General features: G+C 45.7%; 2 long non-coding RNA genes across 3 annotated transcripts in view; both read right to left on the bottom strand.

Annotated features, from left to right (window-relative positions):
- The window catches only part of LOC141574011 (uncharacterized), a 24682-nt gene extending 17416 nt beyond the window's left edge, over positions 1–7266 (bottom strand). Inside the window, exon 1 of the long non-coding RNA XR_012500511.1 lies at positions 7152–7266. This is a non-coding gene — a long non-coding RNA (uncharacterized LOC141574011). The remainder of the gene's footprint in view (positions 1–7151) is intronic.
- Positions 7267–45852: 38586 nt separating this feature from the next.
- On the bottom strand, positions 45853–48437 carry LOC141574010 (uncharacterized). 2 transcript variants are annotated; one of them, XR_012500509.1, is made up of 3 exons: positions 48280–48437; positions 46288–46893; positions 45853–46031 (listed from the first exon to the last, which is right to left on the bottom strand). It is a non-coding gene; the product is annotated as an uncharacterized LOC141574010 (long non-coding RNA). The 2 variants fall into 2 exon arrangements; XR_012500508.1 differs by having other exon boundaries at positions 45853–46495; positions 46643–46893.
- Between the last annotated feature and the right edge of the window lie 23652 nt (positions 48438–72089).

Raw genomic sequence — 72089 nt, 5'->3', positions numbered from 1 at the left:
AGAATCCAACAGCACATAAAAGAGATTATACATCATGCTCAAGTGGGGTTCATCTCAGGGACACAAGGGTGGTTCAACATATGCAAATCAATCAATGTAATACTTCACATCAACAAGAGAAAGGACAAAAACCACATGATCATCTCAATAAGTGCAGAAAAGCTTTGATAATATTCAACACCCATTTTTGATAAAAATTCTCACCCAAGTGGGTATTGAGGTAACATACCTCAACATCATAAAAGCTATGTATGTCAAACCTACAGCCAGCATAGCACTCAACGGCGAAAAACTCAAAAGCTTCCCACTAAAATCTGGGACAAGACAAGGATGCCCATTATCACCACTCCTATTCAACATAATCTTGAAACTCCTGGCCACAGCAATCAGGCAAGTAATAGAAGTAAAAGGGGTCTAAGTTGGAAAAGAAGAGGTAAAAGTGTCACTATATGCAGATGACATGATACTATATATAGAAAACCCTAAAAGGTCCACACAAAAACTACTAGAGCTGATCAAAGAATTTAGCAAGGTAGCAGGTTACAAAATTAATGTTCAAAAATCAGTTGCAATTCTTTACACTAATGATGAATCAACAGAAAAAGAAAGTAAAGAAACAATCCCCTTTAAAATAGCACCCAAAATAATAAAATATCTAGGAATAAATCTAACCACAGAGGTGAGAGAATTATACACAGAAAAGTATAAACCATTGGTGAAGGAAATTAAAGAAGACTTTAAAATTGGAAAGGTATCCCATGCTCTTGGATTGCAACAATCAACATTGTTAAAATGGTCACACTGCCCAAGGCAACCTACAGATTTAATGCAGTCCCTATCAAATTACCCTGGACATATTTCATAGAACTAGAACAAATCACAATAAAATTTATATGGAACCATCAAAGACATAGAATTTCCAGGGCATTACTGAAGGAAAAAAGAAAGAGTCTGGAGGAATAACTCTCCCAGACTTCAGACAATACTTTAGAGCTACAGTCATCAAGACAGCATGGTATTGGTACAAAAACAGACATATAGACCAATGGAACAGAATAGAGAGCCCAGAAATGAACCCACAAACTTTTGGTCAACTCATCTTCGACAAAGGAGGCAAGAATATACAATGGAATAAAGACAGTCTCTTCAGCAAGATAAACATAAGACAAGACACAATAAACCTCCTAGAAGAAAATACAGGGAAAATATCTGACATACATCTCAGAAATGTTCCCCTAGGGCAGTCTACCCAAGCAATAGAAATAAAAGCAAGAATAAACAAATGGGACCTAATGAAACTTACAAGCTTCTGCACAGCAAAGACCACCATAAGTAAAACAAAAAGACAACCTACAGTATGGGAGAATATTTTTGCAAATGAAACTGACAAAGGCTTGATCTCCCGAAATTATAAGCAGCTCATATGACTTAATAAGAAACAACCCAATAACCCAATCCAAAAATGGGCAGAAGACCTAAACAAGCAATTCTCAAGGAAGACATACAAATAATCAATAGGCACATGAAAAAATGCTCAATATCACTAATTATCAGAGAAATGCAAATCAAAACTACAATGAGGTATCACCTCAAACCAGTCAGAATGGCCATCATTCAAAAATCCACAAATGACAAATGCTAGAGAGGATGTGGACAAAGGGGAACCTCCTACACTTCTGGTGGGAATGAAGTTTGCTGCAGCCACTGTGGAAAACAGTATTAAGTTTCCTCAAAAGACTAGGAATAGACTTGCCATATGACCCAGGAATCCCGCTCTTGGGCATATATCCTGAAGGAACCCTACTTCAGGATGACACCTGCACCCCAATGTTCATAGCAGCACTATTTACAATAGCCAAGACATGGAGACAGCCTAGATGTCCATCAACAGATGACTGGCTAAAGAAGTGGTATATTTATACAATGGAATACTACTCGGCCATAATAACTGACAATATAGGGCCATTTGCAGCAACATGGATGCTCCTGTAGAATGTCATTCTAAGTTAAGTAAGCACGGTAACAAGGAATAAAGAGAAATTACCTCCAGGTACAGTTATTTTGATTAAAATATCCATAAAGAAAGCAAGTCACCCCACAACTGCTGCCAGGAGGAGCATCTGAGTGTTATAGCCCAGCCAAGCAAAGTAGATTCCTACCTTCTCTCCAAAGAATTTCCTGCAGAAAGGCAGAAGGTAGTTTCAGAAGACACACATAATCACTCTGTAGCTACATCCTCATGTTAATTTCTTTTTCTTTGTTTTTTTTGGGGGGCATAATTAGGTTTATTTATTTGTTTTTTAAATGGGGGCATTGGGGTTGAACCCAGGACCTTACGCATGTTAGGCATGCACTCTACCACTGAGCTATACCCTCCCTCCATCATATTAATTTCTGATTCTAAATCAAGGGGGCTTTATGTTTAAAGTTCTGACTCAATTCACACTTAAAACATATGCGTTTTCATAGCAGCCCCCAAATTCTACCATGAAATAAGAAGTATTTTACGTATCATAGAAGTACAGATCACTGGTTCATCTGCTGAAGAGAGGTAAATGAGAACAGAGCAAAGGAGGGGACGAGGCCGACTCCGGATCAGATGCAGAAGGTCATCACCACTCACTGGACAGTCTGGCACATTCAACAAATCCCCCCAAAGATCATTCTTAAAAGGCTTGACACAAGTGGACATCAACAACTGGCTCAGTCATCTGCTTCTGCCTTATCTCGGGAACTTCCCTGGAGCAAATGCATCGTAAACCACAGATAATAAGGAAATGGCTGATAATGATAACAACTGGGAGTGCAATGTCTCTCTGACAAAATATTTATAAAACTCATTGTGGGAATGGGAGAGGGCAGGAGGGATGTGACTGAGGAAGGTACTGCCCTGTATTCTTTGTATCTAGCAAGTCTGTTGTTCCTAGGTTTTAAAAATACTTCAATGTTTCTCAGTTAATCTGGAGTAGATGGAGGAGGCCAGGGAGGCAAGATTAGAAGAAAGGAAGCAGGGCATGAATTGGTGCCAGGCTGGTCCTGAAAGGGAGGCAGACACAGACAGGCCGACACAGAGGGCTTAGGGATGAGGCGGAACAATGAGGCGGCAGCTCAGGTGTGTCTTGCTGTTGCTGATACTTCCCTCAACTGGCTCACTGCTGACTCGGCAGTGCTGGGTAAAACCTGTGGATTTCCTCAGCTCTGAGTTCTCTCTGAGGATTCCGGCTCAGTCTGGAGCTGAGATGAGCTCCGTGGGCTAAGCCTAGGGGGGACTCAGCTCTGAGAACACCCTGCAGTCCTGGGAAACTTCATGCAGGAACCCCCTTGGGCTGGACCAGCGCTCACAGGGCAGCTGTGAGACCAGCTCCATCGTCAGAGACCTGGGCGTGGACCATTCCATGGGGAAAAGGGCTGAGCCCGATGCCAAATCAGATAGGAGGGGCAAAGTGGGTTCATTCTCATGTGACTGGGCTTTGTGGCCTGGCTCACAGATGGCAGGCTCAGGATGGTGTCTGGCAGAGAAAACCCTGGCAATGGGTTTGAGATGTCTTGGACTCTTTCTTGTTAAGCTTTTTGTAATACATTCTTATCAAATATCCATCCTGAAAATGCCACATTCAAAACTTAAAGAATGTTAGTTGTTGCCTGCTACAACTGGCCAATGGTAAACACACCCTGCTATAGTTAGAGAGCTGGTCAGGCAGCCTCTGCCTGGATATTTACAGTGACGGGGATTTCATTACTTCCAAAGGTTACATGTCGGCAAGAAGGTCAGAAAGAATTTTTGAACCTTAAACAGATGTCTGCCTCATAGTCCTTGCTGAAAGGCTAGGAATAATGAGGATCCCTTCAAATGTAGTTTTGTCGGATTGTTATCTCTCTCTGTCAAAAACACCCCAATTCTTAACATCAATTTTTCAAAATTCAGCTTTGATTTCTTTTTATCAAAGTTATACCATACATTCATTAAAGAGTCAAACAGTTCTCGAACACCGACTGTAAAAAGGAGCAGTTCCCAACAACCGCCCCATTTCCTGGCCAGAAGCAACCACTTTCAGCTCCTACTGCTGACTCTTGGAATAATTACTCCCTATCTCTGAGTAATATCTTTGTAACACAGCCTACTGACTTTTTCAGTTTTATGTGTCACCTATTTAACTTTCTATTTTGGAAAATGAGGATTAAGCTCTCTTTCAAACCCCATCTCATCTACATATCCAAACCTTCATTCTTCCAACCTTTTGATACAATTACATTATAATTTTGATCAGCTCAGTCTCCTTGCTTTACATTATTAGGACTCTGTACAGACTTTTCACAGCTGTAGCAAGTTGTCTGCTAGGCTTACTTTTTTCTTTCCTACTTTGTTTTTCCTGGAGTTAATAATTGTCTTGGTGTTTCATAGCTTAGATTTCTGTGCACTTAACAATTCAACCCCAGACCTTCTCCTAATGAATAACTTTCTCAATACTTTCCAATACATTGTCTACAAATTTCATCTCCTTGAATAAATCTCTTCAGATCTCCTTCAACCTGGATTAAAGACATGCTAGTCTTGTCACAGAGCTCAAGGGGCCACTAGTGGGAAGCAAAAAAGGGAATACATGGACCAGGAACAGGGAACAGATCAATATAATTTCCTTAGCAAAACATACTTAAAATAGTGGGAAAATTGTTTTCTTTACAAACACACACACACCCACACACAAACCCCAAAAGCCCATGAAGAATGATTAAAGAGCCATCAAACCCATTGCCCTGCCATCAAATTCTGTATAACATAAAACAAAAATAACCGAAGGAAAACATCATATAAATATGAATCTCAAGGGGGGTGGGGTACACACAGTGGCAGACTGTGTGCTCAGCATGAATAAGGTCCTAGATTCAATCTTCAGTACCTCCATCAGAAAAAAAAATTAAAAAGAAAAGAAAAATGTATCAACTTTAAATATTTACATGTGTACAAACATCCTCTTTTAAAACTGTGTTCTACAGAATAACCCGGGTTAATGAGAAAGTGCCTCTTCATGACTGTGATCCTGCTGATAATTGAGGGAGGAAACTAGAGTATGACGACGTGAAATAAAATCCCTTATGAAACAATGATCTCGGGAGACAATCATTATTGGCTGCTGTCATCACAAAAAAGAGAGTCAACTGGACATTATGTACCTTTTGACAGGAGTACAAAACTTCACATAACAAGTATTCTTGCACAAAGTTGAACCTCAATCAGATCAAGCTTTTAGGGGAGGATCAAATCACTTAGCTAAAGCAAATACATAGGATGGAGAAACAAGTCTAACACCACAGGGGAGAATGAAATCAGCCAAACAGGAAATAGAGAAACCCCTCAGCAATTTCAAGGAAAATGAGAAATAGGAAAATTATAGATTAGAACCCACTTGAGAGATGTGCTAGCTGCAATGTCCAAACCTAGTCTGGATCCTGGTTTCAACCCCAAAACTACTTAAAAGTGTATTTTTGTGACAATCAGGGAATTATTTTGTAACCCTAAAAAAAAAAGGAATATTCCAATTGTATTTGAAAGAGACCTTGTCATTTCACTAATGAAAGGTTAAGCTATGTAGGATTGTCTTCAAAATGATCCCGTGGTGGGGGAGGGGAGGAGGTGGAGATGAAAGATGCAACAACAGTGACTCTGAGTTTACAGTTCTGGAGCTGGGTGACTGATACAGGCAGGCTGGCGGTGCTGTTCTCTCTACTTCTGTACATGTTTGAATCTTTCCATAAAATGTGAAACAAACGAAAAGACTTCCGTGTTTTAAAACCCTCACTTTGAAGGTTAAGAGGTTTGCACAAGTAGGTGGGCACCTGCATGGGGCACTGAGCTTAGAAAGAACAGGCACCTGGCTCCAGGCCGACCTGGGGCTACCTTGATCCTCCTCTTCTCCTCACCATCCACAGACAGCCCATAACTGCATCCTGTCAGTTCCACTCCCCAAACGCATTCCTCCCTGGCTCCCACCATCTCTCATCTGGCACACTCCAAGAGCCTCCTACACGGCCTCCCTGCTTCCTGGGTCCCTGCAATTTATTCTCCACATTATCTTTGCAAAATGTGAGTGCGGGAAAATTACTTTAGTGCTTAAGCTATCATGACTGCTTCTCACTGCACTTAGATTCTACACTCCTTTCCGTGCTCCTGACGCCCTTCTAAACAGCGCATCTCATCACTCTCACCAGCGCTGGGTCCAGTATCTCCTCAAACCTGCTGAGCACATTTGTGCCTCTGGGCCAATGGACAAGCTGCCTCTATTCCTGGGGTGACTTTTCCCAGATCCTCAAAGTCCAGCCTCCTTATCACCATCTCAGCTCACATGTAACCTACTCAAAGATAGCTTTCTTGACTCACTTCGCCCCAAGTCTCCCATCTCAACACTGTGTTATTTCCTTCATTTCAATCTGACATTGTTTCCTTATTCCCTCGATTATTTTTGTTTGCTCGGTTGTCCTTGGCCTCCCTCCCCCCAGCAGCCTTGCCCAAACAGCATAAGCTCCCGGGGAGCAGCCAGCACTGGTGCTCTGAGAAGACATATGCTAAGCGCGACATTACAGTCACGTGGTGTAGTGAAACGGTGTCGAACAGCAGATACAGCAAAGCAGTGAAAATTTGTCTCTTATTTTATAATTTAAGTGAAACCTAACATTTACTCCTGTTTAATGAAGAATTTGGTAGGTCTTTGGTCCCAGTTCCTGGATGGAAACCCCTAAAGCATTGAAGTTTCCCAAGATAGGATTGTCTTTGCTATTCATGGTGGACCCTTGGATGGCTTGTGTTCATGAGATTGGTCAGGAAGGGAATGGCCAGCCAGAGACACCAACCATGTGATTAGAGGAGTGGGGCTTTGAGCTTTGTGACAAGTGAGTGACCACCAGGAGAGGAAGGGGCTCAACTGTTAGGGCTAAGGAAAGTTTTGAGTTATAGTTAGGGTTTGGGTTAGCCATGTCGGTAGTGACCCAATAAATCATGTCTTTGTAATAAAGCCTCCAGTAAAACCTTGGGGCAACAAAGCTCAGAGCTCCTGTGAGCTTCCTGGTTAGTAACAATCTTGGAGGACTGTCACACTCAGATGCCATGAGGGCAACCCTGAGCCCTTCCCATTGGAGTGCTCTCCACAACAGCTCACCTGATGAGATCTAAGGGCTGCTTCTTGTCTATGCTTCGAGGAGGAGCCCATTCCCTGTACAGAAGGCCCTGGTCACTGGGGCAGCTTAGGTCCTCTGACGGAGGCTGAAGTTGCACTGGGAAACAGAAGCAAACAGGTGAGCATCACTGTCACCACGTGTTCACATATGCTGTTGATAAAATGTGGTGCTAAAACTTCGTGGTCATTTGTAAATAAGGGGCCCTCACTTGCCAGAAGGGATGGAGGTACCATGTGATTTTTCATAATTCTCACCCAGGATTAATACTAACCCCTTGAGGGTCATTTGCAAACATGGGTGGAAAGGAACGCTTGGATTTTACAGTCCTGGGACCACCGTGGGTACCTGGTGAGAGCCTTGCAGATGCTTAATGTCCTACAACCGGGCAAGTCTTCCATAGCAAAAAAACTCGGCCACCCAAGTGCCCAAACTGCTGCAGTGGAGGGACACCTGACGGTCCAGCCCCCTCCTTGGACACCCAGAGGAACCTGGGCTCTGGCTTTTTAGGGGCAGGGTCAATTCTAAAACCCAGGCTTTTTTGTCCCCAAAATTCAGTAGTTATTCTGTGACAGCACATGGAATATAAACAACAAAGAGAGTTGACATGATGCTATATATTTAGCTTACTCAAGAAACAAAATTTAAATCCAGTCATTCTCCTTCCCACCTGACCTACTTTCCTTTCTCCTGTACTAGAACCAGATTATTACCAACCCAGCCTTAACATGAGTCCTGACTCCACTTATCTCCCTCCCAAACACCACATGAGATGATTCCTCAGCCTGGATATGGGACCAGCAATTACAACAGGCTTTAGTGGAAAAGAACTGGTTGTGCTCAGATGCCAAATAAACACTGTAGAATACTGGTGTCCCACATTAGTAATCATGACAGCTGTTTGAAATTGTCCCCAAAGTTCATTTCAGACTCTCACTGCTAATTTTACTGGGACATAAATGTAAAACATGTGGACTGCTGGGCTGGACTGCTATGCTGGCTCTCTGATCCAGGGAGCTAGTGTCTGCTCCCTGCACCCAGCTCCCTGTTCTCTTCATGCATGTGCATCAAGCAGCTGTTTAGTGTCCATTTTAATATCTTAAACAGTGAACTTCAGTATTGTCTTCATCCACAAATACGTGTACCACACAGTAGTAATGATCAATCTCAGTCTTTGCTTTCTTAGGTCCTAGAGAGTCAGATAAATGGATAGCAAAGATAACAAAGTCATAGAGAACTATAATATAGTATTTCCTTTATTTCAATGACAGGATTTATTTAAAGAGCTTGGATATAACATCCTTGCATTTATGGCATCATTAAGCATCTGAAGCTGTTACATTTTAGAAACTTCATTTCATGCGAGATGTTACAAGTTAGAGAAGTGTTCCTGAATTTGAGGGGTTGCTGTCATCTCATACGGAGTCCCTAAAAAATGTCAACACTCTGCAGTATTGCCATCATGACAAGAACCCAGACAGATGAAATTTGGAAAGCCCTGTGGCTTTCTAGTTCACAGACAAAAAATGGAATTTCAGAGGGAAAAAGCCTGAATTACAGAAAATGATAAATGAAATGGTCTAACATGCATTTCCCTTACAAAGAGCTAATACTTCTTTGGTTGATAATAACATCTGTCAGTAATCATGAAGAGAGCTGACAGATGCATAGTACTTACTATTAGCCAGGGCTGTTCTAACATTGACACAGATTCATTAATCCCCATAGCAACTCTACGAGGTGGGTACTATTATTATCCCCATTTTATTGATGAGGAACTTGATAAACAGAGGCTAAAAGACTTAAAAGACTTTTGCAAGGTCGACAGCGAGAAACCAGCACAGGTGTTCCAGCCTGAGTCTACGCTCTTGGCCACTTCTCTCTCTCTCTTTTTTTTTTTTTTTTTTTTTTTTGGTGGCGGGGAGATAATAAGGTAATTCTGGTGGGGGGCGGGGAGGTAATTAGGGTTATTTGTCTATTTTAGAGGAGGTGTTGTGGGCTGAACCCAGGACCTTATGCGTGCTAAGCATGCGCCCCATCACTTGTGCTGTACCCTCCCCTCTCAAGTCTATGCTCTTAGCTGCTAATCCACACTGCCCCACATGGTAACTCCGGGGGAACTACATTTCATTCATTCACTCGTTAAACTCAGCCTTCCCGGTGCCTGGGATTCAGCAGTGAACAAGACAACTTGGTTCTTGCCCTAAATGAGCTTGTCGCCTCCTGACATATTATCTTCATTTTATCCAGGAAGAAACAAGGTCAAGAAGATTAGCCTTTTCCTGTTAACACCGGAGGATACATGAGGTGCTTTATTTGATTTCTGCCATTTGACTTACACCATGGCGAGGGAAAGCTGCCTTGCAGATCCCGGAGCTCACAAGCCTGTTAATCCCGAATTTTTTTTAACACTGCCCCTTACTTGATACTTGATCTGAGAAAGGATGAAGTAAATCTAAAAAGATTCTAAAAGAGAGTGTGCGGTTTATACAGGATAACTAACCAGCCACTGTGTACTATCCTAACAGGAATCTGTAAGCATATTTCTTTTCTTTCTCTTTTTTCCTTTTTATGGGCAGCTTTTAAAAACCAAACCAAACCAACCAAACCAAATCACTGTTAATTCAACAGCAGGTTCTAAATCACCCCTAAGACAGCAGCTAAACTCGGTTTAGACTTACAATGCGGCTTCTGGTGGCTGGATTGAAGAATGTATCTCTATCCTGAATATAAAAGTCATTCACACAGCTCTTCTCAAATAGGGCAATGAAAAACTCTTGCTCCGGCTTGATGATACTTTCACCCACTTGGAGGACTTTCATAAAACAGCTGAAATTATCAAAGGCTGAGGACCGGGTTTTCAGATCATTGGGCTTCAGAGGCAATTTTATGTGCAGTATCTCAGCGTATGTACACAGAACCTCTCACAGGGCGTATACTTTTGCAAATACAAGCTTGTCATCCAAAACCTATACTGAGAGAATGAAAACACAAACCAGGAAACTATTTTCACATTTTTAGTACAAAGATTTTTCTTATGTTGCTGGTATTTAAAGCAATTGTGAAAACTCACACACATATGACACTGGTAAAAGTGAGGATATAATAAAAATAGATTTGCAAACCATCATACATTTTTGCCTTAAAGATAATTTCTTTGTTGAAATTACTGAAAAGTTATTTAAAATCCTTACAGTTCATTCATAAAATAACCAATGTTTTAGATGAAGAAAAACAAACTTGTTAATTTTTAGTCCAAATTAGTAACTAAAAATAGAAACACCAAAATATTCTTTGCAGTGGTATTGTAATGTCAATTTTTTAAATTTCTGAAACCTAGGACTATTTACATATCTCTTCAATATAGTGTTAAACAGCCTTTAAAATGGATTTAAAAGAATTATATTTATTGATATGGAATATATAATAAAAGGAAAAAGCAAAAAAAAAGTGAAGTAATTTTCCTTTTTGGAAGGGAAATATATCTACATTTGAACAAAAAAATAATGTTTAGAAAGATTTTAAGATTCTTTATGTATAATTAAGCTACAGATGATTTTTAATTCCACTGTTCTTTCATTTTCAATTTTGCAGGGTAAATTTTTATAATAAAAAATCTTAAAAATATTCTTGCATAAATACATTAATAAATATACTTATGACTACATTCTCTGGCTATTAAAAAAGATCTCCTAGCTTTGGATCTGAAAAATACATTTCATAATGCAGATTATGACTGACTCGCCTCCCAGCCCACAGCGAAGGCACAGCTAGGGTGACATGTTTCACATATCATTCCAGGTAACATGCAGGCTCCCAGCCAATGGCTGCAAAGGGACTGACACTGATCTGGTTGCTCCCAGCTGCAGACCATCACAGATGAGGTTATATTCATAGGCTTATGTTTTCTCTGTCAAAAGAAATCAGGAAATGTTAGGCTTTTACTTTCACCAAGGGAACAAGTAGTTGTTTGATTTTTTTTATGCAAAAAAATAACAACAAACCAATTTGAACCTGATGAAAAGACATTTGCTAAAAACAGCACAGTAGCAATGAAGGTGCTCTGGCTGGCAGGGACTAGTTGGATTCCTGTGAGTGCTGGACACATCACATGGAATACCCTTGGCACTCCAGAAGGCCTGTGGTTGTCCCCATGAGTTTGTGGCCATATGTGGTGCACAAAAGTCTCTGGCTTTGCCACAATTTCAAAGCCTTTTTTGGCTTATGAAAGGTTTTGCACTCATAGGAGTTTTCTTGAGTCCACTCACTGATGTGATTCACCAGAGTTATAGTCCAGATCTGACATTCTAGACTCTTAAAATCTTGCAGACATTCAAATGGTTCAGGTTTGGATGTGTATTCACCTCTGCAGGCCTGGACCAAATTTGATAAAGCCACCCGGACAAGTTCAGCAAAATGCAAAGAAATTTTTCTCTCTGCAAGACTGAAATGTCTGTGAAGCTATAAAAACTTCTGCATCTACAAAAATAGGGAACCAACTCATCAATAACATATCTATCCATAATGCATGGCCATTTAAAAAAAATACTGCATTTACTGCTATTAAATTCTATCTGGCTTTTGCCAAATTGTGTCCTAAACTGTAAGGAAAGTATATAAATGTAGAGAATTTTTGACCTTTTAAGAGAAAAAAGAACCCTCCTACTCAGTTGGTGGGCATGTAAATTGGTGCAGCCACTATGGAGGACAGTATAGAAGTTCCTTAAAAAACTAAAATTAGACTTCCGTGTGACCCAGCAATCCCATTCATGGGTATATGTCTGGAGAAAAATATAATTCAAAAAGACACATGCACCCCAATGTTCACAGCAGCATTATTTACAATAGCCAAGACACTGAAAGTACCCAAATGTTCACTGACAGATGACTGGATAAAGAAGGTGTGGTATATTATATATATATGTATATATACACACGCATATATACACATGAACAAGCACACACATAATGTAATACTGCTCAGCCATAAAAAATAAAATAATGCATTTGCAATAACATGGATGGACCTACAGGGTATTATCCTAAGTGAAATAGGTCAGAGAAAGAAAAACAAATATTCTATGTATTAACTTATATGTATATCTAAAAAATAAGACAAATTAATGACTATAATAAAACAGAAATAGACTCACAGTTACACAGAACAGACTGGTGGTTACCAATAGGGAGAAGGTGGAGAGGGGAGGCAGAAAGGGGGTAGGGTATTGAGAGGTAAAAAGTACTACGTATAAAGTGGATAGGTTACAGGGCTGTATCATACAGCACAGGGAAATATAGCCATTATTTTATGGTGAATTTAAATGGGATATAATCTATAAAAATGTTGAGCCTCTGTGTTGTACACCTGAAACTAATATGATGTAAATAAACTACTCAATTACAAATTTTTTAATCAAACTTTTCTTTTCATGTTATTTGCAATAAGTTAGAAGCCAGCACTGTCAATAGAAACAGTGCAAGTCACAATTTTCCAGTAATCCCATTTAGAAAAAGTAACAAGTGAAATTAATTCCAGTAATAATTATATTTATCCCAAAATATCCAATATACTATCATTTCAAAAGTGTGATTAACACTTTTAAAACTTATTAATAAATATTTTACATTATTTTTGTTGTACGAAGTCTTGAAAATCTATTATATATTTTCCACTTATAGAACATCTCAATTCACAATAGCCACATGTGGCTGGTGGCTACCATACTAGACAGAGCAGATTACACCATTCACAATTCTGATAAATTACCTGCTCTTACTTATTTGAAAAACTTTCAGAAAAGGCTTTAGATATTCCCTATATCAAACAAAGCAACCTTGACGGGTGGGAAGTATCTTCATTATAAAGTGAAAAATAAAGGTAAGAGAGCCATGGTTACATGTATGTTAATGTAACAATACCTTCTTAATTCATTCAGGACTTTACAATCTCTCTTCATATGCCAAGGATTCATTGTCACTGCACAATGTTTTTCACTATTATCATCTTTGGAACTGAGAGGCTTCAGATGACCCTGCTTTGTGCATCTGTACATAAAAGAAAATAACAAAACAGAGAAAAAGACCTTATTGAAGATAATTTAGGGGGAGGGTATAGCTCAACTGAAAGATCATATTCTTAGCATGCACAAGGGCCTGGGTTCAATCCCCATTATTTCTTCTAAAAATAAAATAAATAACTAAAAATCTAATTACCACCCCCATACAAAAATTAATTATTTTAATTAAAAGTTAAAAGAAGATAATTTAGTGCAGGCTTATCAGGCCACAAGAGCTACAATGAATGCCCCTCCCCCCATTAATTTAGAAGAAGTCTCACAGTATTTCCCAACATAAAGGCTAAAATATAATGCAGAACACTTTCTGATGGTCAGCATGATTTTAACAAAACAGTAGGTAATTACCACCCTGGTGTCAAAGCTCTGTCAGGGATGGGCACAGAAAATTTAGTAAAAATGATTTTGCAACTACCTTTGAAAGAAATGCTGAGAAATGATCTTTTCTGTTGGAAATTAGCCTGTTTTTACATTCTGCAGTAGGCATACGTGTTTACAAACCAGGCAGGAACTGGGTCACATTTCACACATACTTTAGAAACTGATTTGAATTTTGCTCTCTACCTGCAAGGCTATTTTTCAGGTAATAACATAAGCTGGCCACTATACTAAAACTTGTTTCCCTGTTTGCTTAATCCTCACAACAACTCTGTAAGCTGCTATTATTACCCCCATATAACAGATAAAGAGCTTGAGGCAGAAAATAATTTGGGTAACTTGGTAAATGGTGGAGCTGGGTAAGACCGCAGCCAGTCTGACACTCAAGTCCATTCTTCTCACCAATGTCTGATACTGCTACCTACACTCAGCAATGACCGCTGATTTCATATTTAAGTGTGTCATTTCTAAAAGTGCAAAGCTATATTAGTACTGCTGTGTAAATTATTCTTTTGAGATGTGATTGCCAAAAAACAAAAACAAATAAAATCAGGGTGCCACTGAGGGGAGGGCGAACTGCATATGGATGGACACAAGGGGACTTTTTGAGGACACAGTTGCACAACTCTAGAAATAGCTAAAATGGCTGACTTGTACAATTACAATGTGTGAATTTTATGGCCTGTAAATTACACCTTAATACAGCTATTAAATTGTGAAATTGGGATACTAAATTAAGACTAAAACACATATATATATCACACAAAGAACAACAGGCAAATATCATTATTTACTGCACCATTTTCCTTCATGCAGCTTCCTTTCCTCACTCGTTCCTGAAAGGATGATTCATTTTTAAAATAGTCTTTTAATTTATTCAGCAAATAATTTTTGACTGGCTACTATATACCCAGGACTAGTGTAGGCAATTGGAATAGATCAATAAACAAATCAAAAGTCCTGTCCTCACGGAGCTTGGTTGGAGTCTAGCTGGGTTGGGGGGTGGAGATGACAATTCACATAACATAGCAGCAGACGAGGTGGCATGTTAGGAAAGAGGAACCATGGAAAAAAGAAAAAAGGGCAAGGTAAAGAGAGTTGATGGTATGGGATGAGGGTGATGTTGTATTAAATACCAGAGCAGGCCACACTGAGGACTGAGGTTAGAAGTAGGACTAGGAGGTGAGAATTCCCAGGTGGACGGAATAACCATCACCAAGGCCAGCGTGCACCTCACATGTTCCAGAATGGGGGCACGGCTGGATCTGCGGAGAAGGGTCAGTTCAGATCCTGTACAGCCTTGGAGGACGTTGTAAGGACTGTGGCTTTTACCCGGAGTGAAATGGAGAAGCACTGCTGAAGGATGAAACAATCTAACTTAGGTTTTCAAGTCTCACTTGACTGCCGGGTGAGAATAGTCGAAACGGGTCAGAGATGAAAGGAGGGAAGCCACTGAGAAGGGCTGTGCAGGAGGAGAGGACAGTGGCTTAGGGCAGGGAAGCAGCAGTGAATGCAGGAGCCATGGTGAGAAGTGACTGGGTTCTGGATATGTCTTAAAGGTAGTGTTAAACCAGATCTATTGACAGAATTCATGTGGTATGTCAGTGAAAGTCAGAATAACTCCAAGTTTTTCGACCCAAGCAGCTGGAATGATTACGTTTCCAATAACTGAATGGGGGAGGCTGCAGAAAGAAGCAGTTTGGGGGGTAGGAGGACCAAGAGCTCAGTTTTTACACATGTTGGTTTTAAGATATCAGAGTTCCAAGTGAAGATGTCAAATCAGCAGAAGACTGTAAGTGTCCAGAGATGGAGAGAAAAAGTCTAGCGGGAGACAGAAATGTGGGAATCATGGGTCACACAGGTGGTACAGGAAGACATGAAACCCAGGTACTCAAACATTAAGATAACCTGGCATTAACCATAGAAGTTATCCTTGAGGGCCTGCCTACTAGGTGTGGATATCAGTCCTATTTCCCGACCACTCGAGTTTAAAAAGGAACTTACAAATGAATTCGTGCAAGACACTGCCTCCAGTGGGTGGGTCCAGAGCTGCAGTGGGAGAATGGGATGGTGCATGCTACTCCCTACGGCAGAGTGTGTGTGTGTGTGTGTGTGTGTGTGTGTGTGTGTGTGTGTGTGTGTGTGTGTGTTTGTACGCATGTGTGTGTGCGCAGGGGGATGAGTTACACCTGGCTTAAGAAAAAGAGCTAGTAAGTCTAGAAGCCGAAAGATGAAAGAACATCCAGATCTGGTAGAAGGAACAGGGGAAACACTGTGTACTGTAAGACATATCCCCATAATGCCATTTCCCACCATCCTTTCATCAGGAAAACAGTTGGAAAGGGGGGAATTATGTAGATACGTGTGATGTACACAAATTTTCTGACTATGTATCACTGAATATCTACATATGTAGCAAGTTAATGATATTTATATCTGCTTCAAGTTTAATAACAACTTCACAACAGAGGGAAAATAAAATATTGAGGACTTGTAGAAGTATCATAGAAGGCCTTTCAATGCTCAGAATGGAAGCAAAAGCAGCTTCACCCCACAAAGAATGTCATTAAGAGTAAAGAATGTTTATATTTGCTTAAGAAATTTAGAGTTACAACTTCCTGCTTTAAAAAATTAACTTTAAGACAGCTACCATACTATAAGCAACGTCTATACTGCTGCTTTCTTAAAGCTATTTTTAGTTCCTGCTTTTTCTGATGTACTCCAGAAACTCTGCAAAGAAAACTTCTATTCAAAGGCTTAAAGGAATAAAAAAAGAAAAAGCACTGCATTCTTTTAAGTGTTCTCTGTACCGAAAGTCACTTGCAAAGGCAGCACACTGCCACAGGTCTACATTTTTAACAATAAATTCCTTTGCGCAATTTGTCAATTGCTATGTGACTTTGTGTCAGTCTCTCACTCAGAAGCAGAATGGAGTACCAGAAAATGACACATAATGTCTAAAACTACAGATGTGGAAGAGGAACGTACACGAGGAAACAGCCAAGTGGGAGGGTAAGGTTTACCTTTTAAGTTACCGTAAGTGCAGTTACACCTTCTCCCTGCTTCCACTGTGAAGTGAAAAACTAGTCTTTTCCAGAAAAGCTCTCATTCTGAGAACTGTCTTCTCTAAAATATTTGGAGATTCTTTTTTAAGGTTCTTTCACTTTTAAGTCTTTTCCCAACTCTACATCCCATAACAAGTGTTAAAATTATCCAATAGCCTATTGTTACAGAATATACTCTACAAAAGCTGAGGTTTCCCAGGGTTTGGATCCCAGAACTCTGCTACCAGATAATCCTAAAGCTTTCCTTCCATAACTGACTCTTCTGCCAATTCCCAGCTGCGGGCAAATTCGGCTTCTCAGACCAGTTAACTTTCTAACTCTGCCTATGAACACTCTACTGCCAGTAAAGGAACTCTCAGACAGGAAGCAAACAAAGCCCCTATTGAGGGTTGCCTCCTTCAAACAATCAAGATGTCATCACCAAGCAAATATTTAAATCTACTGCAAAACTTCTGAAGACATCTTAGGAACAATAGAGTTTCTATAGATGCATACTATTTGCTCTGGAATAGTGATTTCCAATGGAGGGGACAAAGGACCACATGACCCAAGCAATTTTTTAAAACTGCACATAACCATCCCTCTTCACGTGAGGATTCAGGCAAGCCCGTCTTACAGGTCTAGGTGTAACAGAATGACAGCACCTCTAGGAGTAGGGTGAAAAGCAGCTAGGTAGACTTTTAGTGAAAGGAGGTGATGTAATAGGCCCCATCGCCCACTTACGTCCCACCACAGGACAATCATCTCAGATCGAGAACAAACACTTTGGGAAACAGAGGTTGTTTATGTTTTTATGGCTTTCTGGTGGAAATAATGCCCTGAGTCATGTGAAGTTGTGGCTGCAAAACTGAACAGGGGTCCAGACATTTTCACATTCATGACACAAATACTCAGCCCCCGGGTGGCCACCATATCTGCTCTCCCCTTTGTCTGTTCACCGCAAAAGCTGCAGGACTCTCCTGCTTGCAAAGATACCCACCACTACTCACAAATTCCTGCCAGGTTCACGTCAGCAGCTGGTGGTGTCAAAGTCACCATTTGTACTGCTCTGAAGTCCCTCCATTACTTTATATCCCTTCTATTTTCTCTGTTGTCTTCCTACCTACACTTGCATTCAGAAGCTGGTTACAGCACTAACATTGCCTGTGTAATCAGCCCAGGATATAGGAAGTAGAGATTGAACTGTAACCAGTCCCAGAATACTTGTCATGCCACTCTACTTTCCCCAAAAAAATCATCTGGCATCCCTCATCTCACCCAAAGAACCACCGCATTACTTAGAGGTTGAAAATGTAGAGGGCTTCCTCTACTGGGAAACACTGGCTTGTGGTAGAGTTGTGATTTCAGTTTTTGCAACTAGTTACAGGCAAAAAGACATGTTCCACAAATTTTCTTCAAGCGTTTTGAATTTAAACTTTTATTAGATACAGAGCCAGCAGACTAACTGTAATCTATGAACATATGGTCATATTACCAAATAATGTTCATGTCTGCCTTACAGACATGTAAGAACTTGAATTACACCTGCATCCTGTAGGCCTTTAGAATTGGATGTGAAGCATCCTGTGAGATAAAAAAACCTCCTATCCAGTCACAGGACACCTTACATACAACATCACACTAATGCCAATGAATACATTAGTATAGTCCATGTATGGTTAGGTTACATCTCCAATTTCTCAGAGCTAGAAAGCAGATGTCTAGAAAACTGGAAAAGCCCAATTACCAAAACAGCTCAAAAGTTAAAGCAGACTCCTGCAACTCCCAGAGCGGAGGGCGGAGGGGGCATTGCCCACCACCCTGTCCTCCCCCAGGACGTGGCATGTGGGGAAGCAGGCAGGAGTAGGTGGCTGGGACTCGGAGGCTGAGAAGTGATGAAAGCAAGAGTGGAACTGCTCTGGTCCTAGAACAACAGAGCTGTAAAATGCTCGGCTTCAGTTCAACACTCTCCCTCTCCCACTTTCCCTCCCACCAACGTGACAAACAGAACACAGTCAGGCACTTTCTGCCCATGACGGCGACTACTAGCAGGAAAGGGACCAGGATAAAAACATGTCCTATAAAAGATCAGTCTGATTTTAAAGACTGTGTTATAAACAATGAACAGCACTGTCAGAGTGGGACACTTGTGAGGCGCTCAAATAGGGAGAAGGAGGTTGAGGATCCATTTCCAGCACTTCCATGTCTTTTATCACTCCTATTTCTGACCTTTCCTTTGCCACTTTTTGTAGCACTGCCATCACTGGCAGGTAAAGGTGCAGCAATGTGACTTGGCAGTTTGGCTGATGGGGCTACATTTCCCAGCACTGGAATGAAAAGGCAATGGAAGAGGATCAGCTGGAAGATGTGAACTGCGGTCCTGGCCTGTGCCAAACACTAACCAGGTGACCCTGGGTTAGGCTCCTAGTCTCTCTAGGCTTCCGGCTGTTTATTTATAAAAGAAGGTTTTGTCATTCCACAAATATATCCAATATGAAATGTAACGTGAAAGTCAAACATAATGACATCTCACCTGCTTGCCTCAGGGAACTGTACAAGCACTGAACACTATGTGAATGTAAACAAAGAGTTAAGAAAACTGTTGAGGTAAAGCAATCAACTGAACATGGAGATAAAGTTTTATGGATTTTCTTGGCTTTCTTTTTTAATTGCAACACTGAATTAATAGTTATTAGCTATACTCCACACCACCACCCCTGCAAATAAATAAAGAAGGTAAGCACTGCCTGGATGCCTGCTATTGCCCGATGCTAAGCAGGGTGAGGGGTATAAAGGAGGCTGAACAAGGGAGTCTTCTCCAGTTATGAGCTAAGTGAGGAGACACATTGGAAACCACCTGGGAATGGTACCAAGTCAGTACTCAAAGCCAAGATTACAGGCTACCGATCATAAACAGTGCAGGAATACAAAGAGGAGCTAGAAGTATTTGGAGTAAATAGGGAAGACTCTATGAAGGGGATGGGGCTCCAACTAGTTCTCAGGGCAATTCTAAGCTGTTTTAACTGAGGACTAGATAGAAAAATGCTGGTGACTCCTGGTTTTTAATAAGGCACAGGTTACCCTAGGAGGCTAACTCACATAATGGTTGGAACACATAAGGTAATGCCAAAATGATGGAGGGGCGAAACTACCTGACTGAGATCAGGTTGTGGTAAGTCTTTGACTTGACTCTAGATGTTGGAGGGTCAAAACTGTAGGTTGACTGAAAGGGGGGGGAGAATATCCAAAAATTCAACAGAAGGAAAAATTCATATATCAGGAATGAAAGCTCTTCATCAGAGTATCAGCAATCAGAATAGACCCTTAAAACCGAAAACATACAGTTCCAGAAGCTGACAAAATGTTGTGGGTGATGAGAGAAATATAAATCAAAGACCATTCCCACCCTTTGGGTATTCAAGACCAGAAGAATGATTATCCCACTGAATAAGTGGAGACGCTGCAAGAAAAAAGATTATGAAATCAACTTTAGACATGTTGAATCTGACATATGAGCTAAGAGTAGGTGTTCTCTAAGAAGCTCAAAATTCAAAACTGGGGCACAGATCTAGAGTACAGGCTTAAGGTGCAGATGGACAAGACATGATAAATCTCCTAAAAGAAAACATAGGCAAAACATTATCTGACATAAATCTTAGCAGCATTCTCCTAGGGCAATCTACCCAGGCAATGGAAATAACAGAAAAAAATAAACAAATGGGACGTAATTAAACTCATAAGTTTCTTCACAGCAAAGGCAACCATATGTAAAACTAAACAACAACCTACGACTGGGAGAAAATATTTGCAAATGATACGACTAACAAAGGCTTAATTTTCAGAATATATAAACAGCTCATACAACTTAATAACAAAAAAACAAACAACTCAATCCAAAAATAGGCAGAAGACTTAAACAAACATTTCTCCAATGAAGACACAAATGGCCAAGAGGCACATGAAAAAATGCTCAATATCACTAATAAACAGAGAAATGCAAATCAAAACTACAATGAGGTATCAGCTCACACCAGTCAGAATGGCCATCGCTCAGAATTTCATGAATGATAAATGCTAGAAAGGCTGTAGAAGGAAGGGAACCCTCTTACACTTCTGGTGGGAATCCAGTTTGGTGTAGTCATTATTGAAAGCAAGGAAATCCCTCAAAAAACTAAAAGTAGACTTACCCTATGACCCAGCAATCCCACTTCTGGGTATATAACTGGAAGGAACTCCAATGTGAAAAGATACATGCACCCCAGTATCCATAGCACCACTGTATACAATAGCCGAGACCTGGAGCAAGCTAATGAATGGATAAAGGCAACAGATGACTGGATAAAGAAGTTGTGGTACATTTATACACTGGAATAATACTCTACCATGAAAAGGACAAAATAAAACCATTTGCAGCAACATGGATGGAGCTAGAGATCGTCATTCTAAGTGAAAACAGCCAGAAACAGAAAAATACCAAATCATACCACTCATATGTGCAATCAAAAAAAAGAGAGAAAAAGACACTGTGAACTCATCTACAAAACAGAAACAGACTTGCAGACTTAGTAAACAATCTTAAGGTTACCAGGGAAAGGGGATGGGAAGGGATAAATTTGGGAGTTTGAGATTTACAAATTTTAGCCACTATATATAAAAATAGATTTTAAATAAAGTTTCTTCTTTATAGCACAGAAAACTATGTTCATTATTCAGCAATAACCTATAATGAAAAAGCCGATACAGCCACCAACTGAGGAAGCAAGAGAAGAGAGGAGAGTAAGTTATGCTGGGCTAGAGCCCACTTCTAAAATCCTTGTTAGCCACTGAGGCTGCCCCGAGTACACTAAGCCCTCCTCCCAGGGACAGGCTGACATGACATGCGTCCTGCAAACCTGGCGCAGCAGAGGCCGTCCCCAGGTCTGGCCCTGGGGGAGATGGGAGCAAGTCCACCTGCTCCCCCGGGGCAGCAGCCCTCCCCGCAGCCCCCGCCTCCTGACTGCACCGCGCCTGCCTCTCAGGAACGCACTGACTTGAAAACAAGTTATCCACGAATCTGAGGCAGCGGCAGGGAGATGGGCAGCGACCTGGCAAGCTGGTCGATTTGCCCCCATCTCCCGCACGGCCTGTCCAGGGCTCGGCCTCTGCTGCTCCAGGCACGGTCTCCAGGTCTGTCTGCTCCTGGGAGGAGGGTGCGGTGTGGTCGAAGGCAGTAGCCGGTTATGGGGTCTGCCCATGGGAGCCCGTGGTTTTGCTACAAACTCCCCAGCGCATGGCCTGAGCTTGGCCTCTGATGCCCCAGGTTCGTGGAACTCAGGTTACAGGTCAGCCTGCTCCTGGAAGGCGGGTGCTGTGCTGTCAGGGAATGGCGGCAGCTGCGATGGCGGGATTGGGGCTGCCTTGTGAGAGCGCAGGGGTTGCGACCATTTCCCGCTGCTGCTGCAGCCATCCCAGCACACTTATCGCACCACGCCCACCTCCCAGGAGCAGACTGACCTGTAACCTGAGTCCCACGAACCTGGGGCTTTAGAGGCCGCCCCCAAGCTCAGGCGGCAGGGAATATGGGAGCAAATCCAGGGGCTCTCATGGGGCAGCCCCCATTCCATCCGAGGCCCCGCGACCGCACCGCACCCGCCTCCCAGGAGCAGGCCATGGTCTGTGGGCCAGTCGGAGATGCTCCGAAGCCGTCCGGCGCCCTCCCACCTCCCGGGGCTGTACCTGCTCTCCTAAACCCGGGTATAAGCGGCGGCAAAAACACGGGGTTCAGGAACTACTAATAGCGGGGTTACCACGAACCACAGAGGCGGCTGGGACCCGCCTCAAAGTTCTAATGGGACGCGCGGCCTGGACCTCACCTCCGCACCCCTCCCTGTGCTCCTCCCCAGCTGCACAGCCCAGGCATCACCCGCCGGCTCCCCGAGCAGCTCGCCCCCACCAGCGCCCCCTTAACTGCCCGGCAGCGGCAGCTGAGCCGAGGGCAAGTGGCGGCCCAGACCCCAGGCCATGTTCCTCTTCCAGGAGCTGGTCCAGGAGCAACCGGCTTCTGCCAGCTTCCACGCATTCTGGGCAGGTTCCGGAGTCCGCGCGTCTGTCCGTCTGTGCTTGCGCGCCCCTCCTCTTCCCGCCTGCAGCGTAAACTGCTCAGGTGGGTCTCCTGCTTTACCGGACCTGGCCACTGGGGCCAGAAGGAGCCAGGTGGGGCCCTTCCTGCTCGTCCCGCTGGGTCTCCATCCCCAGAGCCTTCACCCCGCCAGTGACTGGGTCCTGGCGCTGAACTAGAACCACGACTGCCCTGGGCCAGGCCACACCCCGCCAGCCCCACTTCCCCTGCTCACATTCCCCTCCCTGTTACTACCCTACCACCTCTGGCCAGGCCCAATCTCCCACCAGAAATTGAAGACAGGGCTCCTTCTCCTCACACCGAGGTCCCTGCCCTGACCCTCCATCCTGCTAGGTCCTAACCTATGGCCCATACACCCAGAAGCTTACCCCTCATGCCTCACCACAGGACCCCCAAAATCCTGAAATTGTCACCCTCACCTCTCAGCCAGTTCAGTTCCACACTGAGCGGGCCCCACACCCCACAACCTGTACCCCCTCACCATGGGATCCCCTTCACTCTGAGCGCACCACTACCCTGAGCTCACTCCCTCACCCCTCACCCTGTGGTTGGGGTGGGGAAATCCAGGCTCCAGTAATGATGACTACTGCCACCAGTGGGGGATCCAGCCTAGTGTGCACCTTCATAGTTAATGTCTGAGGCTACAGGGCGAGGCAGTCTGGGCTGAAGGCGGTTCCAATTCCCGCCCTGCCACCCTGATCCCTGCACCCTGTGCCTCAACTGACCCGATGGGTCAGGGTGATCCCAGGCTGCCAGCCACTGGCCTGTGGGACTTGGGTGGTTGATGGTCCTGATGGTGATCTGGACCCCTATGGCGGAGGCACTGGGCCCGCGGACCTTTGGGGTGGGGGAGTTCAGAGGGTGCACTTGAGCCCAGGGGTAGACAGCAGATGGTGGGCTGTGTGCATGGCGCTGTGTGCGTGGCCTGGGCTCAGCCCAGGTGGGTGCAGGTATCTTGTTCATTCACACCAGGCCAGAGGGAAGAGGGACGGGAGATTTAAAGCATCAAAGTTAGGAAGCCAAGGCTGGAGAGCAAAGTAGGAAGGTGCACTGGACAGGCCACCATGGAGCCCGCGGCGACGCTGGTCCCTTGAATCAGGGGAGACTGGCAGTTGACTGGCCAATGAGACATCCCCTGCTGTGGTATAGTTTACAGGCAATTGAAGGGATTTTGACAGGTAATTTTAATCCAATAATTGTCATTTTCTCTGCGGGAGATCAGGTCCAAAGTCATGGTGAATCTGGCAGGGATCCTGCCTGAACTCCAGCCTGGGACAGTGGAGGACCCACCCAGGAAGCATCCTCTTAGCTCTCACCAAAAGGCACTGTAATAGAGAAGAACAAATCTGACTCCATATTGGATCTGTTCCTTTTCCTTTAAACCTCTGCCCTGTATTCTAGGCTTAGTCTTGCTAGCTCTGCACCTTTTGTAAAGCAATGTTGCCTTTAGCCTGAAATATGCATGAGAGCCTATTCTCAAGGCTCTGACCTTTAAGGATATTAACACTTTTGCCCTCCTATAAAGATAACAAGTTGCAGAATAGAAAATAACCTTTGTTTTCTTCGAGGTTTTACAGGGATACCATGATCTGACCCACATGGACAGCTGCAAAGGATTCCAAGAACAAAGAAATCCTACACAAAGAAGTTTGCAACAACTAACCACAGCCCCTCCCCTTATTAGTAGAAAAGGAGCCTGAAGTCTGACTTGGAGAAGATGGTTCTCCAAGATATTAGTCTGCCATTGTCTTGGTCTGCAGCTGTCTACGTGGACCAGGTCATAGTGCCTCTGTAAAACCTCTAACAAGACAAAAGTTATTTTCTATTCTGCAACTTGTTGTCTTTATATCAGCGCAAAAGTTTTAATATCCTTAAAGATCAGAGCCTTGAGAATAGGCTCTCATGCATATTTCAGGCTAAAGGCAACATTGTTTTACAAAAGGTGCAGAGCTAGTAAGACTAAGCCTAGAAAAGAGGGCACAGGTTTAAAGCCAAAAGAACAGATCTTCTATGGAGTCAGATTTTTTTATTTTCTAGTATAGTATATTCTATTTTTGCTTTCAGTTTATAAGAAAAAAGTTTAGCCTTTTCCCATTTTAAATTGTGCAATTTTAAGGAGCATTAAGTGCGTTCACAGTGCTGTGAGACCAACACCACTTGTTTCAGACTATTTCCTTCCTCAAAGTAAAAGCTTGTATACAAAGCACAACCCACATCCTATCTCCCCCAGCCCATGACAAGCCCTAATACCCTTTCTCTCTCTATGTCTTTACCTATCCTGGAGGTTCCCTATCAATGAAATCATATAAAAGGTGGTTTTATTTTTTTTTTTTGTCTGCCCACATATCTTAAGTAGGGACGGGTGAATTTTTTGTTTGTTTGTTTTTGTTTGTGAATTAGCATTTTTGTATTTTGAGAGGAAAATCCAGATGGATTAAAGATGAGACGTACCAAGTGAAGCCCTTTAAGTAACTCTGTGCATGATCTCGGGGTAGGCACTGTTGTTCTAAGTGTGAAACCAGAGCCAGAAGGGTGATGCTTAGCTCTTCTTGTGGCAAAATAAAACCAAACAAAAGCAGAAAACAAAGGCCAAGAAAGACAGCTGGAAAGACAAACCACAGCCTGGAAAAAGCGTTCCTCATGACCCAAGGTCGGAGAAAATCTTCACATCCCTGTGGTCCAAAAACCTCTTGAAGCCCAGTGTTCTGAAAAGAAACAAAACTCACACAGGCAGTTCCAATGAGAGGCAGTGCAGGTGGCCAGTGTCTGCTAGAGATGCTCGACACAGGTGAGGACACAGGCAGACGGACAGACTGCAGAGACAGAATTGGCCACCATCACACTGGCAGGTCTTTAGCCCGGTGACAACCAGCCCTGGTGACAACGTGAGCAGGCAGAGGCCCCAGGAGTTCCCCTGGAGGGAAAAGCAAATGGACGCTCCTCTCTGGCAGAACAAGCTGCAGGATACATCAAAGTGCCACAGGTGCATCCCTTCCTTTGCAGTGCTGATCTTTAGAGAAGATCCCACCAATGTTGTTGCACAATTTTCAAAGATAATTTTTCTTCAGTACATGAATTCAAAATAATCAATATGTCATCAAGGGATTTTCAGAAGTGACCTGCCCTGGGCCCGAAAAATACACACACATAAATGCACACATATACACATAAATATATACACACATACATACAGGAAAAGAGACAGACAGACTGAAACACAGAGAAGCAGGGGGAGACAAAGAAATAGAGAGAGAGACAAGACAGAGAGAGAGGCACTGAGAGACAGAGACAGAGAAAAGGAACACTGGAGCTGGGAATGAGTGGAACTCACGCACATTTTCACGTCAGTCTACATGTCAGAACCTGGTCCCAAAGTCCAACCACCCTCCAGGGGAGTGTGTAGGGGTCACACAAGGGCATGGGAACAGAAGGCAAAAAATAGGAAGCCATTGTGGGGCAGCCCACTCCAGAGGCCGAAATGGGACACTGGGCCTGTATGTCAACATGACGGAATGACCTAGGAGGTTGTATGCCAGAGTAGATGATGTCAGAGTTGTATTTAATTTCAGTCTCACGACTGGGAGCTTGGAAGCAAGCAGCAAGGAAAGTGAATTTCTCCAGACCTCAGGGCAGACCCAGGCCTGTGTGGAATGTGCTCTGCGCTCCGCCAACCCTCTGTTTGGTCCTTCCTTTGCTGAGCGTGTGCACAAGCTCCCTGTGATACCAGCCCATGGGTGTGACAGATGCAGTAGGTGTTTCTAGGTCTATAGACAAGATGGCTTCTCCAGGAAGCAGGGGCCAGAATGATCCCCACTGTGCCGATGTGGGATTGGGAAGACCTTGAGAGGCACGTGGCTTGTCCAGGGTGACAGCACTGCTGAGTGGGGGGAGCCAGGTTTCAACCCAGCTGTGTCCTCAGAGCTGCGGCGCTGGCTGCATCCAGGCCTCCCCAGGGATATGGGGGGGCTGAGTTGGTGTCACTGTGTGTGGACATGGCATGGAGTGAGAAATGAGAGATCGGCAGCCCAGAAAGGCCCTTGGGGAGCTTTGTGTCAGGAGGAAGCTTGGGTAAGTGGGCCCCAGGTAGTGACATCACTTCCCTGGCAATAGAGCCCAACAGAACTTGGAACCGAAGTCACCAGGCACCCACTCTGTAGAGAAGTCACTACTCAGCTCACTTGGTTGGAGACAGAGGCATGTTCTGCTGCATCCCAATACCCCGAGGCCGCAGCACACGGAAGGCCTGCAGCGAGGGGCTGTACCAACGCTGCCGGCACTGGGTCAGGTCTCACCCAAGGCGCCTCTGGCCTTCTGGCCAGAGAGACACAGAGGTAACACAGGGAGGCGCAGGGCAGGCCCGCCCAGGCCGGGCCACCACTCAGATCCCACCCAGGTAGCCCCACGGCACCTTCCTGGCTGGTGGAGGTGGGCAGTCATGTTGGGGATGGGTTTCTGCCTCAAGTAAGAGCATGTCAGAGGCCTGGGGGGCCGGTCACATCCACAGCCCAGGTCAAAGCTGGCTGGCTGGGATGTGGAGAGCCAGGGAAGGGCCCTGCTTCCCGAGGTGGAGCCCATGCTCTCTGGGTATGGCTTTTCCCTCCCGGTTGAGCTGAACAAGGTCCCGGTCTGATCTGGCAGCAGAGGGTCGAGTGGACAGAAGCAAGAGTTTTCCTGGCCGGGCAGGGCTCTGAGACTTCCAGGCCGGGTCAGCTGCTGGTCACTGTCATTGCAGAGCCAGATACCACATACTGAACAGAAGCTGATGAATAAGAACACCAACACCCCCTGCCAAAGTGAAGGGCTGGTGTGCCACTCTTCTGAGGGCCAGCACAGGCTCCAGGTGGGTCTGGATATGGAGGGATCCCCACCACCATGGCCCAGAAATCAGCGGGGCAGGCCTCCGACCCAGACATCACCGAGGGCTCTCCCCAGGGACCTGCCCGGGGCTGACGGACAGCTCAGCACTCCCAGCTCTGACCTGGAGCACCGTGCCCACCTAGCTGCAAGTCAGGTGGAGGAACAGGAGCCCCTGAATCAGAGCCCAAAGGTCAGAAAGGCAGGGCTGGTGCATGTGTGTAGGTGAGGGAGGGGAGAGGGCTGTGTCACACAGGGAGGTGTCCCCAGAGGCTACTGTTGAGACCAGAGCAAAGAATGGCCTCAGACCATCTGTCTGGAAAAATTCAGTCACAGAATAATCCTGTGGGCACTTTCTGTGTGGGAGCTGTCTGGAAAGCTCTGGGAAGGTTTCTGTCCTTGAAGAGGCACATGGAAAGGGAGGCAGGTGGGTAAATTTTTCCTCTCTCACAGCATGAGCTCTTCCACAAGACGTAAAACTCTCTCCACATCCAATAGTTACAGAGGAGGCAGGGACAAGGGAAGATGTCAGAGACCAAAAAAAGGATGATCTGGATCCAGCAGGAGAACCCGAGCTCCCTCCTGCCGCTCCTGCAGCTCCTCCTGACTCTGCATCTGCACCTAGACTGCTGGGCAACGGAGAACCAGTTCAGGCATCACCACCCCCTGAGGCAGAGCCCCCTTTGCACCCACCCACACCTTCTTCTCCAAGATCTTCTCCAAAATCCCACCGTCTGTCCCCTCCCCCCCCAAACTTGAAGTCCCTTTTGCTGGAGATGTTTTTGTTTGGTTTTATTTAGTTTCCATTATTTGTTTCACATCATTTATGGCATCCTTTATTTCTCTTTTTAGAGTTTCATTAATAAAATATAGACTTTTCAACTTTTAAATTGTGCAATTCAGGAGCATTAGGGGCATTCACAATGTTGTGCGACCATCACTACCATCCAGTTTCACGCTATTTCTTTCCTCAAAATGAAACCCTGGATCCAGAGCACGCACTCCCCTCCCTCCTCACCCAGCCCCTGACAACCCCAAGTCCTCTTTCTCTCTGCATGTCTTTACCTCGCCTGGGTGTTTCCTGTCAATGAAACTTTAAAAAAGTTGTGTTTTTTTTTTTTTTTTTTTTTTTTTTTTGTCCCTGCCCACATGTTTTAAGCTGGGGCTGGTGATTTTTTTTTTTTGTTTTCACTTGAAACAGCATTTTTATTATTTTAAGGGGATATCCAGGGGGATTAAAGATGTGATGTACAAAATGAAGCCCTTTTAGTAACTCTGTGCATAATCTTAGGTTAGATACTGCTCTTCCCCCTGTGACACCACAGCCAGAAGACAGAAGGGAGATGCATAGCTCTTCCTGTGGCAAAAAAAACCAAGCAAATCAAAAAAATTAGCAAAAGCCCAGAAAAACTGCTTGAAAGACAAACCACAACCTGTAAAATGCATTCCTCAATACGCAAGGTTGGAGAAAGGTTTCCCATCCCTGTGGTCCAAAATCCTTTCGAAACCCAGTGTTCTAAATAGAAACAGAACAGACATGGGCAGTTCCAATGAGAGGCAATGCAGGTGGCCAGTGTGTGTTAGAGATGCTTGACCTCTCAGGTGAGAACACAGGCAGTCGGAAACACTGCAGAGACACTGCCGGTCACCATCACACTGGCAGGTCTTTAGTCAGGTGACAACCAGCCCTGGTGACAATGTAAGTAGGCAGAGGCTCCAGCAGATCCCCTGGAGGGAAGAGTGAAGGGACGCTCCTCTTCAGGAGAATAGCGTTGAGGACGCATCAAAGGGCCACAGATGCACCTCTTCCCCAGAAGTTCTGATCCTTAGAGATCATCCCACTAACATTCTTACACACCTATTCAAAGGTGCCTTTTCAAGGGTGTTCATCACAGCACTAGTTGAAACAGTCGGAATTAAAGCAACAATAATGTTGATGGAGAGGGGATGGGGTCCATTCATTCTGGTTCATGTGGATGAATGAATGCTGTGCAGTTGGAAAAGTGGGTGCCTGGTCTCAACCCAATGTCAAGGGAAGCCTCAGGGTGGAATTATGCAGACCCACTGTCTGCATCCAGGGTCCCATCTGCATTACCACATATGTGTGAAATCAATATAGATGTAAATTGATCTGATTGTGAGTGTGTGAGAGACAGAGATGGAAAGTCATACTGAGAGACACAGAGACTGAGACATAAGAACCAAATCACTCATGACAGTCACCTCTGTGGGTGGGAATTACAAATCTCTTCTCTTTTAGGCAATATTTCAATTTTTTGTAATGTGTCTGTATTACTCTACTAATTCTAAAAGGATTAAAATCCTATGTTAATGTGACCTATTCATTACTTATCTATGGAGTAATTAAAGTACATTAATCCTATTTTTAAAAGAATTTAAAGCCTTCTCAGGACTCAGTTCCTTGTCAGCTCCATGGCAGCAGAGGTTCTCCAGGAGGTCGTGTCTCTTCTGAATCAGCATCCAATAGAGGTGAAGAAGAAGTACCAGACTTGGACACTTAAGACTACAATAGAATAGAGATTCTGTTGAGAGAAATTAAGACCTACATTCACAGAGAATAATCCCATATTCATGGAGCAGAAGGCTTCCTTCTACTAAGATGACAATTGTCCATGAATAGATCTAAGGATTCAAACAATGCCTACTCAAATACCAGGTGGTGTCTTGCAGGAATTGGCAACCAACCTAAAATTCACGTGGAAAATCCAGGGGCTCAGAATACATGAGTGAATCTTGAAAAAGAAGAACAAAGTTCCAGGAATGGAAAGTCAGATGGAACCCACGGTTAATACAAAAGCATTTTAAGCTGAAGATACCTGAAATTCAACAGGTGTAAAAGAAAACCGGTCATGGAAGCCAATTCTCTCCTCTCCCTTTGCCCTATTAAGTTAGGTTGATATAAAAGCCTTTAACTTTCACCATTTAACGTGGTAGTTACTTTTCTGGTTAGCTCCTGCGTGTATATAAAAAACCGTTTCTCTCGTTCATCTCCTCTTTACTTCTGTGGGCTCTTTGGGAGGGACTCTGAATGATGGGGACCTGCTCTTTTCTCACCTTCTTTAGTGACATCTTCTGTCCATGGTGAAGTGCTTAAAAAAAAGAAAAGTCTCATTTGTTTTGGGTCAGGTTTGGAACATGTATACCTTTGGAGACCCCCTGGAGGAACAAGGGGGTACAATACTGCTGGGAGAATTTACTAGTTGTCTTGTCCAAATGCCTAACAAGACGCTATTTGCAAGGTTTATTTATTTTTTTTAAAGATTCTTACCCTAAAACAAATACCCTATCTAAACCTCTTGGATGATCAAATAAAAAGCAAAAAGAAGAATCATGTCTGGCCTAAGAACACTTCCTTAACAAAACGGAAGGACAGAATCAGATTCAGAGCAAAAATTAAAATCCATTTATACCCTCAACCCTCCCACTCTTTTGTACACTGTCCTCATGTAATCTGCCAGATGTCACCCTGGAGAAGGCCTTTTGCCCGGAACTCGTGCTCACTTTCAGAGCTCGGCCAAACGGAAGGTTGGTCCCCAGGGCCTGAGAGGGGCTATTTGTGAAATCTTCTCTGCTGAGACCCACCGGACTGAAGGGAACTGTGTGCTCTGAGGGACAGAGAGCACACAGAGCCTCTGTGGAGGCATCTCTGAGATCATCCCAAAGGCACACAGCTCTAACTATGGACACGGGAATTTTTGATTGGCATCTTATATGGAAATCCCCTCCTGGATAGAAAGAAGCAGATTCAACATGTTGCAATTGGATGGGCAGGTCGGCCTCTCGAATTGGTCGATGAGGAGGACACGCAATTCTCTGCAGAATTAGGAACAGCCATCACTGCTCTGCTGACTTCATCTACAGAGAAACAGAGACGCGGCTCTAGGGGAAATTCAATACCCACCAACCCTTCTTACTGACGTCAAAGTCCCCATTTTATTCTCCTGTCAGGGCTCTGCAAAAAAATTGTGACTCAGCCCCAAATATCACATACCCATCACCCTGAACCACTCTGTGTCTGTGTCCAACTCGAGCATTAAGGCCTTTGACCGTTACTGTCAAATCGTGTCCCCCTTTCAGCCCGTCTCCCGCCATCATCCCAGCCCACCCTCGGTGTCTCTCTCCAGGTCAGCAGCACTCTTCCCACTGGCTTCCCATCAGCTTACTTTGCCCTGCTTCCATTGTTTATTCCCCATACGTTACCCACAACGGTCTTATTAAAGTATGAATCAGATCAAGTTGTTCCGCTTTGCAAAATACTCTCGTGATTTTCCATTGTATTCAGAAGGATATCCAGAGTCCCTACCGAGGCCCTGTGTGATCTGGTCCCTCACCCGTCTCTGCAGCCTCAGTTCTCACCTTTCTGCTCCAGTCCATCTTCACCGCCCTGATGGTCCCCACCAGGACAGCTCTGTTTGTAACTTCAAGTCTTCTACTTACACTTCTCCTGGCCTGGGAGGCTTTTCTTGTCTGTTACCTACGTGGCTTATTCTTTTGCTTCATTCAGGACTTTGTTCAAATTATTTTACCCTCAGAGAGGACTTATCTGACCACATTATTTAAAATAGCACGCACATGTTTCCTATTCAATCATTTTCTCTCCTATTATGCTTTATGTTTCTTTGTGGCAATTATCGGTACCTGGCAGAACATAATATATTTATTTGCTTACTGGTTTATTGTCTGTCTTTCTTACTAGACCTGTATCCATGGAACCACAAATAACTGTTTTAACCAGTAACTTTCAAACCACCTTTAAATGAATTCTTTTATATGATGAGAATTTCAGAGGCTTCCACGGGTTGCTTAGGGGAAAAAAGAGAAACGACTCAGGTTGAACTAGGTTATTAAGGACCTGGGAGTTGCTTATTTATTTTATACATAGTAGTGTGTATCTGTTAATCCCAAACTCCTTATCTAGCAAAAGACCGAGATGGTTACTATTTTTAAAGGATATTTTTTCTTTTTAAACTTGGGTTGGTTGAGGTCTTTTTTCTTCTTTGTTCTTTCTCTTTTTTTTTAAAGAATTTTTTTATTATTTTTTTACATTGGGGTACTGGAAATTGAACACAGCATGTACTCTACCCTTTGAAATATACCATCCCCTCCAAAGACAATTATTTTTATACTTTGACAATGCCATATTGAATTAAGATTTTTTTGTTCCATTTTCCATTCATAGAGTTTATAACTGAGGGAGAGAGTCAGAGGAAGCCCTGGGCCATCCCTTCCTTCTCAGCTGATTACTACACAGCAGAGGAGCTTGGCTGTCGCCAGACCCAGCTCACCTTTCTGCACTGAGGGTCGACTCAGGCCACCTCTCTAAACAGAGGCGTGTTAGAAGCAGCAGAAAGCCAACTAGCGAGCAACAATGACAAAACTGACCCACCTGCAGTTGGACATCATCTGCTCTGAAACGAACTTCTTAAATCTCTTCTTCCTATTAGTGGATGGTTTTCAAAAATGTTCCCAAGGAGATGAATCTCACTCCATTTTTCTGGATTTCTTGGGCCTTCTATGGCTTTAACTGCAGGCTTGATTTTCTGCAGAACGTCTGCAGGGAAGCCAGGCGGAACACGTGAAAAGACCCTGCAGGCCACAGATGTGGCCCCCGGTTAAAGCATCCTTGTTGTGCAGAGCCTACTTTCATGGGACCATTTTCATGACAGCTGTAATTAGTTCTCATCCAAGTGTCCCACCGAAAATGTTTCTAAATTGAAGGTGGCCTGATGCAGATGAGCAGTGGGGATGTGGAATGCAGATGGCAGACATACTGGAAGAAGAGATGGGAACTTTCTCCAGGCTTCAGTTTGGAAGATTTCTGATTTTTATATGGACATTAAACTTGGTCAGGCTGAAGCGCCATTTGCTCTAAGATGTGGTGATGTACAATTATCCTTACAAATTCTAAAAAATATGTTGAAGCTGGACGTGACAGCCTAGGGGACAGACAGCTTAGAGTGACACCTACGTTCCAGGATGCCTATGATCTCGGGCTCACAAAGAGGAAAAGAATACACATATTTTGCCTGTGTAGTTCTATGTGAAATTATTTTGACCCTTGCCGGATGGTGTAAGATCAGAGATTATGTAGTCTTTCTTACATCGCAAAGACGACAATTCTTCTTGATGAGTCAGCAGACTGTTTCCGATGGCCCAGCGTCTGTGCCAGACATTAGCCATCTAGACAAATACCACACAGCCCCCCATCCCTCAAGGAGATCACAGTGTGTCGTGGAAGAGACAAATTTAAATAGGTTTTCAAAACAATGTGGTAAGAGTCACTTCGCATCATGTGTACTGTATGATTAGAGGGGCTCTTGCACTGCCTGGGGCAGGGTTCTAGAAGGTAGGGAAGGTGTCCGAGAGGAAATGCTTTCTACACTGACATCTGAAGGATTCCAGCAAATCTCTAGACCAGGAGAGTGCGTGGTGGGGATGGGATTCTCGGCAGCTTGCGTGTCTCGTGCAGACGCCTGGTCGTGTCTAAGACACTTTGCACTTAGGGAAGGAAGGTCAGTGAGGCTAGAGGCTGTGGGGAACTAACGGAAGCTGAGGCTGAAAAAAAGCAGCAACTAGGTGATGAGAAGGTGTGACATTAAATCAGGGAGCGTGGACTTCCTCACATACGCAGCGGGGAATTCTTTGGGGTTTTAAGGAGGAGAGTGACACAGATTAGTCATTAAAAGTGAGCAAAGTGGATTGTTCACTCTAAAGAACAGCACTGGGGAGACTAGCAATGGGTGTGAATTAATGCAGTGGGGAGCGAGGAGCAGGGACTTAGTTGAGGGAAATTAAGGAATAGAATTGTAGTACTGATGGGGGTGAGGGAGTGGAAAAGTAAAGGAAAACTCCCAGATGTACGGCACGGAATACAGATGGGATACTGATGCCATTGTTTGAGAAAGTAAACCTAGTTCTGAGCGAGTGTAAATCCAGACATACAGAGCTTGAGATTTTTATGGGCTAATCAAATGGGAATGTCTACTTGTCAATTATAAGTATATTTCTGGGACTGAACTGAGATGTCCATTCTGGAAAAGATTTGACAGTTAATCAGTGGACAGAGAGCAGTTGAAGCCAAGGGAATAAATGCCACCCACTGACAGTTTACCAAAAAAAGGGAAGGAGGGCACTTCTGGTTCAGAAAATATGGCAGACCAGAAACTTGAAGACCCACTCACTAAAGACACATAAAAATGTAGGACACAATGACGCCAATCTTTTCTTGTTTCTTTACAGGCACCTTTATTGTGGTATGATTCCTGTACAGTAAAATACACATATTTCACATGTACTATTCGATGAATTTGATAAATGTCTACACCCAGAATACCATCACCATGATCAAGATAGCTAACATTTCCATCACTCCCCAAGAGGGGCACTTTTCAAATAACCATATTTTTCCCTTTCCATCCCCTTCTCTCCCTGGTAACCATAAGTTTGTTTCTCTATGTCTGTGGGTCTGTTTCTATTTTGTAGTTAAGTTCATTTGTGTCTTTTTTTAGATTCCACATATAAGTGATATCATATGGCATTTTTCTCTTTTTCTGACTTACTTCACTTAGAATGACTGTCTCTATGTCCATCCATGTTGCCGCAAATGACATTATTTTTTTTCATGGCTGACTAGTATTCCATTGTATAAATATACTACTACTTTATCCAGTCAGCTGTCGATGGACATTTGGGTTGTTGCCATGTCCTGGCTATTATACATAGAGCTGCTGTGAGCATTGAGGTGCATGTGACATTTTGAATTAGAGTTTTCTTCTGACATATGCCTGGGAGTGGGAAGGCTGGATCATGAGTTAAGTCCATTTTCAGTTTTTAAAGTAACCTCCACACTGTCTTCTCTAGTGACAGTGCAGCCCATTTTCTGAAAGCAGAGCCATGCTCAGAAAGTAACGGGTATTTCTAGGGGCCAGATATGAAGCACAGTGAGTGTGGACTGCTGACGAATCAGAGGGCAGTCTGGCAGGGCTGGAGAAGAGTGACCGGGAGAGTGTGGTACAGGCAGAATTCAGACCACGTGGGGACCTGACAGGCTGGGATAAGGAGCCTGGACTTCCAGTCATCCCTTGGTAACCATGGGGCACTGGTTCTAGGACTCCCCCCAGACGTCAACATCCATGGATGCTGATGCCTCTTGTATAAAATGACATAGGACTTCCATGGAACTCATGTACATCCTCCCATGTACTTTTTTTATATATATACAAACTTTTTTTTTGAGTTATATTCATTTTACAATGTTGTATCAAATTCCAGCATACAGCACAAGTTTTCACTTATACATGAATATACACATACATTCGTTGTCACATTTTCTTTCGCTGTGTCCTCCTGTGTACTTTATTTAAATCATCTCTAGATTACTCATGGTATCTAATACAACATGAATGCTATGTAAGTAGTTGCCAGTGTATGGCAAATTCAAGTCTTGGTTTTTGAAGCTTTCTGTTTTTCCTGAATATTTTCAATCCACAGTTAGTTAAATCTGCTGGATAGGGAGCCCCTGGATACGCAGAAACCCCAAGCTCCTCCTTCCCACCTCCTAAATTTCCACTGCAAGCACTGAAGGGGTCCAAACATAGAAGAGCGCCATCTACCTGATGGAAACGCTGAGGAATTCCTTCAGCGTATGTAGCGCAGGAGAGAAGGCTTAGGGCCAATTAGTGAGAAAGGAAGGCCTGCCTGGAGAGGAAGGAGGAAGGACCGCAGTGGAAGCCAGCTCGTACCCTTACTGGAACTAGCTGAGAGCAGTGACGGACGCCGAGGAACTGGGGACACGTCGCGTGGGGGGCGATCCTGGCCGCCAGGTGCAGGGGTCACATAGCTGGGACCCAGTTTGCATGATCAAAATAAGAAGGAGGGAGAGGGCCTGCCTCAGCCCCTGGATCCTGACAACGGCCACAGCGCTGTGACCCCAGCTAATGAGGCTCCCCTAGTAAGCCAGAAAAAGGAAAATCTGAGCCAAGACATTGCATATTCTACTGCAGCCACACGGATAACTAGATCTCTAAGCTGACAAAATGTAACCACCAGAAACAGGAATCTTTCCTTTTCTCTTCCTTTGGACCTTTGGACAGGGAGCCACACATCTCTGACGGGAACCACCTTTAATCCAATAGAGAGCTCACTTTTTCAGGAATAAGCATGGAGAAAAAGAGTGGGGTGATCATTTAAAGTGGAAGTCAAAGTGGAAGTCCATCTGAGAACTGTAAAAACATGCTTCTCAATGAATTCGAGTTATGGGAAAAAGAAGGGGGAAGGTTAAGGAAATCTCTATTAATATCCATTCACCATACAAGACTAGCCAGCCATAAAAAGACAGCACCTTAAATTAAGAATTTTTTTTTTTTTTTTTTTTTGGTGATGAAAAACAATGCCTTACTTTAAAACAAGGCTTGGGCTATCAACAACAAGCTGAGAGTTGTTGATGAGGAGAACATAAATCTGCATATATATATGCAAGTTTTCCAAGTCCACCGCTAGAAAAAAATTAGTCAATCATGTGTCCAGTTGATTGGGAAATCCCAATAAGTAAATAACTCAAAAGTGGGAAAGACATGGGATTAAGTAGTGGTAGTGAGCAATGAAATTCAAGTTGTTTATACCTATATTTTCTTTGTTAAGTAACAAACTTAAAGCAACTGTCTAAAAAGTAGTAACTGGAGCACACAAACACACACAAACACACACACACAATTTGGAACAGCAGAGAGGTAAAATATGCTAAATTTCTCATTATTGAGGAACAGGACCTAATAGATTATTTCATTTTTGAGACTCTTATACGAATACTGGTCCAATTGCATATAAAGTTATGAACTTAGAGATGATTTATAAAAATTTACAGTGAATTTTCATTAAGAGGCAATATAGCTTCCAAATCACTGAAGAGAAAATTAACAATAAAAAAATTAATCAATCCAGGTAATATGGAGTACCAGAGACCATATTTACCATCCTAAAATAAACCACAAAATGGATAAAATATATGAAGCAATGATTTTTAAGACACGTGAAAATGATCATTCACTAGGACCTTGTCCTGCCACCTCTATACCAAGGCTGCTAACCCTCCTATGCCATCACCAAGGATGTCCACCAGAAGGCGACATCTCCTTCCCGTGCTCCTCCTGCAGAGCCAGTCCTGAGCAGTCCTTTTCCAGGTTTTGTCAGGCAGCTCCCAGAAGTGCTCTCGTGGGCCTTTGTCCCTTTTAGCCACCAGCAAAGGGATCAAGGATGAGTAGTGAGACTCCTTACTCATCCAAGACCTAGGAAGCTATCTGACTTCTGAGCAGCCCTTCACTCTTGTCTGCTCTCTGGTACACTCCGCCCGGCTTCCCGAGTCTCTGGCTTGGGCAGCCTGCATGCTGGCCACAGCCCATTAGAATCTGTTCCCCCACCAAGAGGCCACGCGTGATCGTTAGCAGGGCTCCAGGCCTCTGGAGCAGCACGGCTTGGACTGTGTCCTGGTCCTGGGCTCGTGAGCTTCATGACCTTGGTTGAGTCAGTTAACATCTCTAAGCTACAGTTTCCTCATCAGTAAAATGAAGACATAATCAATACGGGAAAAAAAAAAAATCAGAATCTGAGGGGGACTAAATTTCTGGTGATTGAAGATTATTTTAATTTTGAATTATGCAGCAAAGGACATCATACAATTTTTACTACTTCAGAATTCTAAAGGACAGCTTCTACTATTAAAACTAATGCATACACATACACATAAACACACGTGCAGACACACTGGTCCACATACATCCCCACGCACACACACACATGGAGTCACGTCCCACACATACACATACCATACACACAACCACACACGTCGTCAGGCGCACACACACATATAACATACAGAACCACATACATCCCCAGGGGCGCGTGCGTGCACACACACACACACAGTCACAGTCATGTACCACATACGTCCCCAGGTGCGAGCATGCGCACACACACGTCATACACACTTTGGCGTTATTCTAAGTCAATTTACAATTGAGGGTCACAGTGTCCATTGTTTTATCCACTCAGAAGATCCTGACTTTGGAGCGTGAAGCAGGATCCCCTCGTCTCTGGAGATGGTCTTTACCTCTTACAGTCTCAGTAGAGCCAACATAACTGCTCGGGATCTTTGGAAGTGCAGGGCCAAAGCATACCTGGGACCTCACATCCTATACATGTAAACATGTGAAGTGCAGTAGGTTCTAAGCTCCTGCCTTTACAAATACACATTCATTATATGGGGGAATGCCAGATTCAAATTTAGAATTCCCAGACACAGGGGAGTCCAGTAAAGAAAGTGAGCGTGTGGGGAGAGCTGATTCCCAGTCTCTGATCACTACTCTAACCCTTTTCTTCCCAATGCTGGGTCCATCCCTCACCACAAGGGGCCTTGGATGTGCACAGGGGGACACTCAGACCTCACGTCCGGCTCTGTTCATACCCTGCATCAAACAGCTGCCCTTTTGCCTCTCTGTGAGTCCTGGGAATGTGAACTCCAGGGAGGGCCAGTGCAGGCACTAGAAATGGGTCAGGGGCTGCTGAGGCAGGGCATTCTGGGTCCTGGGTTTCTAGAGCACGGGATGGAGCCAATGACCGTGTCCCCTTGGCCCTGCTGACTCCACCCCATGGAGGGCATGGCCAGAGGAAGTGTCAGGGCCAGAGGGACCCTCTGAAGTGCAGGACCCAGGGCAGCGGGGCCCCTCGCCGAGGTCTAAGGGCAGAAGCCCTAAGGAAAGTTCTGAGGAGACTGTAAGGTATCTTCATTCCCATTAATTAAAAAAAAAATTAAAGCTTACCACAGGCATGGTTGGAAAGGGTTTTGTTAGAACAAGGGAAGGCACTTGCCAAGGTCTGGCCATAGAGGGCTGGTGGGTTTGCCAGGTTGATGAGGAACCAAGAGGCCGTTAGTCTCCACTGGGTCTAAACACCTCCTGAATTCCTCCGGGTGACACCGAAATGCAGTGAGACACGGAACCCTCTTAAGTTGTTAAAATCTTCATGGTGAGCCATTCAACTCTCTCCTCATTCTTGGCTACGAAAGCACGATAAACACAGGCCAGAAACGCATCAGCCTGTTGGTTGGTTCACTATCCGTCTGGCGCCCCCTCTTGTAGGAGACTTTATCACATCACCCAGGGCTGACCCTGCTCAGGATTACAGCTGATTTTCCGCAGGTGGCATCACTTGCTGGTGACACGAAGGAGGCATGTTAGCCACCTCCCAAACACCGAATCTCCTCCTGGGAGGCGCCTGCAGAACCCCAGTCCAGCCTCTGCACCACGATGCTCCTTAGTGCCACTCACGTCTTGCTGCCCTGGCCTCTAGCTCTGGCCAGAACCTAGCTGGATTGTCGATAAATGTCACCCATACAACAAGTCTAAGCTTGGGGTACAGATGTGACCATGGTTCTTATTTTCTTCCCATTGATGGATTGATCTTTGGTTAATCGTGTTGGGAGGAAGGCCAGTACCGCCCTCTTGAGGCCTCCCGGAGCCGCCTCTGTCTGTAACTGTCCTAGCGCCCCAGGGGATCGGGTCTGAATCCTGGCACTCAGACACGATGACAGCTGGAGAGACAGGAATCCACTCCTGCTGTGGCTTCGGCTGAGGCCCGATGTGGCCATAAAAACGGATGCCACAGGCCCTGACGTCACTTCACTCGCTGCAGGGATGCTCCCACACTGCCCCGTTCCCCCCCCGAGACCGAGGGCTTTCTGCTTGTTCCCGAAGGCCCCACCCCCGAGGGGGCACTGGGTCCAGTGGAGCGTCCAGCCTGGTTCCCCGCCAGCCCTTAGGGCTTTCATGGGGCCTGGAACATCAACTACCCTCCAATTATGGGCCCGTTTGTCCTTTCCAGCCAACAGACCTAGGTCATAAGCACTTTAACCCACCTGAGGGTGTTTTCCTCACTTCAGGGGCAGTGAGGACGGGGCTTCTTCACACTCCAAGTGCCCCAGGTCTGGATGCAGACAGCCTGGCTCTCCCCCCAGTCCTGCAGGTCCCGGCCACACCTGCTGCTGGTCACAGTCTGTGCTGTGTTCTCTTCCAGGACAAGAGGTGCACTCTGACCCCTCCCCATCCCCACCAGCAGTGGCAGAGGCGGCGGACAGGCAGGTGAGCTGGGGCCTGACACTGTGCCAGCAGATCAGTGCCCCAGAGGCCGCTGGTGACTAGAGGGACCACGGGGCAGAAGGCAGCATGGGATGGGAGGAGGAGGAATGTTCAGGACAAGGAGATGAAAGGGGGAACAGATAGCACTGTGAGGACCTCGACCATGAAAGGGAAGAGAAATACAGTGATATCTGGAGCGGTGTCGGCTTTAAAAGCGGCGGGACTTTTTATTTAATTTTATAAATTACCATTACATATAGTGAAATATGTTTATTTGATTAAAGATTATGTGCCATGTCATATAGCAGGATATAGTATGTTATTATTTATTAAATAATACATAATAGTAGATATACTAGCATTTTATGTAGTTTATTTATTATCAGATAGTATATAATACATATGTAGGTATTTATATACACAATATATAATTCATGCATCTTTATATATGTAACACATAACAATGTAGGATTATGATTATTATATTTTATAACAAGATTACATAACAACAATGATGTAATATTACCCATTGTATGTCTTGGTTCATGACACATTCTCATCTTAGATGCCTGTCAGATGTATTTATGTATTAAAATTAATATTATAAGAAACAGTTGTGAACCTATCACCCAGCATCAGAACAGGACTACTGACAATGACATACTGTGTCCTATCCTGCTCTTGGCCTCTTCTCAAAGGTAGTAATCAGCATCCTGAATTCTGGATTACACTTGCCTTAGTGTTACTTTCACATGCACAACATTTAAGATCAGTTAAAACAAATGAACTGCAGGTACATGCAACGAAATGGATGAATCACACACTCTAAGTTAAATTGAAAAAGTAAGCCATAGAAGGTAGCCAATATTGTGCTATGCTTTTAACTGTGTATATATATGTCAACTAAACTCACTAAATTAAGAACAACTACAGCTAGAGTCCAGGTGGGAGAGGGACAGATAGGTGAGGTGAGCAGATTTGCTGCAGGTGAGAGAGTTCCTTTCCAGTAAAATGTCATTCTCTCTGAAGCAGGAGGCAAGGCCATCTGCTGGGAGTCAGAGAAGAGACAGAGGGAAGCTTCGAGGTGTGCAGAGAGCAGAGAATGTTGACACCACTGAGTGATAAGTGGGGAAATGTGCTCACTAGAGAAATCCTGGAGGATCGCCTGGCAGTGGCAACATGGTAGACATTGATTTGTAGTGTTAGAAATCTGTGCTGGGAGAGCCTGCTGCCTGCAGGCTCAGAACAAGTAGAGCTGGGTGAAACGAGATGGAAGTCGTCCTGGTGAGGAACTGAAAAGATCAAGGGTCAAGGGAGTTTTGTTTGTCATAAAGAGAGTGCTGACTTTGGATGCAGAGCTGGAAGGTGGGGAAGTGGAAGTAAGAGGAACGTGGACAGGCAGGAAAGCAGAGGAGTCAGTGCATGATGCCCCAGTGAGGGTGAAGGAGGGCCAGGGAGGTTGGTGGAGAAGCAGCTGGATGGCTAGAGGTGGGCACTTAAAGGAGAGAGGCTGGACCTGGGGTGGAGACATGCGCGGGTATGAGCCCGGGGGTAGGGTGAATGGGGGATGGCTGGCTCAGGCTGATGGAGAAGAAGACCGTACAATGACCATACTGGGTGGTGGAGGGAGAATGAACTTTGACGTCTTGATGGTAGGAGGTGAGGCAATACAGAGCTGGTGGTCCAGCTGCTCCTTACTGAGGCAGATGATCAGGGAGGCCAGGGTGGCAGGCACTGCTAGGAATGGATCTGGGTTTTCCAGGTGCTCCCAAGAGAGGAGGAGCAATCACCTGATGGTGGAAAGTGAGCACAAGGAGGACAACCCAGGCTCCTGATCAAACGGGGGTTGTGAAGGGGGCAAATGTCAACTCCAGAGATGGTGGACCAGGAAGCAGGGACCATGGGTGAAGTGAGGGGACACTCAGAGAAGAGAGGGAGAAGAGCCTTCAGGGTGTAGGGGGAAGAGAGGCCCCAGGACAAAGGAACAGAGAGGCACAGTGATGAGTATGGTGTGGCTCTATGGTGACACTTCGGGGTTGGCTGGATCTTTGTCTTGAGGGCTTAGGTTGGGGGGACTACTGGCCTCATGAGGACTCCCCTCTCAGCAGCCTGGACAGACTATCCAGCTCCTGAGAGCTGTGTGGCCACCACTGTTCCCGGAGGGGCTCTGCCTCCATCTTCTATCAGACTTTCCTGCCCAGCCCCCGACTGCCAGTGAGGGAGCCTGGGCCCCACAGCTGTTTGCCATGGAGGGACACAGGCTCCTTGGAGAAGCAGGCTGATCATACTTTTCTTCATAACCCACGGCCTAGCAAAGCGCCAGCCCATGCATGGGCCATGCAGAGGCTCGGATATTTACTAAACTAACTCAAAGCAGTAGAATAGCAGAGCTGGAGGAAGTGACCACTGAGCTCAAAGAGTTCACTGCCCACACCCCCATACTACAGATGAGGAAACAGACCAAGCGGTGAAGCAGCCTTGGCCAAAGTCACGCTGCTCTTAAATGCTGGCCTGTGTCGGGCATGCCAAGTGATGAGCTGCAGTGAAGGGGCTGAGAGGGGGCTCTGGGGTCAGACAGCTTGGGTTCAAGTCCCAGCTCTGCTATTTACTAGCTGTGTGATTAATGACTGTCCTTTCTGTAAAGTGCCACCTCATTGGGTTGTCGTGAACACAGAGTTCCTGGAACAGCAGGACAGTAAGTGTTTGCTGTTGCTTTGGTTACTATTATTATCACCAAGTGAACCCTGAAATAAAGAACAAAGACAGCAAGAATTTTTATTTTAAAGGATATTAAAATCCGATGATGAATGTATGATTTAATCTATTCAAGATTGCATTTGACCCTTATTAACAACTACACAATGGATGACTTTTGAGGAAATGTTGCTTCATGTCTTAAATTCTCACTAACGACACTGGCTATTCAACAGGAAGCAGTTTTTTTTCCAGGAAGAGGGACAAAAGGTTAACAATATCTCGGTACCTCTCGGTTCCCAGTGAGTTGGTTGTGACCTGTCAACCCAAATTTGGGGAAGTGCCCGCTCCTCCAGCGTTCGCTGCACTGCCCCGCGGCCTCCAGGGGGCGTTGTACCCCCACACGAATCCAGTCTCTTGGTTCATATCTTTGCTTCAGATCTCTCAAGGACTGCCCATGCCCCAGGGCCCCATCTGCCCCGCCAGGCTCCCCTGCTGTACTCCAGGACACCATCCTCGGTCTCACCCATCCTCTGTTCCTACGCCCGTCCCACTACTCTTCACTTTGTCCTTCAAGTGTGGGCTCCTGTGGCTCGCCACCCAGCAGGGGTCTCGCCGTCCTCCACCTCGGGTAACTGCATCGTCCTGCACCGTGCCTAGCGAACCCGTGTGGAGGCAGTAAGAATACAGAACAACAGGTGCTCAGAGGGGCTGCCTTTCCCACTGCAGGGACCCTGGAGAGCTTTCTCCAGGCTGGTTATTCACAGGCACTGAAGCTGTGGAATCTCGACCTCACCAATTTAAAGGGCATCATCACTAATTACAAAAGCAATCATTTTTTTAGTAGCAAAAGGAGAAAAGACCTTGTGCCCCGCACCTCCAACTTTCTTCCTCCACCTTCAGAGGTGATTCTCACTCTCTGGGCAAGGATAGAAAGCCACATGCAGAATATTATTTTTCAATGTTTTTTTCCCACTCTGAAGATTGCTTTCCCAGAACCAATGAAGGCTAGGATGGTTTGGCTTCCCTGGACTGAGGATTCAGAGGCGCAGGGGGGAGGGGGTGGGGAGATAACTCAGCATTATTGAATCAAATAGAGACATTAAAAGGTTCTACTCTAAACAGAAAGTAAGCAGGATGCTAAAGAAATGGGAAAACCATAGTTGGAAATGCAATAACGAGTTATAAGAGAATAAACATGAAGATATAAAAAAGAAAATGTACATCAAAATACAAAAAGGTGGGAATGGGAGACGGTAGCAAGAAAAGATAGATTTTTTTCTCTTTCTTTTTTTTCTCATTATTCTTAGGATGTGTTGGAACCTACGTGATTATCAGTCTAAAGGAAATAGATATAGTAATGGGTTGATATACTTGAAAAATAAGGTAACCACAAATCGAAAGCATACAATAGAGTCACAAAAAAAAAAAAAGCAAAAAGAAACAAACTCAAAATGGCTTAAAGACTTAAACATTAGACAAGTTGTTATAAACCTCTCAGAAGAAAACATAGGCAAAACATTATTTGACATACATCTCAGCAATGTTTTCCTAGGGCAATCCAGCCAAGCAACAGAAAGAAAAGCCAAAATACACAAATGGGACCTAATTAAACCTATCAGCTTTTTCACAGCAATAGAAACCATAAGCAAAACAAAAAGACAACTTATGGAATGGGAGAAAATATTTGCAAAAGATGAGACTGAACATGGCTTAACTTCTAGACTATATGAATAGTTCATACAACTTAATAAGAAAAAAAATAAACATCCAAATCCAAAAATGGGCAGAACAAATAGACAAGCAATTGTCCAATGAAAATATACAAAGGGCCAATAGGCATATGAAAGAAAGGCTCAATATCGCTAATTATCAGAGAAATGCATATCAAAACTACAATAAATTGTCATCTCACACTAGTCAGAATGGCCACCATTCAAAAATCCACAAACCATAAATGCTGGAGAGGCTGTGGAGAAAAGGGAACCCTCCTACATTTTTGGTGGGAATGTAATTTGGTGCAGCCACTGTGGAAAACACTATGGAGATCCCTCAAAAGACTAAAAAAGACTTATCATTTGACCCAGCAATCCCACTCCTGGGCATATATCCAGAGGGAACCTTAATTTCAAAATATACCTGCACCCCAATGTTCACAGCAGCATTGTTTAAAATGGCCAAGACTTAGAAGCAACCTAAACGCCCACTGACAGATGACTGGATAAAGATGTATTATTTAGATATAAAAATATTGCTCAGTCATAACAAAGAAGGAAATAATGCCATTTACAGCAACATGGATGGACCTGAAGATTATCACACTAAAGTGAAATAACTCAGACAGAGAAAGACAATTATCATATGATATCATTTATATGTGGAATTTTTAAAAATGATACAAATGAACTTATTTACAAAACAAAAACAGACTCACAGTCTTAGAAAACAAACTTAGGAGTTTGGGATTAACAATTACAAACTACTATATGTAAAATAGATAAAAAAACAAGGATTCACTGTAGAACACAGGGGAAAATATTCAGTATCTTGCAACCTATAATGGAAAAGAACCTGAAAAAGAATAGACTATGTATATGTACAACTGAACCACTATGCTGTATACCTGAAATTAACAAAACAGCTGTATATCTGAAACTAACAAAACATTGTAAATCAACCACATTTCAATAAAAAAATAGATAAGCTCTAAATACCTTTATTCAAAGAAAATCTTCAACATTTACCTCTTACAAAAAGTAAAATGGGAAGCTTAAGCAGGACCAAATTATACTGAATGAGAGGTTACATACCTTCTCCAGCAAGTGGCCCATTCTACAGACACATCGTGTTTTCCTTCAGATAAGAATGGCCCTTACTGCCCAGGGAGCGAGTCCTGCTGGGACAAGGCCTCTGTGGCAGTGGCCTACTTGTCACAGCTCCATCTCACCAGAAGGCCAGGGTTTTCAGAGGGGAGGGATCACAGAGCTCATACACTTCAGATCTATTTCCTGAGAAAAACTATGGAAAGACCAAATTCATCTGCAGTGCGGGAAACATGAACAGGGCCCCTAAGCAGACTGACAAGCCCGAAGCAAGATGGCCCGATGTTCACATCGGAACCAGAACAACAACTTTCTGGCCCTAGTTAAACGATCACCTTCTCACCTGCAATGAACTGTTCGTACTCAGTGTCAGGGATGTTTCTGTTGAGACTTGAGGGATCAAAAAAGTCAGACCAGGGAATCCGGACCTGGTGGATGTCCAGACTCTGCCAATGGTAGAGGCGGCCCCAAGGGGGTAGCACCAGCACCGACTCTTCCATTTTCAGCAGGGTCTTCAGGAGGAAGGCGATGTGGATACAGATGCCCCTACGGAGGCTGAAGCCCTCTGGAGGGTTGACGTCACACAGAAGGTATCTGGCAGGGAGCAAAGGAGAGCGGGTCTTCAGGGCCAGGCCTCTGCACAGGAATCCTGGCTTAGATAGAACAGATACAACGGGAATCCCTGCACAGCCCATGGCCTAGACTCAAGACACGTTCAGCAGCTTCTGGTTTGTATAGTGGAGGCACTGCCCACCCATCTCCATGTGGCCAATTACTTCAAGTCCGGGAGCACATACAGAAGTCATCTTGGCATCTGTCTAACAACGCTAAGCACCTGATTAGTACCTTAGCACCCGTTCTCCAGGGGCTCTCAAGATTCTTGTTCTACAGACCCCTGTACACTCTTAATTACTGAGGACTCCAAAAGGCTGCTGTTTATGTGGGTTAAATCTATCAATAGTTCCTGTGTCAGAAGTTAAATAAGAACTTAAAAAAATGATTATGAGTTCACTTAAAAATAATAACAACCTACTACATGTTACCATTAATACTCTTAAGCAAAAAATAAGTATATATTTCTAAACAAAAATCATTAATGAGAAGAATAGCAGTGATTTTAATTTCTGCAAATCTCTTTTGGACTGGTGAGAGCTGAATTTTATCTGCCTCTACATTCCCTGTTTTCTGATATCACAGACCAAGTTTTCCCTGGAAAACCCCACAGGAAACTCGGGAGTGCAAGAGTGTGCAGAAGGCAGGTGACATACCGGCGTTTCTACAAAAATAGTCTTGCATCTCAGGGGCCTCGGACACACTTTGATAACTGCTGCGCTACCCTAGGCGAGACTCTCCTACACAAGAGCCAGGCAAGTGTCCTGGCTTCTTTAATGAGTTACCGCAGCCACACACCTCCCTTCCCTGTGTTAATGTTTCCCACAACCTCCATTACTGCAGATGAGGATGTAATCCTCAACTGGGGCCCCTAATCCCAGAAGACTGCCAACCTTGAGAGGGAGGGCCCATCTACAATCCCTACACCCCGCACAGTCTATTTTGAGTCAAGCCCTAAATAACTGCTAATCGGCACTGACCCTTGTCTTACTCCTGAGGTTTATCGAAGGAGCCAACATCTGGATGGAACTGAAATTTCCCTGCAGATAAACAAGGCTGATAAACCACCCCATTCCAACATCTGATTCTGGGGCTCTTCAAAACCCTGGTAAGGCCCCGCTTCATAAAAGAGGGGTCCTCCGCCTGCCCTTCCTGGGGGATTCTGGGAGGCCGCGGCCACGCAGGGCTACCCGGACTCGCGGTCCCAGTCCCCGCGCCCGAGGGGGAGGAAAGCCCGAGGCTGTACCCCAGCCCTGTCCCCCCCGCCCCAACCCGCTCCCCGGCACCACAGCCCCTGCCCGGCCGCCAACCCAACCCGGATCCGACCCCGGTCCATGTCGGCTGGCCCCGCCAACGGCGCGGACGTACGTTTACCGTCTGTGGGACGCCGCCCCAGATAGGATGTCGGCCGCCGACTGACCAGGCCAGAACTAGTCACAAAGCCGAGCAAGCCGCCATCCCCAGCAGCAAGCACCGCCATGGTCCAGGGCAGCTGCACACTTCCGGAGCCCGCTGCCCGCCCCAGAAGCGCAGGCCGGCCCGCGCGGAGCGCGGCGCCTGTAGCCATGGCAACGCCGCGGGGTCCTCCCCTAGCGCTTGCGTCTGCGTCCTCCCGAGGCTAGACATGCGAAGGCAGAAATTGCGGAGCCAATGGGAGCCAGGGGGCGGCCAGGACGGGGGCTGGGGGGAGGCTTATGGGACAGCTGGGCGGGGAAGGGGCGTGCGGGGCCGCGAAGACGTCCTCACCTGCAGGTGGCGCCGGCCGGAGTCTGGGGCTGTGCTGCCACCAGTGGGCGGGGCAGCGGGGCGGGGTCACCATCACGTGTCCATGTGCGGGGCTCAGCCTGGGCTCCGCGGCCTCCGCTTGCACCGGACGTGGACCCGGGCTGCCGGTGGGCAAGATAGAGGACTGAGCCCAGGCACGCACGGCTGGCCAGGTAGGGCACCTGAAGTGCAGATCCGCCAGGCCCGCTGCCAGCCTTGAATTCGCGCTGCTGGGCAGTTTCCAAGAAGACAGTGTCTGTCCCAAGAGGGGAGGTAGGGCAGGGGTGCCAGATGCCGGGTTGGGTGTGGTCTCACAGGAGAGCCACGGTGAGAGGGCGCAGAGCTGCCCCTGTGTTGGTGGGGCTAGGAATTTGGGGTATGAGTTGGGGATGGTGTGTGCCATGTTCTGTGATCTCCCCAAGAACTCTAACCCCCAAGCAAGGGACCCTGCTCCCCCCACCCTTCACTGCATTCCCTGCCTTCCCCAGCAACACCGTCCCTGCCCCCGGAGTGTCCCATGACCTCTCCCCACACCGGGCACTGTCCCTGTTACAGGTACAGAGCTCCTGGTTGTTCCAGCCCGAGGGTGGGGACTGTATCTGACCAGTTAGGATGCCTGGAGCCTTTGTATGAAGCCTCAGACCATAATGCAGGCATGCACAGAGGCCCCTCAAACAGGATTCCGTGCATGGCCCTCCCCACCACGCACCCACAGCGCAGCTGCCACAGCGGACTAAGCCTGCCGGAGGACCGCTGGTCCCCCTCCTCCTGTCCCTGATCAAGAGTGCACCGCCCACACTGCTGGATATTTAGGGGGCCTTAGAAGAGCAGCTGGTATTTTCATGGGCAAATATTTGCTCTTTTGGGAAGATTTGAGTGCAAAGGGATGTAGGGTATGCTTTTTCTGTTGCCCTGGAGCTGGTGACTAGGATGCAAACTTAAGTCAAAGTTTTTAGAAAGAGCCGCAAAATATCTAACCCAAAGATCACTGTTCCCCAACAAAGGCTTTTCCAGCACAAACTGCCTTTATTTTGAATCTGGGTGAAGAAACCAGCTGAGAAATCTGGGTAAATCTTCCTGGGTGTAACCATGCCGTTTATGCTGAATGAAAAAGCGGCTCTCCACATGCTAACATCTTAGAACTGAATGTGTGTCGAAGCCTTCATACATGTAGCGTGTTGGGAACAACGTTTCATGGTGAGGGGAACTATATAACTTACATGTGTATGGGGAAGCCCTCACTCCAACAGGCTTTTCCTGCGCAAACTGCCTTTATTTCGAAATTGGCTCTTGCTGAGAAATGTTGGTAAGCGTTCCTAGGTGAAACCATGCCCATTATGCTGGATGAAAGAGCGGCTCTACACCTGTTCACATCTCAGAAATGAATGTGTGTTGAAGCCGTCATTCATGTAGCGTGTTGGGGACACAGAGTTTCGTGGTGAGAACTATGTAAATTACATGTCTATGATGAAGCACTCGCTCGAACTGGGTATTCCAGTGCATACTGCCTTTATTTTGAAACTGGCTTCTCCAAAGTCCTGTGGTCTCCACTGGTCTGTCTCCAAGCCCAGGGCCAGCATGGTGACTCTGCTCCCCCTGTCTATTCTGGGAGGTCTAGGTGTCCTCCATGGCCCTTCCACCATTGTTTCTTTTGAAAACACCCCGCAGATGAAATGGGCCTGAGAACAGGAGAGCAGGATGCCAGCAGCCACTGCCCAGTGTGTGGCTCCTGGGAGGGGCATCTCCTCTCTGTGGGCTCTGATCTCCCCTCCCCTCTCCCCCACCACCACCCCTCTCCTCCTGCATTTCCTGATTTATCCCTGGATAATGGTCCATACCAGGAATGACCTGGGAGAGGTTTTATGAGTTTTTAAGGGAAAAAAAAAAAAACGAAATCTTTAGACAAATTACTGAAAGTAACTTCAAGCTTTCCCAGGAAAGTCCCATTTCCAATGTTTAAGGCTAGTTGACAGGGTGTCAAGTTGCCTAACCACTCACATCTGAGCAAGTGCTAACTCTCCCTCCAGCTGCCCGCAGCATCCACCTGTGCCAACATGGCCACAAGAGGGCAAGAAAGCTCTTTCCCCATGCCAGCGCCAGCGTGGTTTTAGAGGCAGTGGAGGCTGAGAGAAAGGGCGCCGCCCTGAGGATTGGGGGCCTCCAGCCACAGCCAGAGGAACTGGGGGTTTTCAGAGCTGGCCCAGCATGGAAACCAGGCAAGGCCGCCTGACCCAAGTGTTCCCTGCCCAGAGAGCCCCATGAACTGCCCTGGGCCCCACTCCCCATTTGGGCCCCCTGCAAAACGGTACCACACCTAAGAAGGCAGAAGGACAGCCCTTTGGCATAGAGTCCCTGCAGGTGTGTCCTGTGAGACCTGTGGCCACATATCTTCCTTGTCTCTCCAGGTCACTGAAGGGTCTGTGCTGGGCACCTTGGTGGTCAGGGACATGGGAACAACTCTAAACTCTGAAGGATAGAGAGACTCTTCCTGGAAGCAAGGATTCCAGGGAGATGCCTTGCCCAGAACTGGAGGACTGTGTCCTGGGTAGATCCCTGGGAGGCAATGAGGGGCTGTGTGGTCCTCTTCAGAGAAGGGAGCAGGTGTGCTTTCCGGGGGTGGGGTCCTGATTTGTCCCATCATATCCTTGTGTAAGACTCATTAACAAACACCTCCCAGTCCGCCTAGGGGTGCCCCAGTGTTGTGGGTAGAGGAGGAGAGAGAAGGGTGCAGACCTATGGTCCCCTGACACACACAGGGAGCCAAGGGTCAGTGGGAACATCTTGGGAGTCTATTACAGGTGTGGAGGATGAACACTAAGAACATGCCAAGTCATGCAATAAAGTGACCCGTGACCACGAGACACAGGTGGCAATAGAACAGAGGAGGGAGATAGAAATTTTGACCCAGGCTCTGAGAAACTTGAGAGGGGCTGGAGGGTCCCAGGAGCCCTCAGGAACAGCTCTTCTAGGGGCACAGATATCCCAATACACACATTTCTCATGGATGCTTTTTCGGGTGCAGAGTGAGTTACCAGGATCCTGAACTTAGTATGGAATCCCACCCCCTTTTTCATCACGGTTCCTGGCAATAAATTGCTGTCATTTGTCCCTGAACATGCACAGGGGAGCTGACTGCTGTGGGGGTCACTGCAGGACTAGAATCTTCTGGTGTGGACTCTGTGACCACAGAAACCCAAGGGGATTTCTTAACGGGAGCACCTGGTGATCATGCCTGCAAGGACCACCCTCATTGGATGGCCAAGGAGCCCGTCGTACCCAGGTCACCAAGTAATGAAGTTGTGAGGCTGCCTGGGGTATCCTGGGGGCAAGTAGATTTCTGTGGTCAGCACGTGGGCCCAGCACTGCGGGATGGTCTGCACAAAGAGGGGCCTGCCCTCCTGATGATGGCTTCTAACACCTGCAGGGTATCTGCTCCCAGGGCTCCTGAAGGTCCATACTGACAGTGTCCTGCCAGGCATGTGGGGTCACCTCCCCCTGATGCCGAGGCAGACATCTCCCCCTTGAGGCCCAGGGGACACCTGGCTCAGGTCCCACCTGTGTGCCCTGGACATCCAGAGCCCCAGAGCTCTGGCACAGCCTGGGATGCGGTCATGTTGGGGCAGGGAAAGCCCAGGGAATGGGCTCATTCGGGGGCAGAGGCCACTCTGCAGGGATGTTGGACCTGGAAGTGATGCGGTGCTTCAGAACTCCCCTGGGCTGGGTTTCCAAGCTGTGGGATAGAAGGGCGTCTCCTTCCTGCGGTGCAGTGGGGGGAACTAGATACATTGTCAATGTCAGCCCTGAAAATTGAGGCTGCGCTACATCCTTTCCTGGAAAGAAAAATCAGGCCCCTTCAGTCCAGGTGACTCAGAAAGTCATTAAGCAATGTTCGGGGTCACCAGTTTAGGCTTTGAATTAGAGCTGAGTGTCTCAGGAGGCCAGATCCCTGTCCGTGGCTCCAGGAGTAGTCTTTGTGCTGGGTGACAGGATCCTCACAAACACCTGTGTCTTTGTGGGACACTCCTCTCTGACCAGCTGGGAGGCAGGGTGCAGTTGTGGGAAATCGTGTTTCCATGAGCAGAGGGCCACCAAGTGGTGGGGGCACAGGAGACAGTGAGAATGAGTCCCACAGAATTTCTGGAATCAAAAAACTGGCAAATGTGAAAAAGTGAATAATTTGTTTTATTGAACAGGCTGCTTATGTACGTTTGGAGGGCCAGGATCAAGGACTCTGCATCCCTCCAGGACAATAGCCTCAAGAGAAGAACGGACAGAGAAGGAGGAGATCTGTGGTTTCTCCCAGGAATGAGGCAGAACAGGGACTTCTGCAGATTTGCAGGAAGTCCCCGACCACTGAGCACAGGGTTACAACCCCACGTGACCCCTGTCGTGTTTGGCTTGGGCTCTGGGTCTGGCCTGATCATGTATTCTTCCAGCTGAGTTCCAGAAACTCAGAGGGTGGAATTAGAGGGGCTGCATTTGGAACCTAGTGAGGAGGTGGGGGCCCTTTATATTGAGTCCCTTCAGCCTAATCACCGTAGCTGAAGCCCAACACCCCCCAGGCCCCCAGGGTGGCCGTGGAGGGAGAGTAAGCCTGGCAGGTGACCTACTGGTCCCACTACTGTGTCCCTCCCTTGTCTTCATTCCCTTTCACTCCGGAAGGTGTGATTGTCTCGTGTCATGGTGGCCACCGCAGTGTCCCTCCCAGCAATCTCTCTTCTCCATCAGGTGGGTTTCCTACCCCCACTCAGCCTTCTCTCTGCATGGATGCTGAAGGACCAGGCCCACCTGAAGTTCTGAGCTTGACCAGTAAGGTGGAAAGAAAGAAACCAATGGAAACAAAGAAGCAAGTGATTGTGGCAAAGCTCCCCACCACAGAGAAGCTGCCCTGAGTGGAAGGGAGGGAGTGGGCATGCCCATTTCTTTCCTGTCTCCCAGTGCTTAGTTTTCTTTTGCAGACCTGCATGGCTACAACAAAATGATCTGCAAAACTGAAAATATTTACTCTCTCGCTTTTACAGAAAAGGCTGGCCAACCTCCGGTCCCGGTACCAGGCAAGTGATTGGAGTTCCTTTCCAGTTTGGAAACATCTGGGCAGGCCCAGGTTTGCAAAAGTATTTAAGAGTATTTACAGAGTTATGCTACTAAAATATTTTACGGCTGTATATACTTCTGAGATGTGGTTGTGCTATGTAATTCTGAGGTGGGATTTTCTCAAACTGTTTCTCACTTGTTATACCAGACATTCCTAAATTCCAAGGGGAACTGCTTATTAAGGAATCCATGGAATTTAGGAAAAGGATACAGATCTCATTTCCTTTTAAGCATCTATGTACCTCCATCATGGCAGTATTGGTTATGTGTTATTGATAGGGGAACTTAATAGTAACCAGATTAATAGAGAATAGGGGATTTTAGGTACACAGGTTCATCTTTTCAAACTTTTTTGTAATGTTTGCAGTTTAAGATGACCATTCCTGAGAAACAGGCAGCCTCTTAGAATGAAATAGCATTTCCACTGAACCATACTTAATTTTTATTTCGTAGACAGCAGGAAGGGTAATCACACATCACACATTTGGGGAAGTCAAAGAGAAAATGTAACTTACTGGGAGCGCACTCCCCCGTTTGCCCCTGCTCTTTTCACTGTCCCATTCTCCCTGGAAGGCTCTTTCTTATCTTCTGCTCATGGCTCCAGTAACTCTGTCTTCCTCCTCGTTCCTCAGCTGGTAAGGTTACTTTTCTACTTTGAACAAGCAAACAAGCCAACAGAAGAGAAATTTCACAAGCAACTCCCAGCACATCCGCTCGCCTTCTGATGTCTGTGACCTCACTCTCGGTGCCCCATGTCTTATTACAGGTGACATCGAAAGCCAGTTCCTCCAAAAGTCCCCAGGGTCCCATCCCTCCCATCTTCTCTGGGTTGTCACTCCCAAAACCAACCTCTCTTTCACTACCTCACATATTTTGTTCTCCTGCTAGTTGGCTCCTATCAGTATATAAATGTCCATCCTCTTAAAAGAAACAAACAGCACTCCTTGACCCTAAAATCACCCCCACAAATTGCCACCCTGTGTCTCTGCAGCAAATCTTTAAGGAGTTGTTTAAACTCACTGTCTGCTTCTTCTCTTGAGCCATCTCCTTTTACACCCACTCTGGCTTTTCCCCTGACCCCTCGCTCTATGGAAACTGCTCTGTCAAGGCCATCAGTGACCCCACGTTGCGAAATATAGTGGTCAATTTTCAGTCCTCATCATGCGTGGCCCCTCGGCAGCATTTGACCCAGATCTTCCATCCCTCCTCCCCCGTGTTCCTGCTTCACTCAACCTCCCACCAATCGCTCTGTCTGCTTTCTGCTTTTGGTCTACTGGCTGGTCCTTTGCAAATGTCTCCTCTTTTTTCCAAACATATACTGTGGGTGTGCCCTTGAGTTGGTTCCTGGGCCTCTCCTCTCTCTCTCTGCTATTCCTTTGGTGGAAGCAACCCAGCCGTGGAAATTGGCATGCCATCAACTTCTCGATTTCTCCAAAACTCCCTGATTTGCCCTTTCCATCTGGACCTTTATCCCTGAGACTCACATTCTTTTTGTTTCATTCATCTTGCTTTCACATTCATACAAATATTCTACTATGTAATTACTTTTCCAAATTTTGAATCAGTACATATATATCATGTAAAATGCTCAAATCTGTATTATTTCCACTAAGATGCTTATTCTAACTTAGAACATTTCTGCATTTCTGTATTTATGTGAATAAAGTGAATAGTATTTCTACAAGCCTCATAGTTAAACAGTGTGTTTGGGGATATTATGTAACATGGAATAATGATACATCAACATAGTCCTTTTTCATTTATTTTTATGTAACACCGAGATGAGGTTTTTTCATTGAAGACTGGTTTTATTGAAATTTTACCTACGTTATGGACAGTCACTTTATGTGAAAGCCCTCATTTCTCCCCTTTTCTGATATATTTCCCATTTGGCTATATATAACATATAACTTGGCATGAAATAAAATTCCAAATTGTTTCACATAACACAATTAATACATTTAAATTATAATTTTTAAATGTTAAAAAAAAAGACTCCTCTACATATTAGGCATTTCTGTGGCAATATGTAATACACCCCTTAGCTATGACATTGAAGAACTGAGCTGATGCCAGCCCCTTTCTACCTGCTCAGCCCCACCTTGTCCCATCCCCTGTGGATGGAGAGGACATCCCTCCCATTGTCCAGGACAAGATGTTGGAACCATGTCCTTTCTCTCTCTTTCTCTTACACACACAGACAGCAAATCCAGCTTGTTAGAAAATTCTGGGTATTCTGTCTTCATGAACCACCAGCTCCCTGCTCCCCACCCTCCTAAGAGCCACCTTCAGCCCTTCCTGGACACCAATAGCCTCCTGTTTGATCTTTGCTTTCCTACAATCTCTCATTCACACAGAGTCAGAGGGAGCTTATAAAAGCATATATTGAGGGGGTGGGTGTAGCTCAGTGGTAGTGCACATGCTTAGCATGCATGAGATCCTGGGTTCAATCCCCAGCACCTTCACTAAAATAAATAAATTACCTCTCCCAAAAAAACCCAAACACAAAAGCATAAGTTGGACTACATCACCCCTCCCCTCAAAACTCACTAAACGGGTCGCCATTTCATTAGGAGCCAAAGTCGTCACAAAGGCCTCAGGACCCTGCATGCTCTGCCTCTCTGCCCACACTCTCCCCCTCACTCTGGGGGCCTCTGGGTCTGGCTCTTCCTTCTTCCTCCGAATCTATTCTGCTTCAAGTTCACTACACCGTGAGATCTGCCAGGATTGCCTTGTTCCCTCCTGCCTGCCTCCCACCCCACCGTCATCACCCGAGTTTGCTCATATCACTATATTTTTAATTTTTCCAAGCTCTTGCTAACCACAACATGCTGCCTGTTTCCTCTGCTGAAACTCTGAGCCCGCAGTGATGGGGATTCATGTCTATTTTGTTGACTGATAAAGCCCGAAAGCCTTGGGAACGGGTCTAGTTAGGAGATTCCCGTAAGTAGTAGGAGCTTATACACATTTGCTAAATGAATGTAGAGGCCCTGGTCCAGTCCGATGGAGCCCTTCTGTGTCCTGCTCAAAGAATAACTCTCCTTTCCACCTGAGAGGGGGTGACAAATTCCTTGGTGATCAAAGGCAAGATTTTTTGCTTTATGCTGTTAACCTTAGGTGGGGAGACTGGGGGATCTTCATATATATTTTTAAATTTGGTTCACTCTGCAGTTTGTCTTCGGTCTCTGTATAATTTTGAGAAACTCTTTATGAGTGATCATTCTTCCATCAGATTGAATAGGGTCCAGGGTGAAGGACCAAGCCTGTCCCATCGGCCATCCTGTGTGTCATGTCCTGGGACCCAGTGGATGCTCAGCACATAGTGAACTGACAGGAGTGATTGAAGAGATGGGAGCATCTCCTTATTGTGGTGGCTGCTCTCTGTCCGATGCCTTGAGATTTGGGGAAGGGTTTACAAGTGCGGAGGGGAGAGGTCAGGTCCTCTGTGCTCTTCCTGAGTGCCCTGGCCTTACCCATTCCCCCAGCCCCCTCTGGGCAGCCAAGCCGAGGAGCTGGGCCACTGGTTTGTGCTGATCAATAATCCACCTTCACCCCAAGTCTGGCGGGTAGGTACACCTGGTTGTAGACTCTGGAGTCAGGTCCTTGGAACAATTCCTCACCAAACTATGTTTTGGACCTTTTATTTTTCTCTATAACCTCCAGCTGAAGAAAAAGTTTGTCTTAGACACATGAAAGGTGAGGACACCTACTGTCCCCTCGGAACCCAGGTGGAGCGGGGAGTCTGCTGTTTGTACAGCCGGTGGGGTGGTGTTGCTTTGGGCATCCCTGTGCCTGAATTCCTGCAGTACACTCGGTGGTAATGACGGGTGTGCCTGGCAGGGAGGGAAGCGGGTCGGGAGACTGCACAGCTGGGGAAACGTTAACCTGGGGTGAGCGGGAGCCTGCTGATGCATGGCATCTCGGTGCAGGGAACTCTCCACGCTCAGAGGGGTTCCCATTCCTGCAGGGGCCCTTTGATCAGGGTGTTGGCTGTCAGGGGACCGCAGGGGTCCCAGTGAGGATTAAGGGGCCTTCAGGCAACGGGAAGTGAGGGGTCCAGCGGCACTTAAATTAACTGCGCACCCAAACCCAGTCCCCACCTCTTTCAGCCTGTTTCCTAATCTGCAACACTGGAATGATGTTAACCATCACGCGGGGTGGTTGATGGGCTGGGACAGACTAGACAGGAGCTGGAATTCCTCTGTCCCTGATTGTTTTCCTTCTTTCTGACTACTTGCTCTCACATGCTCAGTCTCTCTGTCTCTCTCTCTCTTTCATTTCTAACTTTCTCTCATGCTCTGATTTCATTTGATTTCCAACCACCGCCCCTCCCCCTCGCCAATCCCCAGATAAGTGAACTTGATTTCTGTGTGTCACTTCCAAATTCCCAGGAAAGATGCTCTGTCTCCCTCTGGATCTGTTGTCCAACCCATCAGTTGTGGCCAGAGGAGCGAGTCCCTCTGGGACCAGAGGAGGGTCTCTGCCCAGCCCCCTAGCCACCACTGTGGGGGCACATAGCTCTCCGAGGATGAGGTACTGTCTGTAACCTTGTGTCAGTCAGTATGAATTTATGTCTCCTCTTGCCCCACCTTCATCCTCCTAAACAAAGATGAAAATTAAACACTCCTGGGACTTGTGTCATGGAACACTCAGGGTGAGGGCTAAGGGGGCTGGAATCTCTGCTGCATTTAAGGGGCTACAGTGAATCCCCAACGAGAGCCTGCAAAGGGAACACCACTGGCCCCACCCGGCACTTAGGGCGCTGAGTCTGCTTGATGTTGAGCTAGGCTTCTGACCACAGCTCAGGGGTCTGGTCTGACCAGTTAGCCTTTTAAACCAACCAGCTTTGGATTCCTCAACCCCTCCCTGAGGTTTTACCTGAACCACAAGCTCCTGTATCTCTGAAGACAGATGATGAGGACCCTTAACGTAAGCCGATCGCTCAGCCCTGTGCAGGCCTTTGTGCTGCGTGGTCTGCCCGGCGAGCTGACCGAGGTTGGTATTTTACTGATGTTAGAAATAGTCTGGTTTTCCGATGCACTGTTTCACTGAACAAGCAACAGAAGCAACTTCTTGCTGATAAAATAAAAAAAGGGACTTAATGAAAAGATACTGGGAGGGTGTGTGGAGTGGCCAGGACCGGAGTCAGCCCAGGAGCTGTAGGACGTGTTAGGGAGCCCCAGGCACCAGGCCGGGTGCGGTGCTACCGGGCCCCCTGCCACCCCAGAAGGGACCCCCCTCCACCCGACACTCCACCTCACTCACTGCAGGTTCATGTCCCGGCAGGGCCAGGTCACACTGAAGCCACCAGCACACACCTCAATGGGAGAGTTGGCCCCGTCTCAGCTGAGGGAGTGCCTGGTGTGGGGAGATGCCCAGTTAGAGGAAGGCGGCTCTCCTACTGTTCCGAGTTAAGGTGCAAGTCAGTGCCCATCACTCAGGAGAGCCAGGCTGGACGGACCTCATTGTGGTGACTAGGCCGTCTGCTTTCACTTATTACTTTCTATGTTTGAAGGCCCTTGATGGAGAAAAAGTGAAGGATCTATTACTTATTTTGTGTTTCCCACATACCAGGTGCGGTAAGCAAGCCACTTCAGACAAGGCCCAGAGCAACCACGTTAATAGGCCATGTAGCAAGTCGTGCAGTCAGGCCTCTGTGGTCCCGAAACCCGTGTCCCCATCGGCTTCGTAGTTACCAGTGGAAACTGGGGGGATTTATGGGACTGTGTGCTCCTGTAGGGGCTGCGATGTGTGTGATTAAATCCACATCTTCAGAAACTTGGCTAGAACCACAGCCACTGATTGCACAGAGGCAGAGGAGGGGAGGCTTCCAGGCTCTGGTCCAGCTCGTGTGGAGCTCAGAAGGTGCTCCTTCTGTCCTGAAAACAACACCAGAGCTGAGGGAGCTGCAAACCCACTGCTCTTCTTAGACCTCAGAGAACTGAAGGGAAAAGCTGCCACCAACCCAGAAAGGCAGCCGGGGAAGCTTGGAGAGTCACAGCTCCCAGGGCAGAACACGCTGTTATAAGAACCCCGGGGGCAGGCAGATTTAACAGGTCCCTGAGGGCAGCAGCAGGCTCAGCGTGTTCAGCGTGGGGAAGTCTGAGTGTGACTACTCCAGGGGGCCAGTCAGAGGGGCCCCATGCCCTTTTTAATGCATTTTAACTCCAGGACCATGCCCTGTTCTCAGAATGAAGGTGAGAGAAAAACCCCTCATGCTTCCTGCCTGGAAAGGAGAAAATAACTCTATTGAAATACACCCAGAATATTCTGTTTCATTGGGGGAAGTTGTTTTATGTTTGTTGGTTTTTTTATAGAGAAATTATTTTACCAGAGCCTAAGCAACCTGGGGGTAGGGAAATCCCTTCTGTCTCACCCAAATTGGGCTGGGGGAAAGAGACACACTTGTGGAGGTCACAGCTCAGGGCACAGGTTCAATGAGAACTAATCACAGAACTACAGGTGGTCCCCTCTGTCCCACCACCACATCGCCTTACCTCCATGTCAGTAGGGCCCCTGTGTAATAACAGGAATAAAAGTAATAGAAGTAAATGTCTCAGGAGTGTCAAGGGAAAACCCAAAGACAGAGGGAAGATGAAAACAAGGACACACAGGCGGCTTTAGCCTCTCACACCAGGAGCTGTAGCAAACTACACACAGCCTAGCCACAGTAGATAAACAGAAAACCTCACAGAAGAAACTATTTCTTTTGGTTCTCTTACCCAGTGCATTCCATGGTGCATCCTCGCCTTGTATTTAATGGAAGCAAGTACATCTCAGAAGGGACATAACTGAAGAAGGATGGCTTTCCAGACTCTGACGGGCAGAGAAACACCAGCCTGGGTGAGAGCACTGTGAGCGGTGGGGTGTGGGTGGGCTGCCTTCTTCCCCAAATAAGGAAACTTCCTGAGGCCAGCACAGTGGGAGGGAGGGCCATGGGGTGGAAGCAGCCAGACTTCTTCCTGAGAACTGATGGGATGCCTCCAAGGGACCTTTCAGGTGCCCAAACTGGGCCCTGATGGTGTGAGCCAGTCTGTCTGCCTCAGAGCCCAGGACTGAGGTGGGCGCACAGCAGGCCTTACTTGGCCGGGTCCATTTAACTTCCGTGAAGCCTTGTGTAAAACATGAAGCGTGGACGGCCTGGTGAGCACAGCTCTGCCCTCAAGAGCGGTTTCAACTCCTCTCTTCCCAGAGAACAGCATCTCTGAGCCTGTCCTGGGTGACCACACAGAGATCACCCTAGTGGCCCAGCCTAGTGGCAGGGAACATATACTTTCTGGCAGGCAACCGCAGAGGTCCACTGATGCATCATGTACTGGCAAGGATATGCACGTCCCTGCACGCTGGTGAAACAGCAGAGGCTCTGCCACAGGCCCAAGTGTTGGTGTGTGGGACATGCAGGGGTACCAGGATGTAGGTGGTGCAAGGTGAAAGTTGTGTCAGGGGTGCACGGGCTGTGGAGTGTTCAGGCAGTTCTGGGGCGCAGGGAGTGCAGGAGTGCATGCAGTGCAGGGGGTGCAGGGGTTGCAGGGGTGTAGGGGTGCAGGGAGGTGCTCAGGCTCATGGCCAGAATGAGAAGGCTGGTGCACATCCTCGCAGTCAGCCTGACCCCTGGAGGCGGGTGTGGTGCGTTTGGGGCGGTGGCGGCGGGAGTGGGCTGCCCAGGCAAGCCGGTTGTTTGCTTCTCTTCCACTCAGTTTGGCCTGGAGGCGGCCTTTGCCGCAGGAGATTCCCCGGAAGTCGGGCTCCAGGTAAACTTGCTCCTGGGAGGCGGGGCGGTTCGGTCAGGGGAGGCAGCAGTGGCAGAGGCAGCGGCAGAGGCAGCGGCAGAGAAGGGGAGTAGCTCTGCCCCTGGGAGCTGGTGGATTAGCTCCCGTCTCCCCGGGGGCCGGGCCTGGGAGCGGCCTCTGCTGCCCCAGGTCGCCTGACACACCTGTCCCACATAGCTTGCTGAGGAGTGGAGCGGGGCAGTGCAATTAGGGTGCGGGGGCAACGTGGGTAGGGGGCCCGCCGCCCGGGAGCCGGCAGTTTGCTCCGCTCCACCCGGCAGCGTGGTCTGGGGGCGGCCTCTGCTGCCCAAGAAGCCGGACTCCCGTCTCCAGTTGAGCTTGCTGCTGAGGGGGCGGGCGCGGTGAGGTCAGGCTGCGGGTAACCTGGCGCAAAGAGTTTCTCTCTATGGCTTGTTTTTTCATTTGCTTAGCAGTGTTTTGAAGAGGTTTGAAAAGTCTTCATTTTGATAAAGTTCACTATATCAGTTACTTTTTAAAATAGATTATACTTTCGGTGTCATAGCAAAGAAATGTTTGTCAAACCCAAGGTCATATTGCTTAAGCCTATGCTTTTCCTCTTAGCTGTTTTATAGTTTTGGATTTCCTATTAAGATCTATGATTCATTTTGAATTAATTTTTCTGTATTTTGTGGCGTATGGGTCAAAGTTCATTTTTCTGTTTTTGCATATGGATATCTAATTGTTCCAGCATGACTTGTTGAAAAGATCCTTTCTCCACTGCATCCTTACTGAGATTCAATTGTCCATCTAAGTGTTGGTTTAGTTCGGAGCATTCTATTCTGTTCCATTATTCTATTTTCCTGTTTTACAACAATACCATACTTTCTGATTACTGTAGCTTTATTTTAAAAAGTCTGAAAATCAGATAGTGTAAGTCTTCAAAATTTTTCTTCTTCAAAGTTCTTTTGGATATTTGTGATTTTTTGCATTTTTATATGAATTTTAGAATTAGTTTTTAAATTTCTTACATCCTGTTTTGCCAAATTTCCACCCATGTCTTTGGCCATCTTCAAAGCTACATTTTCAGAAGAATTTTCTCTATATCCCAGGTGAAAGGAAATTTTCTTCTTCTGTGCTCCATAAAAACTTCATAATATTTGATTGCATTTATTCATATTAAGCTGTATTTATTTGTCTGATCTTTCCTGCCATGTAGTAAACCTCTCAAGATTAGAAATCTTGGCTTGGTTCCCTCTGTCTGCTGAGAAAACTAGTTCTGTGCTTTGCAGGAGTGAGACCTGCAGTAAGAGGTATCTGCAGCACACTTCCAGCTCATAGCTTGCATATTGTCAAGGAATCCTGCAGATTTAGAATTACTTTATTGCTTGTTATCTCCAAGACAGCTCAGTGTTTATTATTTCTATTGCTACTGCTGCATATTCAAAGAGCAATGGGCTAATTTATTCCAAATATCAAAACATGTTACAATTGACTTGTGATGCTAGTTATGTACTGCTGTGCCTTAACAACCTGCTCAGTGTTCACAGGCTCCTTCACTCACGAAACTTTTGGTAGGATGTCTTTGGCTACTTGAGCAGCACTATCTGAAATGACTCCTCCTGTATTTCCAGTGTCCCCTCGATCCCTCCTCCAGCCCTCCCCGGGGGACCAGTAGTTCTGCCCTCAAAAAGCTTGTTGTTTCTCAGGAAGAGTTTCCTATGAAATATAAACATGTCCCTCTTCTGGGGACATTCAGTCCAGAGATTTGGCGGCAGGGGAAAATGTTTGGTCTGCTTTTGGTAGAGCCTAAACTGTTCCATAATTATTAGAAGCAAATCCAATGAGGAAACTGTGTTGGCATCTAACAAATCAGCATAAATGTCTGATGAGGAAGATCAGCTTCCCTGTCCCACTGTGGCGTCATGTTGTTGTGACGCTCACTTTGGCTAACGTGTTCTCCTGTGAGCAACGTAAGTTTGAAGATATTATGAATGACTTTTTGTTTTTCTCCCTTAGTCTTTCCAAATTCAGTGTGTCTGGTGAAATTATATGAATCCTACTTATCTGCAGCCCAGCACTAACTTTTTATTTATTTATTTATTTTTAAGAATCACTTGTTTAAAAGGCTGGTGGAAAATTTGTTAGAAGATAGAAGTCCTCTTAGATTTTGGTCTTAAATTCAAATCTTGGTTAGTGGTGAATGAAAATTCCCCTTAAAATTTAAAATACAGTGATATAAAGTTTTAAAAATAGTTAAATTTTAGTCAATTTCATTAAACACTATAACAGTTATTTACCTTTAACCTGTTTCTGGGGCAATTTTGCAATGATTCCCTCTCTTCATTGATTCTCTCTGTATCAGAGTCCTTGAGAAGCCCCTGTTATCACTGTCAGTATCATCATCATCATCATCGTCATGGAACGGATTCCTCTGGAAGATTCTAGGAAAATAAAGAGATGGATGAGGAGACATGTAGATGAGTGTGTGCATAAACACTGAGAACAATTATTAAACGTTAGATGCACAATATCCATTCCATTTAGAGAAGAATGTGGTCATGATCCAGACGTGGTGAATGAAGGAAGCGGTGGGAACAGGATGGTCAGTGGAAAGGAGGAGGAAGTGAGCAAAGCTGGGAGCATAGATCCTCTGTTAGGAGACTAGCAAGTTGGTGTGAATGAAGGGACTGTGGTGGCAGAACAATGTGTCCCCCACCCCCACAGGGAAGCCACCTGTGACATGTTACTGTGGACAGTAAAAGGGATGACAGGCATTTTAGGACAAACATCTTAAAAAATCTTAGAGGATTTCCTTCTAATTTGTCTATTAGCCTTCTAAACCCATAATACATTGTTAAAGATTAGTTCCAGGTTACAAATAAACAGGATTTGTATAATCTCACCAGACGTACTGAATGTGGAAAGACATTGGAAGAAAAACAAAAAGCCGTTCACAAGTGTCTTGAACCTTTAATTGCTCACGAGAGGAAATGTTACCCAAGGTGAGTGTCATAGCCACATACATAATGCCTGAGTAGGGTGGGACAAGGGTATCCTGAGATGAGGTGATAGGGAGAGTAGCCTGGATTTTCCAGGTGGGCCCAGTGTAATCACAGGGTTCTTTACAAGCATAGGACATTTCCCATCTGAGTTTAGGATCAGAGGGAGGTGCAGCCATGGAGCAATGTTCAGAAAGGCTGCTGGCCATGAAGATGAAGGAAATCGTGTGGCACAAGCTAAGGAAGGTGGGTGACTGCTGGAAACTGGGAAAAAACAAACAAGGAAACATTTTCTTCTAGACCCTCTAGAAGGAAGGAACCCTGCTGGTACTTTGAATTTAGCCCAATGAGAACTGTGTTGGATCTCTGACCTCCACAGCCATAAGCTGATAAATCTGTGCTGGTTTAAGCTATTAAGCTTATAGGAATTTGTTACAGTGGTAATATAAAAATAACATAGTGAGTGGTGGTAGTGTAAGGGATTAAAAGTCTAGGATGAGATGTGGAGAGGATTCTGACATTTACACCTAAAAAACAACCAGTTGAAGTGGGAAGGTGTTTTAAGGAAGACCTACCTGGCAGGGCTGTTAAGCAGACTGTTTGGAGTGAGGAGAGCATTGGAGTAGAGGAATCAATTAAATCTCTACCAGAAAAATAAGGAATAAAATCTAACAGGGCTTCAGTGTTAGTGGATGTAGGAATGGAATTGGGCAGAGAGATATACACATTACTTTGAAATTAGTTACATGTTTGATGACTGCATTTTGGGGAGAGTTAGCCGATATGTGGACTGAATGTTTGCATCCCCTCAAAATCCGTATGTCGAAACCCCATCTCCCAGGGTGATGGTATTGGGAGGTGGGGCTTTTGGGAAGTGATTAGTAGGATAAAATTAGGTCAAGAGAGTAGAGCCCTCATGAATGGGATTAGGGCACTTATAAGGGGCCCTAGAGTGCTTGCTTCTCTCTGCTGTCCACCCCATGAAGATAGTGGGAAGACAGCTATCTTCAAGCCATGAAGGCAATCCTCTCCCAGATACCTTGATCTTGAATGTCTCGGACCCCAAAACTTGAGGAATATGCTGGTTGTTTAAGCCACCTGACCCATGGTAATTTTTTACATCATCCCAGACTGACTAAGACAGTGGAGTATGCCTCCGGGTTTGAAACTGATTGCCTGGAGAATGCTGAAACCCAGGGAAGTGGGCAGCACACACATTAAATCACTTAATCCTGCCAGCACAGTAGGAGATAGAGTCTACATATTCCTCACCATTAAAATATTTGGAAAAAGAGGCACAAATAAGTAAAATAAGAACAGCAACAACAACAACAACAACAACAACAACAACAACAACAACAACAATAATAATAAAAATTTCTCCAAGATTCACACAGAACCCCCCAGAGGCAGAGTGAGAATTTATACTCAGGCAGGCTGGCCCCGGAGACCCTGCTCATAACTACTAAATCAAATGGCCTGGCTTATGTGGATATTTTTTTTTCAACTCTGATATGATGGTACTGTGTCCAGTAACTTATAACTTCAAAATACCTCACTATAAGGGAATCATTAGTCATGGGCTTTACAAAACACAGAAAGCTAGACATACAAAAATAAACTGTTAGGGCAAGAAAACCATTAATGTTTCTAAACATCATACGTGCTGAGCCTTTGCTATAAAATGTTTATTTATAATTCTGCCTGGCTACAGAATAACTTCATATTTCTGCATGTGGCTGGTGGCTCACATGTTGGACAGCACAGGCCTAGAGAGCTGAAATGACTTGCCGAGCCTCACACAGGATGCTTATGGTGGAATCAGATCTAGAATCTGGGACTTTTACTTCTTATCCAGCAAGTCCTTCATGGAGGCTTAGAAGCTTCTCCTTTGGTGCCCAGCTGTCTATCCATGCTTATGACATATTGTCAGGTGTCCCAGCCTGCTCCTGAACATCAGCCAGTACACACTTCTGGTCTTTTCTGACCATGTAATATCTCTTAGCAATTTTGGTGACATCAGTTCTTAACTGAAAGGGTAGTGGCTAGAGATGTAAATGTGTCCACAGGAGCAGACAGAGATTTTTCATAAACATAGCAGGAGTGGTCAAGAAAAGAAAAAGTCAGGAAGAAAGACCAGCAGAAGCAAGTCATTTAATATACCAAATGAATACTTTCAATGTTTGGTTGTGTTACTGAGTCCAAACTCATTCTGCTCACTGCAGGACAGGCCAATAAATTGGAAGACCATGTTTTGTGGCAAGAAATAGCATGTTTAATTGGAAAACCATCTGACTGAGGAGATGGCAGAGTAATTGTCCTGGAGAACCATCTTCCCCTAGTCACAATTCAGGCTCCTTTTATATTAAAATGGGGAAGGGGGTGTGCTTGGTGGTTGGAAACATCTTGGTGTAGAAATCCTTTGTTGTTAGAATCCTTTGTTGTTGCAGCTGTCCACCTGGGTCAGATCCCTGTAAACCTCCAACAAAACAAATGTTATTTTCTGTTCGGCAACATGTTATCTTTATAAGAATGAAAAAGTGTTAATATCCTTAAAGGTCAAAGCCTTGAGAATAGGTTCTCCTGTGTATTTCAGTCTCTAGGGAACATTGTTTTATAAAAGGTGCAGAACCAACAAGACTAAGCCTCAGAAACAGGGCACAGGCTCAAAGTCAAAGAAAAAGACGTAATATGGAGTCAGATTTGTTCTTTCCTATTACAATAGTGCCATGGAGAAACCACTTGGGGCAGCTTTTTGTGGGGCCCTGGAGGATTTCTCTCTCAGCCTCTGGGCATCTCTGTTGAAAACCCTTCCTAGCTGTCTGGCCTGCTGGAAACCCATTCCACCTGGTTTGCCCTGAAGATGTGTTCTGTTAATAACTCATTTATACTCCTTGGAAAACAACTCAATAAAAACTCAATTGGTTTTCTACCAGCTCCCCTGGGCAGGGGCCAGGGATAGCATGTTATTATTTTATAAAAAAATATACATAATAAATGAAGTCATAAAACAGCACTGGGCACATAGGAGAGAGTCAATAAGTGCTTCCTGGCTTAAAGCAAAAGTGACGGCTCACTTTTCCATGGCTGCTGTACTTGCTGAGTTAGTTACTCCTTCCTTCCATTACACTATTTTTTTTTAACTGAAAAAGAAACCCATGCGTATGATTAAAGAAAAAAAAATCAAACAGCACAAAAATACACAAGGGAAAGGTTTCCCTCATCCTTTGTTCTCTCAGCCCTCCCTGGAGATGCCACTGTTTACAATCCTTTGTGAGCTTTTCCAAATATTTTATGCTGATTTCAACCTATGTATGTAAATTCCTTTAAAGTTTTACTTATTTTTAACCTAAAAGGATTTAAATCCTCAAGTGGCTTCTGCCTCGATAATAGCAAAGAACACATCAGACTCTGTATTAGATCTGTTCCTTGACTTTAACCCTGTGCTGTTTCCTAGGCTTAGACTTTATGGTTCTGCACCTTCTGTAAAACAATGTTGCCTAGAGCCTGAAATAGACAGGAGACATTATTCTGAAGGCTGTGACCTTTAAGGATATTAACATTTTTCCATTCATATATAGATAACAAGTTGCAGAATAGAAAATAACGTTTGTTTTGTTGGAGGTTTACAGGGATCTGACCCAGGCGGAAAGCTGCAAGAACAAAGAATTCTAACAACAAAAAATTCCTACACCAAGAAGTTTGCAACAACCAAGCGAGTAGCAAAGGATCCTGAAATCTGACTTGGGGAGATGGATTTCCAGGACATTAATTTGCCATCTAGGTCTATAGAAACTTGCTATTCCATACCCCAACACCTGGTCTCCTGATTTATTGGCCTGTCCTGCATTGAGGAGAATGAATTTGGACTCGAGAACACTCCTATATACATAGGAAGCTGGGCACTGGAACTGAGGACAGCTCTCCCACACCCAGGGACCTACTGTGAGCCCTTCATTGTTCCACTAGGGTGGAAAGTGGTTTACCCAGGAGAGATGGGGAGTATGCACCGACACTCGGGCAGTCTGCTCTGTCTGGGTCTCTGAACTTGTACCTCCCGCTCCCTGCCAGCCCAAAACCTGGGTCAGTGCAGCTAGGCAAAGGTCATGCCTTCCTCAGTTTCCCGGCCTGTAAAAGGGGAATTTATACTCATTCCCAAGGTAGTTCTAGGCGACAACGCCTGTGGGTGTCTGGTTCCGGGAGCAACAGGAAGCCCAGCACCTCTTGGGGGCAACAGGTGTGATCCCCTTAGGGGTTCTGCAGGGTCTTGGCTGGAGGGCTTGACCAGGGGGGTGAAATTTGAGCTTCTGGCCTTGAGGGGCTAGAGAAGGGCATGGAGGCAGGACTGCCGCCTCCTTTGGAGTGCCCTTGAAGGTAAAGCTTTTTCTCTTCATCTCTGCTACTCCCCTCCCCCTTCTCTCTCTAGATCTGTCATTTCTCTTTGCTCCTCCTCAGTTCATCTCTCTCCCTCAACTTTTCCCTTCGTCTCCAACTCCTCCCATCTTCTCCCCCTCCCATCTTCTCCCTCCCTCGATTCCCCAGTGTATCTCGCAGAACCCAGAGCCCAGAGCGGATCGCTGGCCCTCCCGCCAATGCCCACGGTTTGATGCCAGCTGGACCGCGGGTCCGAAGCTCCAGCTCCGAGCCAGGTATCAGCCCCAGTGGCTGCTCGGCTCTGTCGCCCGGTAGGCCTTTGTCTCCTGCCCCGGGTCGGGGCCTCCGGCTGTGTAAATGGAAGGCTGGGGTCTCTGGGGAAGGGGGTCCGCGTGTCACAGCCTGTGAGGGCTCGAGTCAGCAATTGTCCAGCTGAGGGGCTAGCGCCAGCCCCCTCTGCCTGCACCACCTGCCCCGGCGCCCAGACCACACCTGTCCAGGGCTGGGCACTCACCTGCCGGGGACATGGCCACCCCCGACCATACCGCGGCCCGCACCTGCCACCTCTCGCCGCAGCCAGGCTCCCTTCAGTCAGCGGCCTGCGCCCCCTTCAGCTCTCCCGCCGCGGGTCCCCTCCTCCGGGTCTTCCTCTCCTAGGCCTCAGACCCCGCCCCGCCCCTAGGCCGGCTGTGTCGGGGCCGGCGGGATCTGCGGTGCCGGGCGAGGGCGGGGACACTGTCTGGGACTGGCTTCCTAGCAGGGCTGCAGCCCGCGATCCCCGCCGCTTTCCCTGCCCCGCCACCACTAGACTGCACTCCTCTCCCTTTCCCTGTCCCCGAGGTCCAGCCCAGTGGCGTGGACGCTGTTCCCTGGGGCTGAGATCCTCTGGCTGTAAAGCCCAGCTTCTCCTGGCAGAGACTTGGGAAAAGAGAGCGCCAATGGTGAGCATGCTTCTTTCTCCTCCCTCAGTGTTTCTGCCCCAGGTAAATACCCTTAATACTTTTTCTGTTATTAAGATGGTGGTGCTTGTTGATGTCACGTGTTTTTATAGTGAGCGTGATCACAGTGTTGAAAGCAGGGCTTGGTTCACTTAAAAATGAGCTGAGGAGTAGGGGCAGGGCTATACTTAATATGTTTGAGTTGTTCTGCAGGAGCTAAGGCCCCCACCCAGGTGGAGGATGGTAACTTCAGGCTGAGCATGAGATTCCTGGAACACGGTCCTATTACCTACCACCAACTAGTCAGAAGAAACTCACACACCTGGAAGCCCTCAAGCCTCATTTTGCCTATTAAAAACTTTACCCTAATAAAAAGAAAAGAAAAAAATTCACCTCAAAAACCATCAGAGATTTCAGGGGTTTTGAGCACAAGCCACTGTTTTCCATGTTTGGCCCTGCAGTAAAAACTATTTCTACTCCAATAACAAAAACAAACAAAAAAAAAGAGATGACGGCATGAGGCTGTGACATTCTCCATCCTCCCCTCTCCCAGGGTGAAACATATGAACGTCGATTTTAAAAAGATACAGTCCTTAACTAGTCCAGCCCAACTAGTGTGGTTTAACAGGTGCAGCACCATCAGAGGCATTTTGGAGACCCAGGAACATTGCAGTCCTAAAGATTTCCTGGCAAATTTTTGTTTGGTTTTGTTTTTTTGTTTTTCTTAAATTGTGGGCAGACTAGTAATATAGAGGGAAAAATAGTGGTCCAGAAATAATTTTTCGTAGAACAGCTTTATTGCGATATTGTTCACACCCTGTGAAGTCCACCCATTTAAATGGTACAATTAAGCGGCTTTTAGTATATTCACAGTGGTGGAACCATTATTATACCAGAACGTTTTCATCACTTCAGAAAGAACAGTGGAAATGAATGATCTATCCACCCCTCCCCAGTGGTGGTTCTAAAGAAGTTTCCTGGCTGTTCCTGACCCTAAATTAACTTGTTACATTCCATAAAAAATCTGGTAGGAATTTAATCAGAATTGCATTCAATCTATATATCAGAACAGGAAGAATTAATGTCTTTATGGCATAAACTTTTTCTACCCATAAATGTATCTGGGACCCAATCTTTTCATCTGTACAGAGCCTGGCGTATGGAAAGTCTTCACTAATTTGTTGGGTCTGTGAATAATGAGATTATATATATCGTTGGTTGCAACTGTAGCTTTTCACGAAAGAGAAAAGTAACCTCAGTGAAGCCAATTGACTCCCTGATGGTCAGAAAGAATGACAGCCATTGCTGGAGTGATCGAGTGGACTTGGTGCTTGCAACCAGTGTTCTCCACCACCTACAGCTAAGGGGATTACAGTGTTCTTTTATTTATTTATTTATTTATTTATTTATTTATTTATTTATTTATTTATTAATTTATTTATTATTTTTAAAATTCTTATTTTTTATTAAAGTGTAATCAGTTTACAATATTAGTTTCAGGTGTACAGCAGAGATTCAGTTATATATATGCATATGTACATGTATATTTTTCAGATTGTTTTCAGTACAACTCATTACAAGAAATTGAATATAGTTCCTTGTGCTATACAGAAGGTCCTTGTCATTTATTTGTTTTATATATAGTAATGTGTATCTGATCATACTAAACTCCTAAACTGTCCCTCCCCCTTTCCCACTTGCTAACCACAGTTTGCTATGCCCATGAGTATTCCTAGCAACATCCTTTTTGCTGGTAATATATGCTGGTTATCTGCCTTCATTTTCAGTAATTCCATCTTAGCTGTGGGTGTTTTTCTTCTGGTGGGCCTGCATGTGGTTTGCACACGTGTTCATAGAGATCTGTATTTGGGAGAACTCCAGGCCTCGTGGTGCCTGGCACGGAGCTCCCACTGAGCTCATGCTTGAACTGGGAAAAACCATATAAAAGTTGGAATTTCCACTGTGGTTGAGACCTCAGGTTTCTATAACCTGTTTAGCCCACGTTAATGTTGGCAGCCCCCATACTGGATAATTTGGTGGAACTGCATGGTATGATGGTGTAGAGAGAGGGCTTGTATGCTTCTTCTCTTTCCTTTTTCTAACACTCATTCTCCTGGGACTCCCACATCCTTCCCCAGCAGTGCCCAGGGCTGGCTTGGTGCTGCGCTGAAGCAAGATTTGTAAATAAGGCCCTTTCCTCATCTCTTCTGAGCCTCCGTTTCCTTCTCTGCACAATGAGGGCTTAGACTAGATAAGTGCTTTTAGGTTTCTTTTAAACC

Source organism: Camelus bactrianus, chromosome 19 (assembly GCF_048773025.1).
Source record: "Camelus bactrianus isolate YW-2024 breed Bactrian camel chromosome 19, ASM4877302v1, whole genome shotgun sequence".
Classification (NCBI taxonomy): Eukaryota; Metazoa; Chordata; class Mammalia; order Artiodactyla; family Camelidae; genus Camelus; species Camelus bactrianus.
This window is presented reverse-complemented; position numbering and strand designations above follow the sequence as displayed.